The sequence below is a fragment of the Nycticebus coucang genome, chromosome 3 (genome assembly GCF_027406575.1).
Source record: "Nycticebus coucang isolate mNycCou1 chromosome 3, mNycCou1.pri, whole genome shotgun sequence".
Classification (NCBI taxonomy): Eukaryota; Metazoa; Chordata; class Mammalia; order Primates; family Lorisidae; genus Nycticebus; species Nycticebus coucang.
In genome coordinates, this window is record NC_069782.1 from 61402196 (window position 1) to 61474284 (window position 72089).

Sequence of the window (72089 nt, forward strand, 5' to 3'; positions counted from 1 at the left end):
GCAAATCAAAACTACTTTCAGATATCATCTAACTCCAGTGAGACTAGCCTATATCACAAAATCCCAAGACCAAAGATGTTGGCGTGGATGTGGAGAAAAGGGAACACTTTTGCACTGCTGGTGGGAATGCAAATTAATACATTCCTTTTGGAAAGAGATATGGAGAACACTTAGAGATCTAAAAATAGATCTGCCATTCAATCCTGTAATCCCCCTACTGGGCATATACCCAGAAGACCAAAAATCACACTATAACAAAGATATTTGTATCAGAATATTTATTGCAGCCCTATTCATAATTCCTAAGTCATGGAAAAAGCCCAAGTGCCCATCAATCCACGAATGGATTAATAAATTGTGGTATATGTACACCATGGAATATTATGCAGCCTTAAAGAAAGATGGAGACTTTACCTCTTTCATGTTTACATGGATGGAGCTGGAACATATTCTTCTTAGTAAAGTGTCTCAAGAATGGAAGAAAAAGTACCCAATGTACTCACCCTTATCATGAAACTAATGTAGGACCTTCACATGAAAGCTATAACCCAGTTACAACCTAAGAATAGGGAGAAAGGGGAAAGGAAGGGGAGGGGGTGGAGGGAAGGGGAAGGAGGGGGATTAATGGGATTACACCTGCGGTGCATCTTACAAGGGTATATGTGAATCCTAGTAAATGTGGAATGTAAAAGTCTTAGCAAAATAACTAAGAAAATGCTACAAAAGCTATATTAACTAATGTGATGAAAATGTGTCAAACGATCTATGAACCAAGTGTATGGTGCCCAACGATCATACTAATGTACACAGCTATGGTTTAATAAAAATAAATAAATTAAAAAAATACTAATAGAGGCCATCTACAGCAAACCCACAGCCAATACCATATTGAATGGTATAAAATTGAAAGTATTTCCACTCAGATCAGGAATGAGGCAAGGATGCCCACTGTCTCCACTGCTATTAAACATAGTAATGGAAGTCTTAGCCATCACAATCAGACCAGAGAAGGTGATCAAGGGTATCCAAATAGGGTCAGAAGTAATCAAACTCTCACTCTTCGCTGATGATATGATCCTAATCCTGGAAAATCCCAGGGACTCAACTTCAAAACTCTTAGAAGTTATCAAGGAATACAGCAGCATCTTAGGACACAAAATCAGTACTTATAGTCAGTAGCTTTTATATATACCAACAATAGTCAAGCTGAAAAAACAATCAAGGACTCTATTCCTTTTACAATAGTGCTAAAGAAGATGAAATATGGGGGAATTTACCTAACAAAGGACGTGAAAGATCCATGTAAGGAGAACTATGAAACTCTGAGAAAAGAAATAGCTGAAGATGTTAATAAATGGAAAAACATACCATGCTCATGGCTGGGAAAAATCAACATTGTAAAAATGTCCATACTGCCCAAAGCAATCTACAGATTTAATGCAATCCCTATTAAAGCACCATTATCATACTTTAAAGAACTTGAAAAAATAGTACTTCATTTTATATGGAATCAGAAAAAACCTTGAATAGCAAATACATTACTCAGAAATAAAAACAAATCAGGAGGTATCACATTACCAGACTTCAGGCTATACTATAAATCTATAGTGATCAAAACAGCATGGTACTGGCACAAAAACAGAGAGGTAGATGTATGGAACAGAATAGAGAACCAAGAGATGAACCCAGCTACTTATTGCCATTTGATCTTCAACAAGCCTATCAAAAATATTCATTGGGGGAAAGACTCCCTATTTAACAAATGGTGCTGGGTGAACTGGCTGGCAACCTATAGAAGACTGAAACTGGACCCCCACCTTTCACCATTAACAAAACTTCATTCTCACTGGATAAAAGATGTAAACTTAAGACATAAAACTATAAAAAATACTAGAATAGAGTGCAGGGAAAACACTTGAAGAAATTGGCCTGAGAGAATATTTTATGAGGAGGACCCCGCAGGCAATTGAAACAACACTAAAAATCCATTACTGGGATCTGATTAAACTAAAAGGGTTTTGCACAGCCAAGAGCACAGTAAGTAAAGCAAACAGACAACCTTCAGAATGGGAAAAGATTTTTGTAGGTTATGCTTCCAACAAAGGTCTGATAAATAGAATCTACAGAGAACTCAAAGTAATCAATAACAAAAGAATACATAACCCTATTTCATGTGGGCAAGAGACTTGAACAGAAACTTCTCTAATGAAGACAGGCACATGGCCTACAATCACATGAAAATATGGTTATCATCCTTAATCATCAGAGAAATGCAAATCAAAACCACTTTGAGATATCATCTAACTCTAGTAAGATTAGCCCACATTACAAAATCCCAAAACTACAGATGTTGGTGTGGATGCAGAGAGAAGGGAATGCTTCTACACTACTGGTGGAAATGCAAGCTATTACGACCTTTTTGGAAAGAAGTTTGGAGAACACCCAAGGAACTAAAAGTAAACCTATGGTTTGATTCTGCAATTCCTCTACTAGGTATATACCCAGATGATCAAAAATTATTTTACAACAAAGACATTTGCACCAGAATGTTATTGCAGCCCAATTTATAATACCCAAGATATGGAAATGGCCCAAGTGCCCATCGACCCATGAATGGACTAACAAATTGTGATATATGTACACCATGGAATACAGCCATAAAAAAGATGGAGACTTCACATCTTTTATGTTTACCTGGATGGAGCTGGAACATATTCTTCTTAGTAAAGCATCTTAAGAATGGAAAAGAAAATATCCAATGTATTCAAAACTACTATGAAATCAATATATAACCACCTACACCCTCATACAAATGGCAAAACATAACTATAGTTCAGAAAGTAGAGGAAAGAGAGGAGAGGGGAGGAGGACTAAGGGAGGAGGAGGGTATTTGGGGGGACCTCACCTAATGTGCATGCAATGTTACATTTCAAAACTACTAAGAAATGAGTATAATTATGATGGATGTGTTACTTAGTTCAATGTAAGCATTTCACATTGTATATTGAAGCAGTACCCCGAATCCCATAAATGCATCAATGTACAAAGTTATGATTTAATAAAAAAAATTTAAAAAAATAAATAAAATAGAAAGTCAAACATAATGATCAAGTAGGATTAACATACTCAAGTTCATAAACGTAATTCACCATATCAATAGGAGCAAAAACAAAGACCATATGATCCTCTTAATATATGCAGAAAAAGCATTTGATAAAATTCAACATCCTTTCCTAATTAGAACGTTGAAAAATATAGGCATTGGTGGCACATTCCTTAAATAGATCGAAGCCATCTATGATAAACCCACAGCTAATATTACACTGAATGGAGTAAAACTAAAAGCTTTTCTACTCAGGACTGGAACAAGACAAGGGTGTTCTCTATCACCACTACAATTCAACACAGTGCTGGAAGTTCTAGCCAATATAATCAGGCAAGAGAAGGAAATTAAAGGCATCCAAATGGGGCAGAGGAAGTGAAACTCTCCCTCTTTGCCAATGATATGATCTTATACTTAGAGAATCCCAAACTCTCAACAACAAGACTCCTGGAAGTGATCAAAAAATACAGTAATGTCTCAGGATATAAAAATCAATGTCCACAAATCAGTAGCCTTTTTCTATGCCAATAACAGCCAAGATGAGAAAGAAATCAAGGACACAATACCCTTCACAGTAGCTCCAAAGAAAATTAAATACCTAGGAATATACCTCACAAAAGAGGTGAGGGACCTTTATAAAGAAAACTACAAACCCCTAAGAAAAGAAAAAGCAGGCTCGAAGCCTGTAGCCCAGTGAGAAGGGTGCCAGCCTCATATACTGAGGCTGGCAGGTTCAAGTCCAACCCAGGCCTGCTAAACAACAATGACAACTGCAACCAAAAAAAAAAAAATAGCCATGCATTGTGGTGGGAGCCTGTAGTCCCAGCTACTCAGGAGACTGAGGCAAGAGAATCACTTAAGCCCAAGAGTGTGAGGTTGCTGTGAGAGGTGACGTCACTGCACTCTACCGGGGGTGACATAGTGAGACTGTCTAAAAAAAGAGAGAGAGAGAGAAAAGAAATAGCAGATATTATTAACAAATGGAAGAACATACCACATTCATGACTGGGAAGAATAAACATTGTTTAAAAAGTCTATACTTCCCAAACCAATGCAGATTCAATGCTATCCTTATTAAACTACCAACATCATAATTTCAAGACTTGGAAAAAATAATTCTCCATTTTGTTTGGAACCAGAAAAAAAAAACAAACATATAGCCAAGGCAATTCTTAGTAATAAAAACAAATCCAGGGACATCAGCCTACCAAACTTTAGGCTGTACTACAAGGCCATAGTGATCAAAACAGCATGGTATTGGCACAAAAGTAGAGATATAGACATTTGAAACCAAATAGAAAACCAGGAGATGAAACAAACATCTACAGCCACCTAATCTTTGATGAACCAAACAAGAACATACCCTGGAGGGAAAGAATCCCTATTCATAAATGGTGCTGAGAGAACTGGATATCCTCGTGTAAAAGACTGAAACTGGACCCGCACCTTTCTCCGCTCACAAAAATTGATTCAAGATGGATAAAAGACCTTAATCTAAGGCATAAAACAATTAAAATCCTCAAAGAAAGTGTGGGGAAAACACTGGAAGCTATTGGCCTGGGGAAGGACTTTACGAGAAAGACTTCCACGGCAATCACAACAACAAAAACAAACAAATGGGACTTAATGAAACTGAAACGCTTCTGTACAGCTAAGGAGACAACAACCAAGGCTAATAGACAACCTACACATTGGGAAAGGATATTTGCATATTTTGAGTTGGACAAAAGCTAGGATCTATAGAGAACTCAAATTAATAAACATAGAAAGAGCCAACAATCCCTTATAGCACTGGGCAAGAGAGATGAATAGAACCTTCTCTAAAGAAGACAGATGAATGACTAACAAATATATGAAAAAATGCTCAGCATCCCTAATTATCAGAGAAATGCAAATCAAAACCACCCTGAGATATCATTTAACCCCAGTGAGAATGGCCCACATCACAAAGTCTCAAAACTGCAGATGCTGGCATGGATGTGGAGAGAAGGCAACACTTTTACACTGCTGGTGGGACTGCAAACTAATATAATGTTTTCAGAAGGAAGTATGGAGAACCCTCAAAAACTCAAATTAGACCTCCCATTTGATCCTGCAATTCCATTTCTGGGCATCTACCCAGAAAGAAAATAAATCTTTTTACCACTGGGACACTTGCACTAGACGGCTTATTGCAGCTCAATTTACAATTGCCAAAATGTGGAACAGCCTAAATGCTCACCCAACCCAGGAACGGATTAATAAACTGTGGTATATGTATACCACGGAATACTATTCAACCACTTAAAAAGATGGAGACTTTACATCCTTTGTATGAACCTGGATGGAAGTGGAACACATTCTTCTTAGTAAAGCATCACAAGAATGGAGAAACAAGAATCCTCTGATATGAGGACAATTAATAGTACATAATGGAGATGTACTATTGGAGGATGGAGGATGGAGATAGCTGAGAAAGGGAAGGAGGAAGGGGTGGGGGGTCATGATGTGTGACACACCTTTTGGGAGCAGGACACAATTACAAGAGAGTCCTTATCTAACAAAAGCAATCAGTGTAACCTGGTTCTGTGTACCCTCAGTGAATCCCCAACAATAAAAAAAAAAAAGAAAGAAAAAAGAGTAGTGGAGATAGATTGCTCCATAGGTCAGTGTAACCCCTGGAGCTAGTCTTGCAAATTAATAACCAAGTAAAAGTCATATGAGACGTAGTAAAGAAAAACCCAGGCATGAACCCACGTCCCAGTGCAGACTTGGAATGGGTAAAGCCCTTAAAACCTGTGGAAAGACTGGTTTTCAACATTTGGAGAATTTAAAACCTTACTAGGAGTAGTACTAGCCATCACCAGAGTTTGTTAATTATTCCCTGTGTCCTCCTACTAATAGTCAGGGCTATATGATAGATAATCGAGACAGACGTCAATCAGAAAAAGAAAAAAGCCACATCACACGTGTTGTATATGAAACACTACTGGCTCCTACAGGAGCAAGCTGATAGTGACACCCCAAATTAAAATATATGTGGAGTCTAAAAAGGGGAGAATGAGAGACAATGCCTGGAAAAGGTAAGGGCTAAGAGAACACAGGTCTTCTCAAAGAGACCCCAAGGATACACCTTCCAGGTCCTCCCCATGGTGATTCAGTGCTTAGGAATTTGTAAAAACCTAACTTCCTGGGACCTGCAAACTAACACTTGCTTCCACTTCTGTGAAAGCCTATGGTTCTGTAAAAGCCAGAGCCCACTTCTCCAGCTTGATTCAAACTGACCAATGAGAAAGTTACCTGTGGGCCAGAACTTTTTGACTGGAGGTAAAAAGGAGAAGACTGAGCCAGTCAAGAAGCAGCCATTTTGGGACTCTGTCTGCCACTGCTCCACCACCTGAAATAAAGCCCGCCCTCTTTTAAACACAGTGTTTGGATGCTCTTTCTCTCCATTGGGCCTCATCTTCCTGCAACAGTACAACCTCTAATGTCTTTCCTGGTTCTCCTAAGTCTCACATGGCCACATGGCATCAACAGTGGCTACAAAGGACAGGGCCTATCTCTGGCCTCAATTCATTTGCCAGGTACAGAGTTCAAGACAGAAAACAGGATGGCTGGAGGATCTTAATCCTCCCAGAATAGCCAGGAGGCAAATCTGGGCAGGGAAGAGGAAGCCATGTGAGCCAGATTGTGCCTTGTAGCTGCTAGTTTAGGCACTGATAATGTGTCTCCACGCCTAACCATGGCCACCCATCCAGACCTCAGAATCCACAGGTTCAAAACTAGAAACATAAGCTCATAGTCAAAGCCAGCAAAAGTTAAAAAATATTACAGAAGCAGCAGTTTTATAACTTTAAAACATATGAACTTTAAAAACAATTTTAAAACTATTTTTATTTATCAATGATGATCAGTCATTTGAGTTTTTTCTACTTTCCTGATAAAATAAGTGCTTACTTTTTAAGCCAATTAATTAGAGCTATTTTACATAGTTTATAGCAATATATCATATACACATGACACGTATAGACACAAAAGCATGCAGACATACAGACAGAAACCAAACTTTTATTAATGGCTTTTAAATATATGTTTTATTCAGACTATCAAATTTACCTGTTTTATTGCTCTTAGCTATGAAGCAATCTGCTTTCTAGAAATATGGCTCCTAGGTAAAACAGGCATAAAATTTATATTTTCAAAGCACAGAGCTAGGAGTTTGGGCTTAAATATTGGCCATCATTTGTTCATACCAAGGATCAAAAGGTTGTATGTAAAGTGTCAGTTAAGATAAGACACCCAGGACAAGTACCCTAAACAAAGGTAAAACTTGTCATGTCAATTTAGAACAAAGATTAGGATTTCTAATGAACCAGTCCTATCCTTCAGACACTCTTACAAATAGCAATTTCCTTTATAGATATATAAATTTCTTTTCTTTCTTTTTTTTTTTTTTTTTTGAGACAGAGTCTCACTTTGTTGCCCTCAGTAGAGTGCCATGGCGTCATAGTTTACAGAAACCTCAAACTCATGGGCTCAAGTGATTCTCTTGCCTCAGCCTCCCCAGTAGCTGGAATTACAGGTGGCCACCACAACATCCAGCTATTTTTTTAGAGATGGGGTCTTGCTCTGGCTCAGGCTGGTCTCGAACCTGTGAGCTCAGGCAATCTACCCACCTCAGCCTCCCAAATGCTATGATTACAGGAATAAGCCCACCGTGCCTGGCCAGATATAAATTGCTTTTATGAAGAGTTTCAAGATGTCCAATTAAGATCCAAGAGCAGTGGCTTATGCCTGCAATCTCAACACTTTGGGAGGCCAAGGTAAGAACATCATCCAAGACTAGGAGTCCAAGACCAACCTGAGTAACAAACTAAGACCCCCATCTCAAAAATAAATACAAAAATCAGACGGGCATGATGGCTCAAACCCATAGTCCCAGCCACCTGAGGGGCTAAGGCAAGAGGATTACTAAGCCAGTTTAACAATCTGATCCCAGATCCAGTAGAGTTCCTACTGCAATTTTCAAACCAGTTAGGATAAAAAAATCTTGCTCAAACAAACACAGAGAGCTCAAAACACAAATCTGTGAAGCTTCAGAATCCAAGAGAGAACTTACCCATGAGCCCCCGGGATGGACACAACCTGATGGGCATCTCAGTTGTCCACACGGTGCTCCTGGAGGGTCTCTGGGAACTCTCCTTCACACCTGCAACAGATTAAATCTAACAGTTTAGTTGAGCAAAGAACAATCTACAAATTGGACAGCTGAACCTGAAGAAGTTCAGAAAGACTCCAGTGCTGCCACCTGATTGAAGAAGATTCATTGACAGTACCTTAAGCAGTCTGATAAATCGGCCACCTTTGCTTGGTCAAGATTCCTTGATCAGCAAAGAGGAAGAAGTAGAAAGGAACAAAAGTAAATGGAGCAAACTGCAGACAGGACAAACAGCTAACATTTTTGCTTTTGAACATTTTAACTAAAATACCCTTCTAAGTGAGAACAATAAGCCTTAACCAATATTATAACTTATACAAGAAGCAAGAGATGTCTTCAGAAGTCATAAAAATGGCTAAAAGAAAGGAAAGCTTCCCTGGGATCAACAAACAGCACAAGTTACACAATTACCAAACCAGAACAAGTGCATTCCCTGACCAAGGCTGTAACGTAGTAGTAGCTGCAAAGGTGAAAGCACAGGACTTAAAGCTGCTAGGCTACATGGTAAATTCACTCCTGCCATTATTACCACCAAGATGCTGTTCGAAGGATTTTTTTTTTTTTTGCAGTTTTTGGCTGGGGCTGGGTTTGAACCTGCCACCTCTGGCAAATGGGGCCAGCGCCCTACTCCTTTGAGCCACAGGTACCACCCAGTTCGAAGGATTTTTATCTTTGTTTTAGGCCAGATGTTTGCTCTTCAATTTTGTCAAGAGAATTTTTAAGACTAGCCATGAAATTGTTACATGTCCTTTAAGTTCTGAAATTTTCATAAATATGAATAAGACAATTGTTTAGAATACATCTTTAAAATCTACTTTTAAATTGAGGAGTCTTATTTAAAGGATCCACTTTTGGCCCCTAATTTTTAATGAAGTACTTATTTCATTAAATAATCTGGAGGAAAAAATCATTTTACCACAAGGACATTTGCACTAGAACGTTTATTGCAGCTCAATTCACAATTGCCAAGACATGGAAGTAGCCCAAGTGCCCATCAACCCATGAATGGATTAACAAACTGTGGTATATGTGTACCGTGGAATACCATTGTATTTACCTGGAGGGAGTTGAAACACATTCTTCTTGGTATGGTATCACAAGAATGGAAATGCAAGTATCCAGTGTACTCAATACCAATATGAAACTAATAGAAAAATAACTACAAGCCCACATGAGAGAAAAACACAAGTTGTGGGGGGGGCAGAAAAAGGGGAGGAGGGAGGAGGACTGGTGAGCTCTCTCTACTGGGCACAGTGTGAGGGTATACAGCACACCCCGCTTTGAAGGGCTCAGCTACAACTTGAACTTTACCCTAGTTACAAACAATGTAACTAATCATTTGTACCCTCACAGTAATCTGAATTTTTTAAAAAAGTTTTTCCCATGATAAAAATGAAGTACTTATTTTAAAGTGGGTATCAAAGCAAAAAAGCCCTTCCAAAACAAGTCAAACCAAAAACTTTAAGAGTATTCCTCTAAATAGACTCCATATTCTCCATCCAACTGGGGAGAGGTCTCCCCAAGATAAGACTCTTCCCACAATACAGAGAAAGCCAATCAAGATTCACAAAGGAGCCGCAATGCCTCCAGAGGGGCCAAACAATCCAGAGAAGGAAGAGGGGGTGCTGTGTGGGCTTTGAATACTCACCTGAATGTCTTCTAGTTCCAGAAACTGTATCTCTACTGTAAACAGCTCCAAGCACAATGGTCTGACAGCATCCTACTGGTAGGGACAGAGCCAGAGATGACCCTCTGTCCAAGATCACTGAGTGGCTTCTAGGGCATGTCTCTAAGTCGACTGTGCCAATAAGAGGCTGCCCAACTTCAGGCAAGCTCACAAGAGCGGTCCTGGGAGACCCCAAATTATTGCCACCCAAGCCAGATTCACTGCCCTCTGCTCAAGAGGAAGCCAATACACCAAGACAGCAGGAGATGCAGCAGAGAAAGGGTGATAGGTGGGATTACACCTGCGGTGCATCTTACAAGGGTACATGTGAAACTTAGTAACTGTAGAATATAACTGTCTTTACACAATAACTAAGAAAATGCCAGGAAGGCTATATTAACCAGTGTGATGAAAATGTGTCAAACTGTTTATAAAACCAATGTATGGTGCCCCATGATCGCATTAATGTACACAGCTATGATTTAAAATAAAATAAAATAAAAAGTCTGCATCGTGCTCAGTGGGAACACAGGAGGAATTTCTCAAATCCACCCCTCTGAGAATTTGGGAGGCAGGGTTGTTAAGGATGGTTTATTGGGCAAAGGATTAGGCAATTCAGTCTGCTAATTGGCTGACTCTGGGACCATCAGTCCTTTGGTATGGGCTGGCAACCTGGGTGGCACAGCCAATTCATCCTGGGACCTGGAAGATACCTCAAAATTTAAGATTCTTCAAGGATGATGTTATCTATGAAGAAAGCTAAGAATCTTTTCTTTTTACTTTTTTAATCAATTATTTATTGAGATTAGTATAGACCCATATACATATTTTTATTGGTTGCTTGCAATCCAAATTTCATTATTTACTTTTATGCTCAAATTGTTCCATCCTTGGCTACTGGGGACAGTTTTTACTTTGACTTCTGTGCCCTTTCAATTTGTCACTACAGATGCAAAAGCTAGGAATCTTCATGACCACCAGCTATGCAACCCAGTGTGGCAGTTATAGAGAAGTGGGCAAGCAATGGTTTTTGCCTAGCACCCTTTTGGTAATTTAAGGATGGTTTCAAAGATGTCTCCCATCTGAAATCCCAGAGACAGGAGGTATGCTGTGTAGGTAAGGGGAAGCAGTAAAATGAAGGCTCTTTGCCCCTTTTCTGTTTAGGTCTCTGGCAAGGCACAGCCCTGCACAACTTGTAGCCAGCCACAGCAAAGATAAAGAGGAGAGGCAGCCAAGTTATACAAAGAGGAAGCCTGAGTAGGCACCTTCAAGCTGCCCTCAGCTCCTGGTGCATAGAAGGGAGGCGAAGAAGGCTACCAAAAATCAGCCTACTGGGCTTGAGGCTTCCCTTAGAGGGGAAAGTGCTCTTATTTCCTGTCCCTCAATTGCCTCCTGGACCCAACCCCTTACCTTTCTTCCCTGCACAGAGCTCCTGACCCACTGATTTAGAGGAAGAGAAATAGTGAGAGAGGTAGGAAATTAGTTGGCAAGGGCAGTAAGCATCTTGTCCCATAGCCTCAGCTGTAGAGTCTGCAGTTGAGGAAGGCCCCCTCCTGTAACGTCAAAAAAGATGCCCCCAACCTTCAGCGGAACCGCAAATACTGCAGTGCAAGCAATCAGATGCTCAAGTCACCAAATGAGTCAGGTGAGAAAGTGTAGGTTCTTGTGTGTGATACAAGTCCACATTCAAACCCAGGCACCTCCTCCCCAAGCTCCTTGCCAGGTGTATGAAGCTGGCAGACTCCATCTCTCAGCCTGCTTCTAAGGACAATAGAAATAATAGCATGACCCACTTCATTTCCCCAGACCCGGAATTCTGGGGCTTCAGTGAAAGAAATTCCTTTATTGGCCGGGCATGGAGACTCATGCCTGTAATCCTAGCACTCCAGGAGGCTGAGGTGAGTGCATTGCTTGAGCTCACAAGGTCAAAAGCAGCCTCAGCAAGAGCAAGACCTTGTCTCTAAAACACAGCCAGGTTTTATAATGGGCACCTGTAGTCCTAGCTACTTGGGAGGCTGAGGCAAGAGGATCACTTGAGCCCAGGAGTTTGAGGTTGCTGTGAGCTATGATGTCACCGCACTCACTCTACTCAAGGTAACTAACTAAGGCTCTGTTTCGGAAAAAAAAAAAAGGAAATTCCTTTATCTGTGGGGATTCCAGGGAGCATACGTTGATTGCCTGGGCCTCAGGGACTCTGGACTTATGTGACTTCCTTCTTTCACCTGTCACTCCCCAGACCAGCAAGTACCATTAGCTCAAGTTCTGAAATCTCCCTCGCATCCATTTCCTCCTTGTTATACCTCCAACCTTGTTACTAGATGAAGATGGTCCAGCCACCTGTCACTGTCAGCCAATATCCAGAGATGGGGACAGGTCCACAAAAATTTGTCAGAAGGCCAGTGATTCTGGAGAACAGTGAGAGTAGCCTCTCTAAGGCTGTTCTGTTCTTCCATTTCCAAAATCACAGTTTTATACATAAAAGCTCAAAGTAAAAATCATATTTATCTTAAACAACAATAATTGGCATAACCCATGACCCACGACCCACAATAAACAATAATTAGCATTACCCAGGACACAAAACAACATTCCAGTTAAAAAGTTATTCTCCTAGGCAGCGCCTGTGGCTCAAGGAGTAGGGCGCCGGCCCCATATGCCAGAGGTGGCTCAAACCCGGCCCTGGCCAAAAAACTGCAAAAAATAAATTAATTAATTAAATAGTGCAAATGTTTTTAAAAAAAAAAAAAAGTTATTCTCCTATGCTCGGAGCCTGTAGCTCAGTGAGTAGGGCACCAGCCACATACACCGAGGCTGATGGGTTACAGTCCGGCCGGGCCTGCTAAAGAACAACTACAACTGCAACCAAAAAATAGCCAGGCATTGTGGCAGGTACCTGTAGTCCCAGCTGCTCGAGAGGCTGAGGCAAGAGAATTGCTTAAACCCAAGAGTCAGAGGTTGCTGTGAGCTGTGACACCATAGCATTCTACAGACATGGTAAGACTCTGTCTCAAAAAAAAAAAAAAAGTGATTCTCCTAAATCAATTGTCCTGAACTACTCAAGATATACACTTTAAGGTTAAAGCTGAATTTGCAAAACAGCAAGAGAGATGAGGTGAAGGTCACGTTGGGCCTAAACTGACCAGACCAGCAGAGTCCTCTTAGCCCTAGCCTGAATGAATCCATCCTATTCTCACTACATATGCTTTCAGCCTCACCCCATCTGATGTAGGGCCCACCCTCACCCAGCATGACTTCATCTAACCTAATTACATGTGCAAAGAGCCTATTTCCAAATGAAGTCACATTCTGAGGTTCCATGTGGATATCAGTGTGGGAAAGACCCTGTTCAACCCACTGTAGCCATCAAGAACAGGAGGCCAGGCAGCGCCTGTGGCTCAGTGGGTAGGGCGTCAGCCCCATATACCAAGGGTGGTGGGTTCAAACCCAGCACCCAGGCCAGCTAAAACAGCAGTGGCAACAGCAACAAAAAATAGCTCGGCATTGTGGCCCATAGTTCCAGCTACTTGAGAGGCTGAGGCAAGAGAATCACTTAAGCTGAGGAATTGGAGGTTTCTGTGAGCTATGACACCATGGCTATCTATCAAGGGTGACATAGTGAGACTCTGTCTCAAAAAAAAAAAGAACAGGAGGCCTCCAAGGGGGGAGGAGAAAACTGATGTGCTACGTGGAATGTTTCTAAAGAGCCAGCCACAACAGATGCTCCACCACTTCCACTTTCATGCCATTGGGCAGGGCAGTCACCTGGTCCCCACCTGACTGCCAGGGAGACTGGGAAAACGGAGAGGAACACATGAATATTTGGGGAGTGATCCCAATTCCTGGCTTTTGCTGTGTTCCTAACACCCAGCAGCCCACTATCTATCCCTAATAGACGCTCTGTAAGCTGGACATGGTGTCTCTCCCTGTCATCCCAGCACTCTGGGAGCTGAAGTGAGAGGATTGCTAGAAGCCAGGAGTCTGAGACTAGCCTGAGCAAGAACAAGACCCCATCTCTACAAAACAAATAGGAAAATTAGCCTATGTGGTGCACACACCTGTAGTCCCAGCTACTTGGGAGGCTGAGGCATGAGGATCACTTGAGCCAAAATCTCAGTAAAGTTTTGTTGAATGAATGAACCAGCACAAGGCGGGGCTGGAGGGTGGGAAGACCAATGGATGTCCCCTGCCTGAGGGGCAGGGTAGGGCCGGCAAACTCGCAGGGCGCGCTCACACATGTACACACACGCACACACGCGCGCGCACACCGCCACTGCCTCTCCCCATCTGAGAGAGACGGGGACTGACAGCCGCTGGCTGCGGGGGATTTCCCTCCTAGGAGAACAGCTCAAGTCCCTCCCCGCCCGCCCGCCGGACATCCCCACAGAAGAACGGTTAGGTGCCGGCAAGTTCAGGCAAGCAGATGCTGCCTGGGGGCTGGAGTTTCCTTCCTGGCTTCTTGGCCTCACTCTCGCTGATGCAGGGCCGGCCGGCAGCGATGGCGGAGGACGGCTCTAGCTGCCAGGTGCCCCGCCTGGCGTGGCGGTGCGTCCTGAATGCTCTGTTCCTGCTGTGTCTTGGTATAGGGATCTACTGCTTGCTCTGCAATCTCTCACTGTGCCCGCAGCAGCAGCAGCTCGGGTCACCTGGGGTGAGTCAAGAAGCAAAGGCGGCAGAGCGCAGCGCTCTCCTGCCTGCTGCTGCCGGAGCCGGGGGGCCTCGCCGCGGGCAGAGGCGGAGAGCGCGGCTCTAAAGCGCAGGCTGGTCCCCAAAACAAACCCAAAAAAGCCAATACCGGGCGTGGTGACTCACGCCCATAATCTCAGCGCTCTGGAAGGCCGAGGCGGGAGGAGGATCGCTTGCGGCCAGGAATACCGGTCCAGCCTGGGCAACATAGCGGACGCTACAAACAAAGTCTTTTTTAATTAGCCGGGCGTGGTGACACACCTGTAGTCCCAGATACTCCGGAGGCTGAGAGATGGGAAGATCGCTTGCCAGGAGTCAGAGGTTGCAGTGAGCTGTGATCGCCCACTGTACCCCAGCCCGTGTAACCAGCAAGGAGGCAAGGCAGGGGCCAACATGCCTCCGCCGGCCGTAAAGGGGGATCCCGGGGTGGGAAAGGTGCATCCGACATAGACGTGGAAAATTACTCTCTGGTGTTTTCCGGCAGGCTGAGTCAGAGGCGGCTGGGGGCTTCACAAAGCTGAGAGGGGAGCGGTTCCTGGGGCCTCCTGAGACAGGGCAGCGGCCGCTCGCCTGGGCAGGAACCGGGTGGGGTCCTTTGGAGGCCCCTGGGAGGCTTTGCTGTCACAGGCTGGAGCGCGCAGCGCGCCGGGCGCCAGGGCAAGCTCGCTGTGGTGATGTCCAGGAAAGCCAGGAAGCCCTTTTGAAAGTCTTGTCTTCACGCTCCCCGCTGGTTCAAACTTACTTCCTCTTTAAGAAGTCTTTTTCATTTTATTTCATTTCTTTTCTTTTTTAATTGCAAGTCCAGGAAGTGGGACTGAGGGGTGAGTAGGAGGGTGAACAGTAAAAAGAGATCGCCCTGATTTAGGAAATACAAAACCTCCGTGTTTAAGGCTTTGATCTATTTTCTGATCTTTTCTTCCAGTGGGACATAGCTGAGCTGCAGCTGAATTACACAGGTAACAAGGGGCAGGGTGTCTATGGGGCGGTGGGAGGCCAGGGCCTGGTGAGGGGTCAGACAGGCTGAGACAGAGACAGGGAAAAACCAAGAAAGAGTGACAGAGACAGGGGGAAGAGGAGAAGGAGAGGGGAGAGATGGAGAACGAGAGAAGGGGAGGGACAGAAGAGGGGAGCAAGAGAGAGGAGGAAACAGCCAGGGAGGAAGGGGGGAGAAACAGAGAAAGGGAGTGGGAAGGAGAGAGAGAGAACCTGCAAAAGAGAGAGAAAAAAGAAACTGTGAAAAAGAGAAGGGGCAGGCCCATACTGCTTTGCCCCCTTCCCACCTTCTTTCAGAATAATCAAAAACAACCGAAACAACCCTAACATTCCAAGTAAAGTAAAAGAGGCAAAGAGTGTGTTTTGAAGAGAAATCAAACAAGCAGGGGGGGATTGTCCAGGTATGCCAGGGTGGGTGTCGCTATTCAAACTGTAGTCATGGGGAAGGGAGGGGGCACCCTGAGAGTGTGACATTGGTGAAAACCCTCTGGCTGTCCATGGGAAGATCTTTCCTTTCCTCCTCTGTGACTGACTAACCCTCTTTCTCTTCTGGGCCTCACAACTCATAACTGCAGAGATCAAACTCCGGATGTTTGGGTGCGGTGTTCATTCCATTTTGTAATGGAAGGGACTTTCATTTTTCTCTCTTCTATTCTCTGAGGATTTCTGATCCTCTCAGAGCCCATTGAGAGAAAGTATTTTTTCCTCTGATTCTAGCCCTGCCCTGATGGTGCTCCAGAGGAGGAACCACAGATGCGTATACACAGTGTCCTCTCACGGGATATTTCTTTGCCTTGACCAATGGCCTAACTCCTAAGTGTCCAGCCTGTGACCAGGTGTCCCCGTCATAAGAAATTTGTTTATCCTGGCAAACACCCCTGTGGTTCTTGTCTGGACTGTGTTCAGTTTATTCCTACCAAGGTCCTTTAGGAGAGTCTGAGAGAAGAGTTAGGTTGGGGGTGTGGATCAGATGAGGCATAGAGGAGGCAGCACAAAACAACATGTGAAATAACAAGCAGTTTATTCCTTACAGATCCCAGAGAGAAAAGTGGGAGGGGGCTGGGACACACACACAAGTGTGCAGCCAGTAGGTGAGGGGTTCAGGATTTTCCCCAGGCAGGTTTCCTATGGGGCATTATAATGGGTAGATTTAGTGGCAGTAGGCTGGAGGCACTCTGAAGCCAAGAGTGGCCACTGCAAAGAAACCCACACAATCAGAGCAGAGTGTAGGGTCATCAGAGTGAGTCAGCTAGACTCTATCTGGCTGTCCCACAGGGAAGTGGTCACCGGGGTGGTCATATAAGGTAGGCATCTTGGATCAATAACATTGAGGAACTGGGAGGAGGCAGAGCTGGAAACTGCCACGGGTGACTCAGCCCTGCTTCTGGTGTGAAAAACTAAACATTCAAATTGGATGCCAGGGAAGGCAATTTTTTTTTTAAATATTACTTCTTACATGAGTATGAGTGCAAGGCAAGGCAAAATTAAAGTAATTCAGCGCACACACTCTCTCTCTGCATCTGTCCCTGTCTTTCTCCTCTTTCTCTATATCACTCTCTCCCTCTCCCCTTATCTGTTTTTCTCTCCTTCTTTTCTTTCTCTTTCTCCTGCTGGGTCACTCTCCCTTTCTATCTCTATCTCCATCACTATCACTCCTCTCTCTACCTCTTCCCCCTCCCTTGTCTCTCTCTCTCTCTCTGCCTTTCTATCTCCTGTTCTCCTCTTCTCTTCTCTTCTCTTCTCTTCTTTCTTCCTCTCTCTCTCTCTCCCCCCTCCTCTCTCTTCTTACTTCTCTCTCCCATCTGGCCCTTTAGACTTCTAACTCTCAATCCCTGTCTAACCTCTATCCCTAGACCCCCATTGTCTCTATGATCCCCATCTTTCAGTTTCCCTAAATTTCCATCTTTCCCTCCCTTCTGCCCCCAGGACCTCAGCAAGACCCCAGGCTGCACTGGCAAGCGGGTCCAGAACTTGGCCGCTCCTTCTTGCATGGACTAGAACTGGACAATGGACAGCTGCGTATCCATCGTGATGGCATCTACAGGCTGCACATCCAGGTGACACTGGCCAACTGCTCTTCCAGGCGAACCACCACACCCCGCAGGGCCTCCTTGATTGTGGGCATCTGTGCCCCCACCACCCACACCATCAGCCTACTACGCCTCAGCTTCCACCAGGGTTGTACCGTGACCTCCCAGCGCCTGGTTCCTCTGGCCCAAGGGGACATCCTCTGCACCAATCTCACTTTGCCACTGCTGCCCTCCCAAAATTCTGACGAAACCTTCTTTGGCATTCAGTGGGTGCACACTTGAATGCTGCTCCTGCAGCCTGTACCTCAGTGGCTAGGGGCCAGCCACATACACCAGAGCTGGCGGATTCAAACCCAGCCTAGGCCTGCCAAACAACAATGACAATTACAAAAAAAAAAAAAAAATCGCTAGGTGTTGTGGTGGGCACCTGTAGTCCCAGCTATTTAGGAGGCTGAGGCAAGAGAATTACTTAGCCCAAGATTTTGAGGTTGTTGTGAGCTGTGATGCCATAACACTGTACTAAGGGTGACACAGTGAGACTCTGCCTCAAAAATAAAATTAAAATTAAAATTAAATTATTTCTTCAGGGTGGTGAGTAGTATGGACATTTTAGCAGTATTAATTTTTCCAATTCATAAACAAAAAAGTTGATGATAAGTATTTTATTCTTTTTCTTGCTCTTATAAATGGAATATACTAGTAATGAACTATCTTTTTTAGCTATCTTTCATGTGATATTTTGTGAATTTTTTAACATTCATGAATTTGTCTCTTCTTGTGTGGCGTTTTTTGTTTATTTGTTTTTTTTCTTGAGATAGGGTCTCGCTCTGTCACCCAGACTGGAGTACAGTGGTACAATCAAGCTCACTGCAACCCTCCTGTGTCAGCCTCCCAAGTAGCTGGGACTAGGGACCTGCCACCAGCTAACTTGTTAATTTTTTGTGGAGACAGGGTCTCACTGTGTTACCCAGGCTGGTCTCAAACTCCTGTGCTTAAGTGATCCTCCTGCCTCAGCCTCCCAAAGTGTGGGGATTACAGGCATGAGCCACCATGCCTGGCACTTAGTATGGGTTTTTTAGCTTAATCCTCTCCAAAAGTCCACACTGCTCAAAATTGTTCTCATCCTGCCTGGCTTGAATCTCACAACCCAAAACCTGCCTGAGATTCCAGTTCTGTCCTGACATCTCTGGGTCTCTCTCTCTCTCTCTCTCTCTCTCACACACACACACACACACACACACACACACACGTGCACACACACACTCCAATAAACCTCACCAGTGTTCACAGAGCTCTGACGTCTCAGATATTCTTGTATCTCCAAATTTCCCTCATTCTCTTTTTTTCGTTGTTTATTCATCTGTTTACCTTTTCCCTCCTCTCTCCTTCCTCTCAAATCAATCTCTCACTTACTCTCACTGTTAAAACCACAAGAAACCCATGCCATCACCTCTCTTTCCCTGGTCCACAAGATTCATCCAATTCTAAGTGTAGTTTTATTTTTAGTAAATTTAGTTTTCTCATACCAGAAGCAGGGCTGAGTCACTCTTGGCAGTTTCCAGCTCTGCCTCCTCCAAGTTCCTCAATGTTATCGATCCAGACAGCTGCCTTCCAGAACCACCCCCACCTGCTGAGCACACACGTCCCAGACAGCTTCCCACATCATGTTGGCCCTGTGAGGTATGCCAGCCTCTTCTCTCCACATCTCTAAACTCTGACCCCTCCCCTCTGTCAGCCCTATGCAGGCCATGGAGTGAGTGCATTTACACACCTACAGAGCATGTGACAGTCCCACAGGCCCTCAGAGGACTGGTGATTGTGCCAATGTACTCTAGGACTTCTCATGACAGGAGAGGAGAAGCAGCCCTGGGGCCTATAGAAGGCTGACACAGAACAGGAGTCAGAAGTCAGTGGTCAGTGGTTAGGGAATTGCAGTCTCTAGTCTGGAGCCTAATTCAAAAACAGTACACTGGTAGGGCATGGTGGCTCACACCTGTAATCCCAGCACTCTTGGAGGCCGAGGCAGGAGGATTGCCTGAGCTCAGCAGTTTGAGACCAGACTGAGCGAGAGCGAAACCTGTCTAAAATATAGCCGGGTGTTGTGGTAGGCACCTGTAGTCCCAGCTACTCGGGAGGCTGAGGCAAGAGGATCACTTAAGCCCAGAGTTTGAGGTTGCTGTGAGCTATGATGTGATGCCATGGTACTTTAGTGACAGAGCAAGACCCTGTCTCAAAAAAAATAATAGTAATACCCTCCCAGGCAACCAACCTATAACCAGCAGGCCCAGTGACTCTTTCATCTGATCTCCCACACACTTTGCAGAAACCTCTATTGGTGGTGAGACAGAACTGCATGACTGTTAAACATGCAGCCTAAGGGACAGGTGCCTATTCCCAGGCACATCACTTTACCTCTCTTTACATGCTAAACAGAAGGCTGTAGTCAGCTGAAGGCTCAACTGGGGCTGGTGGATCTGCTGCAAGCTCTCCCATGTGATTGTTGGCAGGCCTCAGTCCCTCGCTGATTGCTGACCAAGGCCTCTCTCCCTTACCATGTGGATGCACAAAACTGCTGGAGCATTCCCACAAAATAGCACCTGGTTTCCCCCAGAGTGAGTGGTCTGTGCAAGTGAAATACCGGCTCGTCCTGTCCATTTCTTTGAACTGAAACTATAATACATGGCTGTCTCAGGTCTCCTGCTTACCAACCATAGATCTTGGAATGTTTCATCCTCCATAATCATATGAGCTAATTTTATAATAAACCTCTCCATCCTCCTGATTCTGTTTCTTTTTTTTTTAAGGTATTTAAGGTGAAATTTTATTTTATTTTATTTATTTATTTATTTTTTATTAAATCATAGCTGTGTACATTAGTATGATCATGGGGCACCATACACTTGGTTCATAGACCGTTTGACACATTTTCATCGCAGTAGTTAAAATAGCCTTCCTGGCATTTTCTTAGTTATTTTGCTAAGACCTTTACATTCCACATTTACTAAGATTCACGTATACCCTTGTAAGATGCACCGCAGGTGTAATCCCATTAATCCCCCTCCCTCCACCTACCTCTCCCTAGCCTATACCACAAAATCCCAAGACCAGAGATGTTGGCATGGATGTGGAGAAAAGGGAACACTTTTGCACTGCTGGTGGGATTGCAAATTAATACATTCCTTTTGGAAAGATATATGGAGAACACTTAGAGATCTAAAAATAGACCTGCCATTCAATCCTGATTCTGTTTCTTAAGAGAATCTTGACAATTACAGATTTGATACCAAGATTCAAGAGGAACAAATTTTTAAAGATGAGATTTCTGAGTTGGTTTTGGAGCTTCTGAAATTGGCTCTCTGAACTAATAAGATTTTTAAAAAATTTTTTCCTAGTTTTTATAGAGACAAGATCTTGCTCTTGTTCAGGCTGGTCTCGAACTCCTGGCCTCAAGTGATACTCCTGCATCAGCCTTCTAGAGTGCTAGAATCACAGTATAAGCCACCTTGCACCTGACTCTCATTAGATTTAAAGATGCTAAGACTCTATTTCCAGTAGTTAAGAGACCACTGACATTGCATGATCTGTCAATAGAGATATGCAAACTATCACAACACAGTGCTCCTAGTTACCCAATGATAAGAGGCAAAGATCTGAGTAGACTACATATGTGATACTTTTGAATCTTTTAGACAAACTAATGAAAACAATGAGATTAGCTGGTAGCCCCTAATGTCATTGGACAAAATGAGGGAATAAAAACATGGGTTTGGGGAACTTAATTCCCAGCTCAAGTGCTACACAAGTGACCTGAAGTCTTGTATATGTATCCTGAAGAAAACCCTCTCTTTAACAGCCACAGAGTTGGGACTGCTGAAAATCAAACCCAGAACCTCATCATGTGACTGGCTGAACTCCAGCTTCACTGAGTGTCTACTGATTGGAAAGGAAGGGGATCCTATAAGTTGGAACTGGGGTATGGGAAGACCATGGGAAAGCTGAGGGACATTGAGCCCCTAAATTCTGATGAGTTGTCTTTGCCAGTGGAAGAGGACTTTCCAGCCCCACATGAAGGGATAAACCCTTCCTCACCTGAGAAACTGTCGTGGCCTCTCTAACATGCAGTTTCTGTGCAAGACAGTGCTGGTTCTCCTGGGGACTCACCCCCCACCCCCAATCCCTGAGATCTCTCTCACACACACACACACACACACACACACTGCTTCTAGGCCTTTAAATAGATTCAAGTCCCAGCAGGTCCCTAAAGGTGAGGTACAAAGTGGGGCCCATGAGGTATGCTACACTCCAAAAGACCTACTTGAGTTTTCTAATTTATACAGAAAGAAATCTAAGAAACAGTTGTGGGAATGGATAATTAAGGGTGTGAGATAATGGTGGAAGGAACATCAAGTTATATTAGGCTGAACTCATTACTCATTCATTCATCCATTCACTTATTTTTAGAGACAGAGTCTTGCTCTATTATGGAGGCTAGAGTGCAGTGATGCAATTCATTGTTCACTGCAGCTGGGAACCCCTTCACTCAGGTGATCCTCCCCTCTCAGCCTCCTGAGTGGCTGGGACTATATGCATAATGACTTTTTTTTTTTTTTTTGTAGAGACAGGGTCTTACTATGCTGCCAAGGCTAGTGTCAACCTCCCAGGTTCAAGTGATTCTCCCATATTGGCCTCCCAAAGTGCTGGGATTGTAGTCATAAGCTGCCACAACTAGCATATATTTTGTGCATAATATATAGCAAATATCTTTGTTTTCTTATGTCTCTCTTTTCTTTTTTTTTTTTTTATTGTTGAGGATTCATTGAGGGTACAATAAGCCAGGTTACATTGATCTCTCTTTTCTTTATTATGCCACATAAGACGTATCAACTTATAATATTTAAGTATGATTAACTTTACATCATAGAAATTAAGTTTACCCAAGAGGATTAAATCTTGTTAAATGACTTTATCTCATTTATTCTCTCAAGGGAAGGGATTGTGTGCTGTTAGCTATATGCAGATAGTTGATCAGGTGAGGCAGAATTATGACCTGTTACTGTGTCTACTTGGAGATTAAGTATGGTTTAAGGAGATTTATGTGGGTACCAAGTTGACACAGGGCAGACTTGTGATTCTAATTGTATGTGTCAACTTGACGGAGCTATGGAGTACCCAGAGTTTTCCCCCCCCAACCCTCCCCCCCAGCTTCATCCTGCAGGATGCCCAAAAATTTGGCTAAACATTATTCCCAGGTGTGTCTGCAGCTGTGTTTTTAGATGAGATTAACATTTGAATCAGTATAGTAAAGCAAAATGTGAGTTTGCCTCACCCAATCAGTTGAAGGCCAAAACAGAACAAGAAAAGCTGAGGGAGAGGGAACTTTTTCTGCCTGACTACTTCTGAGCTGTCATTCTCCATAATTGGAGAATACACACACACACACACACACACACACACATCCCATTGTGTATAAATGAATTCCTCTCTTTCTCTGTCCTCTGTCTCTCAAGAAAAAAAATGTGGCTCAGCGCCTGTGGCTTAAGCGGCTAAGGCGCCAGCCACGTACAACTGAGCTGGCAGGTTCGAATCCAGCCCAGGCCCACCAAACAACAATGATGGCTGCAACCAAAAAATAGCCAGGCGTTGTGGCAGGCACCTGTAATCCTGCAGGAAGGTACTTGGGAGGTGGAGGCAGGAGAATTGTTTGAGCCCAGGAGTTGGAGGTTGCTGTGAGCTGTGATGCCACAGCACTCTACCCAAGGGTGACAGCTTGAGGCTCTGCCTCCAAAAAAAAAAAAAAGAAAGAAAGAAAGAAAGAAAGAAAGAAGTGATGTCCCAGCTCAAAAGTCTACCAATTTAAATATTAATTTCTTCAAGAAATGCCCTCACAGACACACCCATTTGTTAAGCCAATTATCTGGGGACCCTATGGTTCGGCCAAGTTAGCCCAGGAAAGAAACCATCAATAACTGCTAACTGGCATAGGATTTCCTTGGGGGACAGTGAAAATGTTCTAAAATTCGTTGCAATCATGGATGCACAGCAGTGAATATACTAAAATGAGTTGGATTGTACACTTTAAATGGGTGGAATTTATGATATGTGAGTTATATCTCAACAAAGCTATTACAAAAAATAAAAGGAAGGGGGTGGCACCTGTGGCTCAAAGGGGTAGGGCGCTGGCCCCATATATGGGAGGTGGTGGGTTCAAACCCAGCCCCAGCCAAAAACTGCAAAAAGAAAAAAAAAAAAAAAGGAAGGGTGGAAAGCAGGAAGAAAGGAGGGAAGGAGAGAAGATGGAAGGTGTATAGTATAGTAGATGCAGAGAAGTCCATGCTGACTGGAAAAAAATTCTCAAACCATGTCTTCCTCTCACACCAACACAACAGTGATCAACACAAACTTCTGTGACTCCAAATATGTGGCGGGTTTTCCCCACCAGCAGGCCAACAATCTGTTCTACAGTGGACACCAACTGGGTATCCCCCAATTCAGTTCCAACACCCTCTACCTGGAGATAGTTCAGACATACAGGATGAGGGCTCGGACCTACCAGATTCAAACTGGGGTTCCCATAATCCCCACTTTGGGTTTAACTTACTCCCAGAGCTCAAGGAAACACATTTTCCAGTTCATTATAAAGGATATTGCAAAGGTTACAGGGTGAGGGACGGGGAATGGGCACAGATCTCCAGTCATCCCCCAATGCCCCGCCCTCAAGGACCCTCCATCTCTTCTGCTGTTCAGGAGCTCTCAAAACCCTGTCCTTTGGGGGATTTTATGATGGCTTCATTCCTAATCATGTGGAAATGTGATTGAACAAATAGCATATGCTCTAAATCCAGCAAGACCTGACTGTTCAGACTTTCCTTGGCCTCTCCGGGTAGCATTTCTTTCCCTAGTGAATGTGGGAATGAGGGACTTGGATTGACCTATAGTCAGATTAGAAACCTGCCTTGAGCTGGTGAAAGTAAGACAGGAGAAGTTCAGAGCCAGATTCTCTTTTTTAAGGCCTAAATTGTGCCAACATTATAACAGGAACCATGGGAGTCAGGAGTTAGAAACCATGAATGCGTGTGTGTGTGGTTCACAGTGCAAACATCCATGAGTGAAGAATAGGGAAGAAACAACAGATCACAAAATAGAGATGACAGTCTCTAAGAGGGACTGACAAGGGACCAGCTCAGACTCTCACGAAATTCAACAACTTCTGAAAGTATCACAGCACCCATGCCCCTGGCCATTTTTCTTCCTAAATTGACATAATTTTCCTTCTGTCCCCAGTTCCCTTTTCTCCCTTATATTGTGCCCTTTCAGGCAGCATCAGTCTTGCTCAAATATTTATTTAAGTTTTACTTTCTTTTTTTTTTTTTTTTTTTAGGAGAGAAAGGAAGTTTCTCTCTCTCTCTTTTTCTTTTCTTTTTTTTAGAGACTGAGTCTCACTTTATCGCCCTCGGCAGAGTGCTGTGGCATCCCAGCTCACAGCAACCTCCAACTCCTGGTCTTAGGTGATTCTCTTGCCTCAGCCTCCTGAGTAGCTGGGGCTATAAGTGCCCATCACAATGCCTGACTACTTTTTTTGTTGTAGTTTGGCCGGGCCAGGTTCGAACCCGCCACCCACCACCCTCGGTATATGGGGCCAGCCCCTACTCACTGAGCCACAGGTGCCGCACTAGGTTTTACTTTCTAAGAACTTTTATGTGCGTTATTATAACAGTAAGACTCTTGGAGCACTATGCTAGTGTTTGATGTTTTATATACATTACTGTTTTAATTTTTATAGCAATGTTATTGAATTTTGTATTTGAATTATCACTGCCATTTTGAAGGTAAACCATGACACAGAGAGGTTAAGCAACTTGACAGAAGTTGCCCAGCTAGGAGGAGGCAGAGCTGGGATTGAAACTCAGTCTGGCTTTGTGGCTCATGCCATACCTGTTACAATCCAGTGACTCTGCTGCCATCATTTCCTCATTTTACAGATGAGGGAATTGAAGTTTGCAGACTTATTCCACTGTCACAGCTAGTAAGTAACAGTGCCAGTATTTGAACCCAGGTGGTCAGACTCGTTTCTCAAGATTTTAACATTCTCTTCAAGCTCTTTTCTAAGGATGATGATAAATGTCAGAGTATGTTACACTGAGAAAGATAAGTCAGACCTCTAAAATTCTCAGGCTCAAAGCTAATGCGAGAATGCACATATGCTGTGGCTGTCCATCAGACATCACAGCCATGAGACCCAAGTGAGACTATTTGCACGGAGACCTCAGATTCTCCAAGTGGGGCACAGCCCCTCCTTGGCGCGGTGCAGGGGAGACCACACATTCCTTCATTAGTATCTTCCCTTTTCCTCCCAGCGCCTCACCCCTGGTCACCATAGCTTGGCTCTATTTCTAAAAGCTCAGCTGTTATAGATTCCGTATGTAAGTGAGATCACACCGTGTGCGTTCTTCTGCATCCACTGGTTCCACCTAGCGTGATGTCCACTAGGTTCGTCCATATTTTCACAAATGGCCAGATTTCCTTCCCTTTAAGGCTGAAGCCTTTAAGGTTCCCCCCCTTTCCTTGTCCACTATTTACTGATGAACACTTAGGTTGATCTCGCACTGTGGCTGTTGTGAATAAGGCTTCAGCCCAAATGCAGTGCACCGATCACTGCCATGCCCAGCGCCTCTGTGTCCAGACCGCAGCCCAGGAGGAATTGAAACTTGTGAGGCCCAAAGCTCTCAGAGCCTAAGGTCTCCTGATCCAAACATTGCCTCGTGAAGAGGGTACCAGGGTCTTTCAGTCTTAGTGAAACCACTTTCTGGCACCTTTCTCACATTCCCTGGGATTTCCCCCACAGGGGTCAATCAAACCAAAGAAGGCAAAAACTCCATGAGGCAGAGTCTTCTGTCATGTCAAAGTATCAAGATTGCTTCCTGCCTTCACGTTCTCCATACCATAAAAACCTGTCATTATGATTATGCAAATAGGCCGAGGCAGGCTGTTGTGTACCCAGGAGACAAGCCCAGACCTGTCAGGCTCCGGGAGGCAATGAGGTGATGGGGCTATGGGCACTGCCCTCCACTCACAGCCCTGCGGTTCCCCTAAGCTTTGTTCACAGCCAGAGCACACGTCTTCCTGGCACACCTCTGGTTGAGAACACAAACTGTTGTAGTAACCGACCCGGCAAGAAGACCCCTAAAGGCCCCTGTTTCAGCCTGAGTCCCCTTCCATCTCAAACCCCCCTTATTAGTTTAATTCTGGGACAGGTTACAAGGAAGTTCTCTCTGAGTTCCCTGGCTCCCTTGCCAAACAATAGTAAAAACTCACTCAAGCAGAGTTTCCCAGGTTCTGTAACCCCCCTGAACTTACCCAAACCCCCTAGCAGTGGCTAAACAATGGTGAAAAGTTTAGCCAAGTTAGTCCCCATGCCAGCTGCCACGATGTAACCCCCGACTTGCTGTAACCAGTGCCAAACCCCCTGACTCGCTGTAACCCCGCCCTCATGCCAACTGCCACTCCGTAGCCCCTGCCAGCCACGTTCTGCTTCTGTTTTTGCTTAGCTTGCCAAGTAGCACAAAAAAAAAAGTATAAAAAGCAGCCTGCTTTTCTCTTCGGGGTAGTTTGCCCTTTGGGCGGCAACCCGCCTACACAGGTGTAATAAATCACCATCTGATTTATACCTGAAGTGGGGTCCCAGTCTTTCTTACAGGTGGCAAATGAGTTTTACAACACTGTCACTCTGCTGAAGGAAAAACAAGTCCCTACCGAGTCATGAGACACGTTATTCAAAAGGATTACTGCAAGGGTGCAGCAAGAGCATGCGTAGGCAGTGAAGTCTGCACACAGCTTAGGGATTAGACAAGGTTTTCTTTATAGAGTGGTCTTCACAGTTCAGGGGTGAGGACTGAATGCCTTTCTAAGGGGGCTGGGCAGCCACACCCCCAAAACCAAAGTTGGGGTCAGAATAGGGAGCACAGATGTGGTGGAAGGATAGGGGTAGAATTACTGTTGGGGTCAATGAAAATAAAAGCTGCAGGGTAACCATTGCAAAAGCACCTTGTTGCCCCAGTTTGGGGAAGACCCGCAGGAGGCACCTGACTCCATTTTGCCATGATTGCCATAAATTACCACCAAGACCCAAGAATGAGCTCTGGAAGCTATGGCATAGAGTAAAGTGAATTCCCCCACCCAACGCATGGCACGTGGTAACATGCTCTCTCTTTTTGTCTTGTGAATTTGTTTTTACTGACGTCTGGGGCGTGGGAGAGGAATGAAATGCCACTGTTGGGTGTGGAGTGCCCGTCCTCACAGGGAATGTCCATTTGGATCTTTGCGAGGCGCTTTGTGGAACGTTCTTATCTTCTGGTGTTGTTGGCAGCCGCTGCTCACCCAACGTCCGCTTGGCTCAGCAGCCACTGCTCAGGCCCTAAACAAGCCACAAGTGACTTCAGGCTGCTGCCAGTCCATGTGCACATGAAGCCAGCACCACGGAGACCGCCAGGTGCTGGACTCCAGGCTGCCAAGGTTAGGGCACTCTGCACACCCGGGGAGGTGATGACTAGCTACAAATTTAGTCCAGATCAGAGATAGTTTCAATCAGTTTAAGAAATGTGCCACGTATGCCTATACTCTTCAGTGTTCAAATTTAAAAAGGATACTGGATTTTATCAAATGCTTTTTCTGCATCTATTGAGAGGATCATATGGTCTTTGTTTTTGCTTCTGTTGATATGGTAAATAATGTTTATGGCCTTGCATAGCATATGTTAAAACAGCCTCGCATCCCTGGGATGAAACCTACTCCATCATGATGTATGACTTTTTTCATGATAAGCTGTAATCTATTGGCTAGGATTTTGTTGAGAGTTTTTGCATCTATGTTCATTTGTGAAATTGGTCTGAAATTGGGTCTTTTCCTGGTTTGGGTATCAGGGTGATGTTTGCTTCATAGAATGTGTTGGGGAAGTTTCCTTCTTCCTCAATTTTTTGGAATAATTTCTGCAGTACATGAATAAGCTCTTCTTTGAAGGTTTGATAGAATTCTGGAGTGAAGCCCTCCAGACCAGGGCATTTTTTTCATTGGAAGATTTTTTATTGTTTCTTTAATCTCAGTGCTTGAAATTGGTCTGTTAAGGAACTCTATTTTTTCCTAGCTAAGTCTAGGGAGAGGGTATGATTCCAAATTTCGATCCATTTCCTTCACATTGTCAAATTTCTGGGCATAGAGTTTCTGGTAGTATTCAGAGATGATCTCTTGTATCTCTGTGGGATCAGTTGTTATTTCCCCTTTATCATTTCTGATTGAGGTTACTAGAGATTTTACTTTTCTATTTATAGTTAGTCTGGCCAAAGGTTTATCTATTTTATTTATTTTTTCAAAAACCCAACTCCTTGTTTCATTAATTTTCTGAATGATTCTTTTGTTTTTAATTTCATTAATCTCTGATTTAATTTTGGATATTTCTTTTCTTTAGCTGGGTTTAAGCTTAGATCGTTGTTCTTTTTCCAATTCCATAAGATGGCTTATGAGTTTGTTGATGCACTGTCTTTCTGTTTTTCAAATGTAGGCATCTAAAGCAATAAATTTTCCTCTCAGAACTGCTTTTGCAGTATCCCACAGGTTTTGGTAGCTTGTGTCATCATTGTTGTGCTCAAGGAAGTTAATGATTTCTTCTTTTATTTATTCCTGCACCCAACTGTCATTCAACAGAAGGTTGTTTAATTTCCATGCCTTTGTGTAGGGTTGAATGTTTTTGTTGGAGTTGAGTTTCACCTTTAGTGCCCTGTGGTCTGAGAAGACCCAAGGTAAAATTTCAATTCTTTTGATTCTGTTAATGTTTGTTTTGTGGGCTAGGATATGATCAATCTTGGAGAATGTTCCATGGGGTGATGAGAAGAATGTATATTCTTTATCGTTGGGATGGAGTGTTCTATATGCATCTATCAAGACAGTTGTTCTAGGGTCTCATTTAAGTCCCTTATATCTTTGTTTAATTTCTGTTGAGAGGATCTGTCCAGCTCTGTAAGAGGAGTGTTAAAGTCCCCTGTTATTATGGTGTTATAGGTTATCATATTGCTCAGACTGAGTAAGGTCTGTTTCAAGAATCTGGGAGCATTTAAGTTGGGTGCATAAATATTTAGAATTGAAACGTCTTCTTGTTGTATTTTTCCCTTGACCAATATAAAGTGACCATCATTGTCTTTTTTGACTTTAGTTGCTTTAAATCCACATGTATCTAAAAATAAGATTGCAACTCTCTTTTCTTCTGAATTTCATTTGCCTGAAAAATTGTCTTCCAACCCTTAACTCAGAGTTTTAATTTATCTTTTGAAGCTAGGTATGTTTCTTGCAGACAGCAAATGGATGCTTGTGTTGTTGTTGTTTTTTATTAAGCCATACACATATAGATCATGAATACATTTATGCATTTGTGGGGTACAATGTGTTGATTTTTTTTATACAATTTGATGTGGTTACATCAAACCAATCAACATAGCTTTTGCCTCATTTACTTGATTATTGTGTTAAGACTTTTTTTTTTTTTTTACAGTTTCTGGCTGGGGCTGGGTTTGAACCCACCACCTCCGGCATATGGGGCCAGCGCCCTACTCCTTTGAGCCACAGGTGCCACCCAGTGTGTTAAGACATTTATATTCTACACTTGACAGATTTGACTTGTACTCTTGCAATATGATCCATAGGTGTGGTCCAACCTTTTACCCTCCCTCTATCAAACCTCCTCCTTCCCTCCCTTCCCACTCCATTTCTCTCTTTCATCCTGGGCTATAGTTGTGTTCTATCTTTCATAAGAAAGTGTGAGTAAATATAAGTTGGTTTCAGAAGTACTGAGTACATCAGATACTTTTTCCTCCATTCTTGAGATACTTTACTCAGGAGAATATGTCCCAGGTCCTTCCATGTAAACATAAAAGAGGTAAAGGCTCCATCTTTTCTTAAGGCTTCATAATATTCCATGGTATACATATACCACAATTTATTAATCCATTCATGGGTCAATGTGCACTTGGGCTTCTTCCATACCATGCTCATGGCTGGGATGAATCAACATTGTTAAAATGTCCATACTACCCAAAGCAATCTACAGATTTAATGCAATCCCCATTAAAGCACCTCTGTCATACTTTAAAGATCTGGAAAAACTAGTACTTCATTTTATATGGAAACAGAAAAAACCTTGAATAACCAAGACACCACTCAGAAATAAAAACATATCAGGTGGAATCATACCAGACTTCAGACTATACTATAAATCTATAGTGATCAAAACAGCATGGTATTGGCACAAAAATAGAGAGGTAGATGTATGGAACAGAATTGAGAGCCAAGAGATGAATCCAGACATTTATCATCATTTGATTTTCAAAAACTTAAATTGGGGAAAGACTTCCTATTTAACAAATGGTGCTGGGTGAATTGGGTGGCAACTTGTAGAGGACTGAAACTGAATCCACACCTTTCACCTCTAACAAAAATTGACTCTCATTGGATAAAAGACTTAAACCTAAGACATGAAACCATAATGATCCTTGGAAAAAGTGCAGGGGAAACACCTGAAGAAATTGGCCTGGGAGAAAACTGTATGAGGAGGACATCAGGGCAATTGAAGCAATACCAAAAATACATTGCTGGGATCTGACCAAACTAAAAAGCTTCTGCAAAGCCAACAACACAGTAAGTGAAGCAAACAGACAGCCCTCAGAATGGGAGGGGATATTTGCAGGCTTGTGTTTTTTAATCCAGTCTCAGCCAATTTATACCTCTTCAGTGGGGAATTCAAACCATTAACATTTATTGAGATAATTGATAAGTGTGGTAGTGTTCTATTCATTTTTGTGAGAGTCCATTGCTTAGTTTTATCTTTTGTGTCACTGTGGAAGTTAGGTTCTGTCCTTTAATTTCTGAGTTCTTACTTTGCTGTTGATCCATTGTGATGGTCAGTGTGTAAAACAGGTTGAAGTATTTCCTGTAGAGCTGATCTTGTGCAAATTTCCTCAATGTTTGCATATCAGTAAATGATTGATTTCTCCGTCAATTTTAAAGCTTAGCTTAGCAGGATATAGAATTCTGGGCTGGAAATTGTTCTGTTTAAGTAGATTAAAGGCATATGACCATTGTCGTCTTGCTTGAAAAGTTTCATTAGAAAAGTCTGCAGTCACCCTGATGGATTTGCCCCTATAGGTCAACTGGTGCTTACTCCTGGCAGCTTGAAGAATCTTTTCTTTTGTCTTGACTTTGGACAGGTTCATCACAATGTGTCTTGGAGAAGACACTCTATTAGAGTTGAGGTGACCTAGGGTCTGATATCCCTCTGAAAGGAGTGTGTCAGAATCTTTGGTGACATTTGGGAAATTCTCATTTATAATATTCTCTAGTAAGGCTTCCATTTAGTCCCCTTGGGCATTCTTCTTCCCCTTCTGTGATACCCATAACTCATATGTTTGAATGCTTCATAAAGTCCCACAATTCTGTCAGTGAATGTTCTGCTTTCTCTCTCTTCTTTTCTGCCTCTTTAACTATCTGAATTATCTCAAGAGCTTTGTCCTCTGCCTCTGAGATTCTTTCTTCTGTATGGTCTAATCTGTTGTTGATACTTTCTATTGCATCTTTAAGTTCCCTAATTGACTGCTTCAATCCTTCAGCTCTGCTATGTCCTTTGTATATTCTTCATATCGTTCATCTCTTATTTGATTCTGTTTTGGGGTTTCCTTTTGGTTATTTTCCATTTTATCAGCTGTTTTCTTCATTGTTTCCATCATTTCCTTCATTGTTTTCATCACCTGTATTCTAAATTCCCTTTCTGTCATTCCTAACATTTCTTTATAGGTGGAATGCTCTGCAGTAGCTTCCTCATGGTCCCTTGGTGGGGGGTTGCTCTGGACTGGTTTTTCATGTTGCCAAGATTTTTTTCTGCTGTTTCTTCCTGTGAGTGTTTTCTTTTATCTGTTTCCTTACCCTAATTTTCCTTTTATATCCTCTTGCTCTTTAAGTTGCTGTGCCTCTGGGCTAGGGTTTCGATGAGTCTTTTTGGTATAGGACCAGAAGGATGAGAAGACAGTTCTCCATGGGGTCCAGAAGTCCTCCTCATGGGGTCCAGAAGTCCCTCGCTGACTCCCTGTGTCCCCAGAGGGGTGATTCTGGGCAGATCCCACCAGCCAGAGATGCCTGGAGTCTTCTCTCCCCTGTTTCACCCTACCCAGTTGCAAGGAAGCTGTTACTCAGCTGCCATCTTGCTCCTCCCTTGATATTTGCATATTTTGAATCAGACAAAAGCTTACTAATTAGGATCTATACAGAACTTGAATTAATCCACAAGAAAAAGCAACAAACCAATACATCGGTGGGGAAGAGACATGAACAGAACCTTCTCTAAAAAAGACAGATGAATGGCTAACAAACATATGAAAAAATGTTCATCATCCCTAATTATTAGAGAAATACAAATTAAAACCACCCTGAGATATCATTTAACCCCAGAAAGAATGGCTCATATCACAAAATCTCAAAACTGCAGATGCTGGCATGGATGTGGAGAGAAAGGAACACTTTTACACTGCAAACTAATACAACCTTTTTGAAAGAAAGTGTGGAGAAACCTCAAAGAACTCAACCTAGACCTCCTGTTTGATCCTGCAATCCCATTACTGGGCATCTTTCCAGAAGGAAAAAACAATTTTATTATAAAGACACTTGTACTAGACTGTTTATTGCAGCTCAATTTAACAATCACTAAAATGTGGAAACAGCCTAAATGCCCCTCAACCCAGGAATGGATTGGCAAGCTGTAGTATATGTATACCATGGAATACTATTCAGCCATTAAAAAATGGAGATTTTGCAGCATTTGTATTAACCTGGATGGAGGTGGAACACATTATTCTTAGTGAAGCATCACAGAAATGGAGAAACATGAATCCTCTGTACTCAACTTTGATATAAGGACAATTAATGACACAGTGGGGGGGTGGGGGACAGGGATAGCAGACAGACAGAGAAGGAGGGAGGGGGTGAGGGAAAGGAAAAGAAAAAAATAAATAAAAGAAAATAGTGACTAATTCTCACATAAATAGGATTTAATTTTGACCAAAGTACATTATTTGAACAATAATTTTTAATTCAACTTCTTAATATGTTGTCTAGGATATTGCATCCTCATTTATAAGTTAAATATGTTTGTAACTTTCCTTTATAATAATATATTTTTTCCAATTTTAATATCAGGTATGTCCAGATGAAGTAGAATGATTTTGAAGTATTTCTTCTTTTTCTATTGTCTATAAGATTTGGCATGATCTAGCTTTTTTTTAATTATCTTCTATTTTTATTTATAAATATTAGTTGTCTATTTTTTTCTCTTCTTATTTTTTTTCTCTTTTTTCTTTATTTTTTGGCCGGGGCTGGGTTTGAACCTGCCACCTCTGGTACATGGGGGCAGCGCCCTACTCCTTTGAGCCACAGGCACTGCCCTAGTTGTCTATTTTTTGAGACTTTGGGGGGAAAAAAGAAGTTAACTGATGACTTCATACTGAACCTCAGAGTCAAGCATTCTATGATACTTTTATCTGACAATGTGCATGTCTTTTTTTGCATTATCAATATTATTATTGCTCAATATTTCATTGCAGCAATCATCTGATTTCTTTTCCAAATATATTTATCTTCATTCCTTCTTTATGAGGTTTTTCTTTAGTCCTTATCTTAAAAATTGTTATTCTTATTAAATTTTAACACTTTTTAATTTTGTGAAGGAAAAAAGTGGAAATAAATACATGTATATGTATAGAAAAAATTTTTAAAGAGTTGGTTGTTGAACAGCTAAATTGCAAGTCAAACTTTTCAAAGAAATTGTGGAAACAGAGTCTTGCTGTGTCACCAGGCTGGATTGCAGTGGTGAGACCATAGCTCACTGTAACCTCAGGTTCCTGGGCTCAAGCAATCCTCCCACCTCAACTTCCCAAGTATTGGGAGTACAGATTAATGTTGCTGCCAAAAGAGGAATGAAATTTGTTGGGTTCATATCACAGCATTATTCACCATCTAAATTCTGCAACGGAACCAACCATGATGAAGATATAGAATCAGTACTACGTGTGAGACAGTCCAGATGAAAACCCTAAAAGTTGTAATGAAGGGACTTTAAGTGGACAATCGTCTGAAAGTGGGATTGAAGAAGAGCTTCACCATGAAAGTGGACAGTATCAAATGGAACAAAATGGCAGCCCCAGTTCCGCTAAATCAAGAAAGGGAGAAGATAATAAATTGTATATAGTCTTCAGTGCTTTTGATGATGATTCAACCTGCTGGACCTATCAGGAAGGCATCCTGGCAATGAAAATAATGAGAAAAGGCTCTGTAATTAGCACACTTGATGCTGATTGGCTTGCATTAACTACGTTTCATTATAAGCAAGGCTTATCTGTTATTGATTCTTTTGTATGCTGGGAAACACCTAAAGGCGACCATTTGCCTAAATCTTTAGAAGGATTTTTTATCTATGAAGAAGAAGTTTCTGGAGTTCCAGGTTCTAGTAGGAAAGGAAATGATGCCATTGTAGTAGAACAATGGACCGTTGTTGAGGGCTGTGGAATCAAAACGGACTATGGCCCTCTGCTGCACACTCTAGATGAATTTGGATGACTCCTGACAAGCATGCTGCCTACGCCTATATTGAGACAGGACAGAGAAGGGAATTGGGTTACTAAGCAGGTCGTATTCCTTCAGAGGCCAGTTATGTGGAATTCAGCTGCTCAAACACCAGATAAGAAAGCCAGCCAGCATGTAAAAAGCGAAGACAGGAACAAAGTCTCCAGCAGGAGCATGGGATCAGACATAGCAGCTTCACAAGCTTCAGAGAGCAGACACCCACCTGAGGAGCACCTGCTGTCACCTTCCAGAGAGTGCTGGACACAGGAGGCAAGGCCAGCACAGCCCAGTGGCTTTTCAGGGCTCAGCAGCAGCAACAGTGTCCTCCGGGAATTAGACATTGGGCAGTTTGATCAGGAAGATGGGCTGACAGAGGTCACTTGCATGTGAGTCACAAGCTGATGCAATGGAAGGCCTTACAAATAATTATTATAATAGTTTTCAACTGACTGTACTGTATTACTTTATTCGCATTTATCTAATATTTTTTAATTTTTCCATACTCAACTTTTCCTCTAATCTATGTAAAAACTTTGGTGTGACCTCTCAGACAAGGAATAACCAATATATTTATACATTTAGAATCATGTTTACATCTCTCAACTAAAATATATGTTTAAACAGATGTTGCATTGGATTATTAAGCAGTAATCTATTTCACTTTCTTGTGAATGTACGAAGTATACTTTTCTTACGATTCCTAGTAAAAAGACTGAATACCAGTATTTTATGTAACTAGAGAGTTCTCCAGAAGTTAATCTTACTTAAACTGAAAAATAATCTCTCTCTCATAAACACACACACAGCTTATTAATCCATATTTTGTCTTTAACTGTAGTATACATATGCAAAGGAAGCCACTATATACATTAACGTTCTTTTAAAAAATTTATTTATTGTAAGTCTTTGTTTTTCATTGAGCTTAAACATTGTTGCTCCTAATAGCTTAGAAATACAGAAAGAAAAGCAGCACCTCCTAAAATTCAATTAGAAAAAACAAAATAATCAGATTTAATATTCTTACCTTTCAATTGCAAACACTACGAGGAGGGAAGACATCACATTCAAATGGAAACTGAAGTTTTTTAATCTGTCTAGATTTGAATTATACTTTTGTTTTGACTTGATAAATCCTGAATAATGTTGAAACCCAGAATTTTCAGTGTTGGGGGAGTAGGATGCTCAGTTTGTGTATAATAATGTATTTGTCCCATCTCTGCTTTGCTTGCCTCTGCTGATTAGGGATGCCTTTGCCTTGCTCCAGTCTTTAAGTGGTAAAAATTAAAACTCTACAAAATAGAAGATTTTCACTTATCTACAAAAGGCTTACTTTGTTTGTTTGTTTGTTTGTTTTTATTAAATCATAGCTGTGTACAATAATGCAATCATGAGGTACAATGTGCTGGTTCCATATACAGTCTGAAATATTTTCACCAAACTGGTTAACATAGCCTTCATGGCATTTTCTTAATTATTGTGTTCAAACCCTTATACTCTACACCTAGTAAACTTCACCTGCACCCTTCCAAGATGCACTATAGGTGTGGACCCACCAATCACCCTCCCTCCACCCTTTCTCCCCCTTCCTTCCCTTCCCTTGCCCCCTTCCCCATATTCTTGTACTGAAATTGGATTATAGCCTTCGTATGAAAGCTATAAATTAGCTTCATATTAGGGCTGAGTACATTGGGTACGGTTTCTTCCATTCTTGAGATACCTTGCTAAGAAGAATATTTTCCAGCTCCATCCATGTAAATATGAAAGAGGTATAGTCTCCATCTTTCTTTGTGGCTGCATAATATTCCATGGTGTACAAATACCAAATTTATTAATCCATTCATGAGTCGATGGGCACTTGGGCTTTTTCCATGACTTAGCAATTATGAATTGGGCTGCAATAAACATTCTGGTACAAATATCTTTCTTATAATGTGATTTTTGGTCTTCTGGATATATACCTAGTAGAGGAATTATAGGATCGAATGGCAGATCTATTTTTAGATCTCTAAGTATTCTCCAAACATCTTTCCAAAAGTATTAGTTTGCATTCCCACCAGCAGTGTAGAAGTGCTCCCTTTTCTCCACATCCAAGCCAACATCTCTGGTCTTGGGATTTTGTGATATGGGCTAATCTTACTGGAGTTAGATGATATCTCAAAGTAGTTTTGATTTGCATTTCTCTGATGGTTAAGGATGATGAGCATTTTTTCAAGTGTCTGTAGGCTGTGCGCCTGTCTTCTTCAGAGAAGTTTCTCTTCAAGTCCCTTGCCCACCCTGAGATGGAATCACTTGTTCTTTTTTTTTTTTAATTTTTTTTTTATTGTTAAATCATAGCTGTGTACATTAGTGCAACCAAGGGGTACAATGTGCAGGTTTCATATACAATCTGAAATATTCTCATCAAACTGTTCAACATAACCTTCATTGCATTTTCTTAGTTACTGTATGTAGGCATTTGTATTCTGCATTTAGTAAGTTTCACCTGTACACCGTAGATGTGGCCTCACCCATTACCCTCCCTCCACCAAAACCTCCTGCCTCCCTTCCCCTTCCTTGGCCCTTTCCCCATAGTCTTGTGCTACAGTTGGGTTATAGCCTTCATGTGAAAGCTATAATTTAGCTTCATAGCAGAGCTGAGTACATAGGATACTTTTTCTTCCATTCCTGAGATACTTTGCTAAGAAGAATATGTTCCAGCTCCATCCATGTAAACATGAAAGAGGTAAAGTCTCCATCTTTCTTCAAGGCTGCATAATATTCCATGGTATACATGTACCACAATTTGCTAGTCCATTCGTGGGTCGATGGACACTTGGCTTCTTCCATGACTTAGCGATTATGAATTGGGCTGCAATAAACATTCTGGTACAGACGTCTTTGTTATATTGTGACTTTTGGTCTTCTGGGTATAAACCTAGTAAAAGAATTATAGGATCAAATGGCAGGTCTATCTTTAGGTCTCTAAGTATTCTCCAAACATCCTTCCAGAAGGAACGTATTAGTGTGCATTCCCACCAGCAGTGTAGAAGTGTACCCTTTTCTCCACATCCACGCCAACATCTCTGGTTTTGGGATTTTGTTATGTAGGCTACTCTTACTGGAGTTAGGTGGTATCTCAAAGTAGTTTTGATTTGCATTTCTCTGATGATTAAGGATGATGAGCTTTTTTTCATATGTTTGTAGATTGTGTGTCTGTCTTCTTTAGAGAAGTTTCTCTTCAGGCGGCGCCTGTGGCTCAGTGAGTAGGGCGCCGGCCCCATATGCCGAGGGTGGCGGGTTCAAACCCAGCCCCGGCCAAACTGCAACAAAAAAATAGACGGGCATTGTGGCGGGCGCCTGTAGTCCCAGCTACTCGGGAGGCTGAGGCAAGAGAATCGCATAAGCCCAAGAGTTAGAGGTTGCTGTGAGCCGTGTGACGCCACGGCACTCTACCGAGGGCGGTACAGTGAGACTCTGTCTCTACAAAAAAAAAAAAAAGAGAAGTTTCTCTTCAAGTCCTTTTCCTACCCTGAGATGAGATCATGTGTTCTTTTCTTGCTAATACGTTTGAGTTCACTGTGGATTCTGGTTATTAGACCTTTATCAGAGGTATAACCTGCAAATATTTTCTCCCATTCTGAGGGCTGTCTGCTTGCTTTACTTACTATGTTCTCGGCTGTGTGGAAGCTTTTTAGTTTTATCAGGTCCCAGTAGTGTATTTTTGAACCTGCTTCAATTGCCCGGGGAGTCCTCCTCAAAAAATACTCGCCCAGGCTGATTCCTTCGAGAGTTTTCCCTGTGCTTTCTTCTAGTATTTTTATAGTTTTATGTCTTAAGTTTAAATCTTTAATCCAGTGAGAGTCTATCTTAGTTAATGGTGAAAGGTGTGGGTCCAGTTTCAGTCTTCTACAGGTTGCCAGCCAGTTCACCCAGCACTATTTGTTAAATAGGGAATCTTTTCCCCACTGAATGTTTTTAATTGGCTTGTCAAATATCAAATAATGGTAAGTAGCTGGGTTCATTTCTTGGTTCTCTATTCTGTTCCATATATCTACCTCTCTGTTTTTGTGCCAGTACCATGCTGTTTTGATCACTATTGATTTATAGTATAGTCTGAGGTCTGGTAGTGTAATTCCTACTGCTTTGTTTTTATTTCTGAGTAATGTCTTGGGTATTTGAGGATTTTTTCTGACTCCATATAAAACAATGTATTATTTTTTCGAGATCTTTAAAGTATGACAATGGAGCTTTAATAGGGATTGCATTAAAATTATATATTGCTTTGGGTAGTATAGACATTTAGACAATGTTGGTTTTTCCCAACCATAAGCATGGTATGTTTTTCCATTTGTTAACATTTTCAGCTATTTCTTTTCTTAGAGTTTCATAGTTCTCTTTATAGAGATCTTTCGTGTTCTTTGTCAAATAAACTCCCAAATACTTCGTCTTCTTTGGTGCTACTGTACATGGAATAGAGTTCTTGATTGTTTTTTCAGCTTGGCTATTTTTGGTATATATAAAGGCTACCAATTTATGAAGGTTGATTTTGTAACCTGAGACGCTGCTGTATTCCTTGATCACTTCTAAGAGTTGGGGGAACAGAGATCAAGCTTTATAAAGCCTACAGAGTTTCCTGTACAGTGAGATTGAAGCAGGTTAAATTGGGAGAGGCTAGAGTAGGAAGGTCTCTAGTTATGGGGCCTAACATAGCTGTTATTTTCTGCCAGAATGGAAGAGTTGTGTGTCAGGTACAGGTGTGGTATTGAAAAGATGTTGGTGTAGAGAAAGGCACATCCAGCACCATGAGAGGGAGAGGAGAGAAGACTTCAGGATGGCTGAGAAGGAAGTGTTTAAAATCCAGCAGGAATCATCAGGGTTGCTTGTAATCTTTACAGGATACTCCTACCTAGCAGAGGGATGCTGCATGAAGGAATAATAAAGAGTGAATGTGAAAAGGAGTGTCTAGAGGGTGAGCACCACAAGGATGGAGTAGCATGAGGGTTCAGTAAATTACCATGAATACCCACCACCAAGATCTCTGTTTGTTTTATAGGACCTTTATCAGATGGCAGCATAGAAAATGTTGCTCCTGTGTTTATTAGAAAAGAGATTGCCTTACCTTCCACTAGCAAAAATACCCAGAGTTTACTTTTCCAGGACAGCATCCATGGGGCATCCTGATTTTCCAGGGATCATCACTCTTCAGCAGCTAGACCCAGGAGGTCAGGAAATTCCACTAGGTCCTGGGAGTAGCTGTGAACCAGATTCTCAGGAGGACCTGGGCAGTCAGACTTCCACTGAGGACCTCCACAGGCTGGGCACAGTTTGGTGGGAGGGTAGGAATTTGAGCTCTGCTTTGCCCAGTGTCCCAGCCTACTGCATTTAAAACATGTTCCTAAGGGAGATTTTCTTTCTTTGGACTTCCCAGAGGAGTTTTGAGAAGTAGCTAGGTTTTATCTAATGGCAGAATCCAATAACTGGAGCTTGGAGAGGTGCTGCCCCACCTTGAGGGTCGGGTCAGTGAGATCTCTCTTGGGGGTCTGAGGGCCCTGGGGAGATTTTTGGAGTTATAGATAGATAGATAGATAGATAGATAGATAGATAGATAGATAGATAGACAGACAGACATCAGGTGCAGACTGAGAGATAAAATGCATGTTAATAGGGTGGAGGTGAGTATAACATATAAATCCTGCCAGGTCAGATCATATGATTGGGTTATATATCTAAATTCTTGAGAATATTTTGGGGGATCTGTGAAAAATGAACCTAGTTTTCTTTTTTTTTATTCTTTAAGTTGAACCACTTTTTTATTATTATTATTATTAAGTCATAGCTGTATACATTAATGTGATCATGGGGCACCATACCCTGGTTTCATAGACCATTTGACACATTTTCATCACACTGGTTAACATAGCCTTCCTGGCATTTTCTTAGTTATTGTGCTAAGACATTTACCTAGTTTTCTGATTTATCTGAGACAGATCTGACAGAAAAAAAAGGGACATGAACCATTACCATACCTCCACAACCTCTCAGAGGGGTTATAAAGGTTGTTGTGGTCCAGAAGTGAAAGGTCCAAAGGTGTGGCCAGATCTAGTATGAAATGGGAAAATTGAGTTCACCATGTTTCCCTCCCTGCCCAGTCTGCCATGTTGCCTTCACACACACACACACACACACACACACACACACACACACACACACACTTCCCACTCCAGGGACACCATCTTTCTTTTTCTGCCCCTAGGGGTGACATCTTTTTTTGTCCACATGCAGCTGAAGGAGGGTGTGAGGTGGTGGAGAGAGGGAGCATGGGGTAGAATTCTGTGGGTAGGGAGGAAGTTGAGGATTGGGGGGTATTGTGGAGAGGCAGAAGGGGGAGAATTGTCTGCTGGGTCAAAAGAAGACAGTGGATATTCAGGAGTCAGAGGAGGCCGGTTTGACCCATGCAAGAAAAATCTGAGAGGGTTCACAAGACAAACACAGAGAGGGAATGTTTTGAAATAGGAGTAAGGCTTGGATATAGGGAATCTCTGACCATTTGCCTAATTTTTGACAGTAAATATTGAGATCAGTGAGGATTGAGAGAGCAAACGTGCCATTTTCAGGCCAATGTGAGCCATTCATTGTCTTGTTTATACATAGGCCAAACAGTATTACAGAAAAAGATGAGGCAGTTAGGTTTAAGGTCAGGATACAGCCATAGAGGCTTGAGTGAATTAAAAAGCAGCTTAAAGGTGCTTCCTGGAGTGGGAAGGGGGAATCCACAACTGAGCAGTTCCCATATCAGAAACCGGAGGTAAAAAAAATAAATGAGTCTAAAGCAAGGATGTAAAGAGAACTTGCAAGGAGCAGGAGGAAGGAGGTGGCCAAGGCTGGAGTCAGGGAGGTTACCAGGCCTCCATGGGTGCCTTTAGCCAGCCAGAGAAGTGTCTCCGGCCCACAGGAGGGCATCTCCACACATGAGGCACTACATGGGTGAGTCTGACTCACTGGGGTTAGGCATGGAGTAAATGATTTGGAGAAAATAGAACTGGACCCTCAGAAGAAAAGTGATACTCAGGAATAAAGTTTGTCTGTGCTTGGTGGTGATCTCCCATTCTCCTCTCCTATCATAACTCCTGTGAGTTAATCTTCCTTGATTGAAAAATTCCTGGGGAGAGGATTCACAACAACTGTGTTCCTTTTGAAGGATTTGTCTTTAGGCAGATAAGGAAAGTTCAGAGAAAGCTTCTTCTTCCATTTGTAGGTCCCCAAGTGCCCTCAATTTGAAGTAATCACAGTGGCATTTCTTGAACTCCTTCAACAAGAAGACTTCAAGCCAGGTGCAGTGACTAACACCTGTCATCACTGCACTTTGAAAAGCTGAGGTAGGAGGGTGGCTTGAGGCCAGGAATTCAAGACCAGCCTGGGCAACATAGACCCCCATCTCTAAAAGAAAAAAAAATAAATATCCAGGCATGATGTCACACGCCTATAGTCTCAGCTACTTGGAAGGCTGAGATGAGAGGATCACTTGAGGCCAGGAATTTTAGGCTTCAGTGGGCAGCATCACCTATAAATAGCCACTGCACGCTAGGGTGGGAAACATAGAAAGACTCCATCTAAAAAGAAGAAGGAGCTCTTTTTCCAGCTGGAACCATGGCGGCTGTTGAAGAGAAGAAAAAGAAGGTTCCTGCTGTGCCAGAAACCCTTAAGAAAAAGCGAAAGAATTTCGCAGAGCTGAAGATCAAGCGTCTGAGAAAGAAGTGTGCCCAAAAGATGCTTCAAAAGGCAAGGAAGAAGCTTATCTATGAAAAAGCTAAACATTATCATAAAGAACATAGGCAGATGTACAGAACTGAGATTCAGATGGCTAGGATGGCAAGAAAAGCTGGCAACTTCTATGTACCTGCAGAACCAAAATTGGCATTTGTCATCAGGATCAGAGGTATCAATGGTGTGAGTCCAAAGGTCCGAAAAGTGTTGCAGCTTCTTCGCCTTCACCAGATCGTCAATGGAACTTTTGTTAAGCTCAACAAGGCTTCCATTAACATGCTGAGGATTGTAGAACCGTATATTGCATGGGGGTACCCAAATCTGAAGTCAGTAAATGAGCTAATCTACAAGTGTGGTTATGGCAAAATCAATAAGAAATGAATTGTGTTGACTGATAACAGTTTGATTGCGTGATCTCTTGGTAAATACGGCATCATCTGCATGGAGGATCTGATTCATGAGATCTATACTGTTGGACAATGCTTCAAAGAAGCAAATAACTTCTTGTGGCCCTTTAAGTTATCATCTCCACAGGGAGGGATGAAGAAAAAAACAACCCACTTTGTAGAAGGTGGAGATGCTGGTAACAGGGAAGATCAAATCAATAGGCTTATTAGAAGAATGAACTAATGTATCTGCCCTGATTGTTTTTGTAATCTGGTCAGTTAATAAACAGTGACTGCTTTCAAATTGAAAAAAAAAATAAAAAATAAAAATAAAAAGAAGAAGGAGGAGGAGAGGAATCCGCCTTGAAAAACCTATGAATTATATTCCTCTTAGTGTACCTTTGATTTATTTGTTGTACAAATGTTTGATGTAAACTTACCATGTGCTGCTAAGTATCTACTTGAGATACAGTGAGTAGAAGATTAAAACTGGACCCACACCTTTCACCACTAACAAAAATTGATTCTCACTGGATAAAAGATTTAAACTTAAGACATCAAACTGTAAAAATTCTTGGAGAAAGTGCAGGGGAAACATTTGAAGAAATTGGCCTGGGATAATATTTTATGAGGAGGACCCCCTGGGCAATTGAAACAACATCAAAAATATATTACTGGGATCTGATCAAACTAAAAAGCTTCTGCACAGCAAGAACACAGTAAGTAGAGCAAACAGACAGCCCTCAGAATGGGAGAGGATATTTGCAGGTTATGTTTTTGACAAAGATTTGATGACCAGAATCCACAGAGAATTCAAACTTATTAATATGAAAATAACAAGTGATCCCATTTCATTGTCAGCAAGAGACTTGAACAGAAGCTTCTCTAAAGAAGATAGGCACACGGTCTACAGGCACATGAAAAAATGCTCATCATCTTTAATCATCAGAGAAATGCAAATCAAAAACACTTTGACATGTCATCTAACTCCAGTAAGAGTAGCCCACATCACAAAATCCCCAAACTACAGATGTTGGCATGAATATGGAGAAAAGGGAACACTTCTGCACTGCTGGTGAAAATGAAAGCTAATACATTCCTTTTGGAAAGAAGTTTGAAGAACAGTCAGGAAACTAAAAGTAGACCTGCCATTTGATCCTGCAATTCCTCTACTAGGTATATATCCAGATGGCCAAAAATCATTTTACAACAAAGATATTTGCACCAGAATGTTTATTGCAGCCCAATTAATAATTGCCAAGTCATGGAACCAGCTCAAGTGGTTAACCAGCTATGAATGGATTAACAAATTGTGGCATATGTATACCATGAAATATTATGAGCCTTAAAAAAGATGGAGACTTTATCTCTTTTATGCTTATATGGATGGAGCTGGAACATATTCTTCTTAGTAAAGTATCTCAAGAAAGGAAGAAAAACTATCCATTGTACTCATTACTATTATGAAACCAATATATAATCACCCCCACTTTCATATGAAAGATAAAACACAACTATAGTCCAAGATAAAGGAGGGAAGAGGGGGGAGGGGAGGTGAGAGGGTGGGTAATTGGTGGGACCTCACCTATGGTGTATATTGCAAGGGTATATGTCAAATATATTAAGAGTAGAATATAAATGTCTTAGCACAATAATTAAGTTAGGTGAAGGCTATGTTAACCAGTTTCATGTAAGCATTCCAAATTGTATATAAAAACAGCACACTGTACCACATACATGCATTAATGTATACAGCTATGATTTAATTTAAAAAATTAAAACAAAAGAGATACAATGAGAAAACATCCATAATGTTCCCTGTCTTTACAATGCCAGACAGACACATCTATGAAAGAAATAGCACATTCAAATATTCAGTAAAGGAACCATGCAACAGTGCAGACAAAGTCAAGGGGCCCTATCAGGAACAGTGCAGTAACCCAGGTTCTAAGGACAACCAGGATGGTAAATGGCATTACAGAAAGGAGATATTTATGCATGATATCAATTCTTTAAGATTGATCACATTCTAGGCCACAAGACATGTCTCAACAAACTTTAAAAAATAGAAATTATACCATGTATCTTCTAAGACTACTGTGGAATAAAACTAGAAATCAATTCCAACAGAAACATTCATTCCTATACAAAGTCATGGAAAACATGACTGTTGCTGAATGACACTTGGGTCAATTAGGAGATAAAGATAGAAATAAAAAGATTCTTTAAACTAAATGATAATGGAGATATAGTTATCAAAACCTGTGGGATACAGGAAAACTCATAGCCTTACATGCCTACATCCAAAAGACAGAAAGATCACAAATTGATGATTTAATGAGTCATTTTAAAGAACTAGAAAAAGTGTAGGCCAATCCTAACCACTGCAGAAGAAAAGGAATAACCAAGATCAGAGTAGAACTAGATGAATTTGAGAACAAAAGAACTATACAGAAGATTAATAAAGCAAAAAGTTGATTCTTTGAAAAGATAAACAAAATCAACAAACCTCTAGCTAGATTAATCAGAAACAGAAAAGACTCTAATAAGCTCAAGTAAAAATGAAAATAGGGAAATTACAATGATACCATAGAAATACAAAATGTCATCTCAGAATACTATAAAAATCTTTACTCTTGGCAGTGCCTCTGGCTCAGTGGGTAGGGCGCCAGCCCTGTATAGAGGGTGGTGGGTTCAAACCAGCCCTGGCCAAACTGCAACAATAACAACAAAAAAATAAATAAATAAATAGCCAGGCATTGTAGCAGACGCCTGTGGTCCCAGCTACTCAGGAGGGTGAGACAAGAGAATCACCTAAGTCCAGGAGTTGGAGGTTGCTGCAAGCTGAAAGCATTCTCACTTAGAACTGGAACCAGACAAGGTTGCTCATTATCACCACTTCTGTTCAACATAGTGCTGGAAGTCCTAGCCAGAGCAATCACGTAGAGAAGTAAATCAAGGGTTTCCAAATGGGAAAAGAAGAGGTCAAATTATCACTCTTTGCTGATGACATAATCTTATATCTACTGATAGAAAACGCCAAAGATTCAATCAAGAGACTTCTGGAATTAATAAATAAATTCAGTAAAGTCTCAGGCTACAAAATCAACATACAGAAATCAGTAGCTTTCATATATGCCAACAACAGTCAAGCTGAGCATCAAATAAAAGACATAATTTCTTTCTCAGTAACAACAAAGAAAATAAAATACCTACAAATATACCTAACAAAAGAGATGAAAGATCTCTATGGGAAGAATTCTGAAACACTGAGGAAAGAAATTACCGAGGTTGTACATAAGTAGAAAATATGCCATGGATCAGCAGAACCAACATTGTTTACATGGCCATACTACCCAAAGTGATTTACAGATTCAAGGCAATTACCAAAAGACACAAATTACCAAAGTCACTTTTTTCAGATCTAGAAAAAATAGTTCTATGCTTCATATGGAACTGGAAAAGACCCCAAATAGCCAAGGCAACCTTACATAATAATAATAACAAAGCAGGAGGGATCACTTTACCAGACTTATAACTATACTCTAAGACTTATAACTGTGCTCTATAATAGCATGGCACTGGCACGAAAACAGAAACATAAACCCATGGATCAGAACAAAGAATCCAGACATGAAACAACCCTCATATTTCTCCATCCCATTTTTGACAAAACAGATAAAAGCTACACTGAGTAAAGAATCCTGTGGTGCATATTACAGGGGTATTTGCGAAACTTGGTAAATGTAGAATGTAAATGTTTTGGCACAGTAACTGAGATAACGCCGGAAAGGCTATGTTAACTACTGTGATAAAAATGTGTCAAATGGTTTATGAAGTGAGTGTATGATGCCCCATAATCATATCATTGTATACAGTTATGATTTAATAAAAAAAAAATAAAAATAAAAATACAAAAAAAAAAAAAAAGAATCTCTGTTCAATAAAAGGTGCTGAGAAAACTGGATATCCATATGTAAAAGACTGAAACAAAATCTACACATTTCACCACTCACAAAAATTAATTCATGATGGATAAAAGACTTAAACCTAACGCAGGAAAACATAAGAATCCTAAAAGAAAATGTTGAAGAAACTCTTATAGATATTAGCCTAAGCAAAGAATGCATGAGGAAGGTCCCAAAAGCAATCTCAACAACAAAAATAAATAAATGGGACCTGATCCATTTAAAAAGCTTCCTTACAGCCAAAGACACAGTCCAAAGAGCCAATAGACAACTCACAGAATGAGAGAAAATATTTTCATGCTATACATCTGATAGAGGGCTGGTAACCAGAATCTACCAGAACTCATGCAAATCAAACAAATTTGCAAAACTCAAGCAAATCAGCAAGAAACAACCAAAAAACCTCATTAAAAAATGGGCAAAAGATCTGAACAGAAACTTTTCTAATGAAGATATATGCCAATAGCCAAAAAACTCATGCAAAAATGTTCAATATCATTAATCATTAGAGAAATGCAAATCAAAACCATAATGAGATATCACCTAACTCCAATGAGAATGATTCATATTAAAAAGACCCAAAACAGGGACAGAGGCAAGATGGCTGACTGAAGCCAGCTTTCCACAGAGGCTCCTGTCTGGAAGGAGAGTTAAAGAACAGAAGTTTGGCAAGTAATCTTGTGGATTAGAGCTGAGCCAAAAGAGAAGGTTGAAGAATGCAGATCAACCCTCCTGAGGCAATCTGCGACCCCAAGAATACAAACAAAAGGTACAAAATCCATCACCAAGCACACGGGAGTCCCCTCCCCCATGAGAACAGCTCACAGTACTCCATACAAACAAGTGAGCAGAGTTCAAAAGTCATCCCATTGTATTCCACAGGAGAGACCCTCTAAAAACTGGACCTACTTCCCCTACTAAGGTGCCATGGTGCTCACTTTCCAGGCATAAAACTGTATATATATATTCTCTACTGAAATTTTGAATTCCCAGCACTTCCCTACACTCTCACTCTGAGGTCTGAAAGCCTGTCCCCCCGAAGTCCAGATTCGTGGGTATATTCTCAAGAGGTATAGACAGGGCATGGACTGCTGCTGATCAGTGCTGATTCTGTGGCATAGGAGTAAGGAGAGGACAGTCAGGGAACCATACAGGAGCGGGGGTGCCTGGAGACACAGAGCAGCAACTGCAGCAGCAACAATAGGGCTCACCCCTGGATATTCCAGAGTCACATCCCCTGTCTCTCTGGGCAACCAAGAGGAGGCTGGGCATCTTCTCTGGTGGCAGCCACTAGTGGAACATATCTGGAATGGAAATGCAGGCCCCATGAGTAAAAGGTTTGCCTAAAGCGGTGAGAATGGGGACTAGAATACTGATGCACAGAGCCAGCAGATTCCCAGGGTGGGGCTGACCCAGAGGACTGCTTTACTGAGCCTAAGATGCACCCAGTCCTCAGCGGATCATTAGCCCAGAAAAAGGAGGGCAGGAGGCTAGAACTGACAGCTAACTGTCCAGCCCCAATACAAACTGCAGCCGAGATGGGCAGTGACACAGACCGGGCCTGAGTCACAGGTTCTGTGAACTCAGTGTCTGTTCTGCAGGGAAATATAGCCGGGACAAAAACAAATTCTGCAAAGTTCTGTTCTGTCAGTAACATAAATCAGGGGTGGGGCTGGAACTGAGTGAACAGCCCCAGCCTTCATTAAGCAACCAAGGTTGTCAGGCCTCACCTCCCCCTGCTGGATAGTGGCAGAGAGCAGTGGCCTGGCTGAGGAGACATAGATCTCCCTGTGATTCAGGAAGGTGCAAACCCCTGGAGTATCTATCTGCTCATTGGATGCAACTGAGTCACACCCCTGCCGGGTTATCAGTGACTGGGTGTGACAGAGGTGCAAGGTGGGGAAGGAGGCATCAACCTTCACAGACTAATCTATTTTCTCAGTGGGTTCTGTTGACTTCACAGAGCACTAGAGCAAGTCATATTTGAGTTGTCAGCAGACCCCTGCAAACTAGTTGCCAGAGACCTTTTGAACTCTCTGACCTGAGACAGGTGCTGACTGAGACAATTGATTTGGATCTCTTGAACTGGGCCAATTGACCAAAGACTATCCAAGTGGTACCCTGGGTGTGTGGCTGTGGGAAGGTTTGAATTTCCTTTTCCAATTTTTGGCTGTGGGGGGCAGGGTGACTTAATTCCTGCTATTTCTCCACAACTGAGACTTCAACCCAGAGTAACTGATTCACTAGGCTCAGACAGAGACCAGCTGAAAACAACACAGAGCCATTTAGCCCCAACACACCAAGCAGGTCCCAGTTTCTCAGTCAGTAGCACTGTACAGGTCCTTGGCAAAGCTCCGGGGGGAAAGGTACAGACACCAGTCCCAGCTTTTGGGCAAAGAGCTGGTTAATCACTACTACTGGAGCCCCCGACATAACTTCTCTTTATCTGCTCATCTATTTTGTTGAAACAAAATCACATTCAACCAAGGATCCCATATACAGCTAAACTGAGTATCATTTATGATGGAAAAAATAAATACTTTAATGACATTCGCATGTTGAAGAAATTTGCCATAACTAAACCAGCTCTACAGGATATTCTCAGACCTATCCTCCATAATGACCAGCACAATCCTCCACCACAAAAGTAAACTCACGCAGAAACTTTTGATCAAACTCCAACTTCTTTTTTTTGGGGGGGGGGCAGATAGTTTATTAGCATAATGATAAATAAAACTGGCTGGATTCAATTATTTTACCCCAAATCATTTTTCTTTTTTTTTTTTATTAAATCATAACTGTATACAATGATATGATTATGGGGCATCATACACTCACTTCATAAACCATTTGACACATTTTTATCACAGTGGTTAACATAGCCTTTCCGGCGTTATCTCAGTTACTGTGCCAAAACATTTACATTCTACATTTACCAAGTTTCGCAAACTCCAACTTCTATTGTGGCAAAATATTAAGAATGTCCACAGGACGTTCAAAAAACTCGATACCCAAAATTCTACCAGGCTTATCAATATTCTCTATTAATGTGAATGGCTTAAATTATCCTCTAAAAAGGCACGGGTTGGCTGACTGGATACAAAAACTCAGGCCAGATACCTGCTGCATTCAAGAATCTCATCTTATCTTAAAAGATAAATATAGACTCAGGGTGAAGGGATGGTCATCTGTATTTCAGGCAAATGGAAATCAGAAAAAAGCAGGTGTTGCAATTCTATTTGTAGATACAATAGGCTTTAAACCAACGAAAGTAAGGAAGGATAAGAATGGTCACTTCATATTTGTTACGGGTACTACTCAATATGATGAGATTTCAATTATTAATATTTATGCACCCAACCAGAATGTGCCTCAATTTATAAGAGAAACTCTAACAGACATGAGCCACTTGATTTCCTCCAGCTCCATAGTAGTCGGAGATTTCAACATTCCTTTGGCAGTGTTGGATTGATCCTCCAATAAGCAGCTGAGCAAAGACATTTTAGATTTAAACTTAACCATCCAACATTTGGATTTAGCAGACATCTACAGAACATTTCATACAAACAAAAATGAATACACATACTTCTCATCATCCCATAAAACATACTCCAAAATCGATCACATCTTAGGTCATAAGTCTAACCTCAGTAAATTTAAAGGAATAGAAATTATTCCTTGCATCTTCTCAGACCACCATGGAATAAAAGTTGAACTCAGTAGCAACAGGAATCTGCATACTCATACAAAAACATGGAAGTTAAATAACCTTATGCTGAATGATAGCTGGGTCAGAGATGCGATTAAGAAGGAAATTGCCAAATTTTTGGAATAAATCAATGATGAAGACATGAATTATCATAACTTCTGGGATACCACAAAGGCAGTCCTAAGGAAAATTTATAGCACTGCAAGCCTTCCTCAAGAAAACGGAAAGAGAGGAAGTTAACAACTTAATGGGACATCTCAAGCAACTGGAGAAGGAAGAACATTCCAACCCCAAGCCCAGTAGAAGAAAAGAAATAACCAAAATTAAAGCAGAATTAAATGAAATTGAAAACAAAAGAATGATACAACAGATCAATAAATCCAAAAGTTGGTTTTTTGAAAAGGTCAATAAAATAGATAAACATTTGGCCAACCTAACCAGGAACAAAAGAGTAAAATCTCTAATTTCATCAATCAGAAATGACAAAGATGAAATAACAACAGACTCTTCAGACATTCAAAAACTCCTTAATGAATATTACAAGAAACTTTATTCTCAGAAATATGAAAATCTGAAGGAAATTGACAATACTTAAAAGCCCGTCACCTTCCAAGACTTAGCCAGAATCAAGTGGAAATGTAGAACAGGCCTATATCAAGTTCTGAAATAGCATCAACCATACAAAATATCCTTTAAAAGAAAAGCCCGGGACCAGAGGGCTTCACATCAGAATTCTACCAAACCTTTAAACAGGAACTAGTACCTATATTACTCAACCTGCTCCAAAATATAGAAAAAGAAGGAATTCTACCCAACACATTATATGAAGCAAACATCACTCTGATCCCCAAACCGGCAAAAGACCCAACAAGAAAAGAAAATTATAGACCAATATTACTAATGAATATCGATGCAAAAATATTTGACAAAATCCTAACAAACAGAATCTAGCAACACATCAAACAAATTATACATCATGACCAAGTGGGTTTTGTCACAGGGTCTCAAGGCTCTTTCAATATACATAAATCTATAAATAAAATTCAGCACATAGACAAATTAAAAAACAAAGACCATATGATTCTCCCAATTGATGCAGAAAAAGCTTTTGATAATATCCACAATCCCTTAATGATCAGAACACTTAAGAAAAATTGATATAGAAGGGACATTTCCTAAATTGATAGAGGCCATCTACAGCAAACCCACAGCCAATAACATATTGAATGGAGTTAAATTGAAATCATTCACCCCTCATCTAGGCGCCACTTCTCGGGTGCCTTTCTAGCAACTGTGGGCAGGAGAAGATTGGTGGCACATGGCACATCATTCAAATTGAAGTTGTAGGAGGCTGTAAGAGAAAATTTCCTGGGACATTGTTAAGAGGAAGAAGGAAATGAGACCACCCAAGGAGATAACAGGCTCAGATCCACTTGGTAGTTGCTGCCAATCCTCTGAACACCCACAGAGGGGCCCTGCACCAGGGATGGGTTTCACATCTCTGTGTGGAGGTCTCGACTGAGCAGAGAAAGGACTCCCTCAGTGGGTCTTTGAAGAGTCAACACCAGAAGCACTGGCACTTGCACTGGGAGACGTCTGATGCAAGGTACTCAGGAAGATGGCCAACTGGATGCAGCCTCTGACACACGCTCCTGTCCAGAGAGAAGGAAAATGTCCAGAGGGTATCCAACTCAGCTGAAGACAGGAAGTCCAACCAAGAGGAAAGAGAGATGACTACAGGTCACCCTTGCTGAGGCAAGCTATGATTCCAAGACAACAATCTCCAGCTAAAACTTCACCAGAGTCACTGATCCACCAGGATAGGAAAAGAACCAGTTAAATACAAGACTGAGCCACCTAACCCCACCACACCAAGCAGGTTATCCTCAAACTGTAATACTGTACAGGTCCTTTGCAAAGCTAAAGGGGGAAAGGCTGCAGTTATCAGTCCCAGATCCTTAACAAAGGGCTGGTTAACCACAACCGCAGGAAACCCCAATCCAATCTCACCTTACCAGACCACCTATCCAACACTGAAAAACAATCATGAGGTGGAATTAGTGGAAAACTTCTGGCAACATGAACAATCAGAGTAGATCAACTTCCCCAAGAAACAATAAAGCAGATACAGTACAAGATGCTATTCCCAAACAAATGGGAAGAGTGAAAGTTTGACATCTTCTGACACTGTATGGATACCCTTGAATGCCTTTTCTTCCCTAATTGCGATGGCTAAAACTTCCATTACAATGTTAAAGAGCAGCAGAGACAATGGGCAGCCTTGTCTGGTTCCTGATCTGAGTGGAAATGATTTCGATTTAACTCCATTCAATACGATATTGGCTGTGGGTTTGCTGTAGATGGCCTATATGAGTTTAAGAAATGTCCCATCTATACCGATTTTCTTAAGTGTTCTGATCATGAAGGGATGCTGGATATTATCAAAAGCTTTTTCTGCATCAATTGAGAGAATGATATGGTCTTTATTTTTTAGTTTGTTTATGTGCTGAATCACATTTATAGATTTATGTATGTTTAACCAGCCTTGAGACCCTGGGATAAATCCCACTTGGTCATGGTGTATAATTTTTTTGATGTGTTGTTGGATTCTGTTTGTTAAAATCTTATTGAATATTTTTGCATCAATATTCATTAGTGATATTGGTCTATAATTTTCTTTTCTTGTTGGGTCTTTCCCCAGTTTAGGGATCAAGGTGATGTTAGCTTTGTAGCATGTGTTGGGTAGTATTCCTTCTTTTTCTATATTTTGGAAGAGGTTTAGTAATACAGGTACTAGTTCTTCTTTAAAGGTTTGGTAGATTTCTGACGTAAAGCCATCTGGTCCTGGGCTTTTCTTTTTAGGGAGATTTTGTATAGTTGATGCTATTTCAGAACTTGACATAGGCCTGTTCAACATTTCCACTTGGTTCTGGCTAAGTATTGGTAGGTGGCGTACTTCCAAGTACTGGTTGATTTCTTTCAGATTTTCGTATTTCTGAGAGTAGAGTTTCTTGTAAAATTCATTAAGGGTTTTTTGAATTTCTCAGGGGTTTGTTGTTATTTCATCTTTGTCATTTCTGATTGATGAGATTAGAGATTTTACTCTTTTGTTCCTGGTTAGGTTGGCCAAATGTTTATCTATTTTATTGATCTTTCCAAAAAACCAACTTTTGGATTTATTGATCTGTTGTGTAATTCTTTTGTTTCCAATTTCATTTAATTCTGCTCTGATTTTAGTTATTTCTTTTCTTTTGCTGGGTTTGGGGTTTGAATATTCTTCCTTCTCCAGTTGCCTGAGATGTCCCATTAAGTTATTAATTTCCTCTCTTTCCATTTTCTTGAGGACGGCTTGCAGTGCTATAAATTTCCCTCTTAGGACTGCCTTTGCAGTATCCCAGAGGTTTTGATAATTTTTGCCTTCATTGTTGTTTTTTTCCAAAAAATTGGTGATTTCCTTCTTAATCTTGTCTATAATCCACCTATCCTTCAGAATAAGGTTATTTAGCTTCCATGTTTTTGTATGAGTATGCAGATTCCTGTTGTTATTCAGTTCAACTTTTACTCCATGATGGTCTGAGAAGATCCAAGAAATAATTTCTATTTTTTTAAATTTGCTGAGGTTGTATTTATGGCCTAGGATGTGGTCGATTTTGGAGTATGTTCCATGGGCTGATGAGAAGAATGTGTATTGAGTTTTCTAGGGATGAAACGTTCTGTAGATGTCTGTTAAGTCCAGATGTTGAATGGTTAAGTTTAAATCTAAAGTTTCTTTGCTTAGCTTCGTTTTGGAGGATCCAGCACTCTAGAGGGGTGTTAAAATCTCCAACTACTATGGAACTGGAGGAAATCATGTTGCTGATGTCTGTTAGAGTTTCTCTTATAAATTGAGGTGCATTCTGGTTGGGTGCATAAATATTAATAATTCAAATCTCATCATATTGAGTATTGCCTTTAACAAATATGAAGTGTCCATCCTTATCCTTCCTTATTTTGGTTGATTTAAAGCCTATTGCATTCTGCGAATAGCATTGCAATGCCTGCTTTTCTCTGCTTTCCATTTCACTGGAGTATAGATGACCATCCCTTCACCTTGAGTCTATATTTGTCTTTTAATATAAGATAAGATTCTTGAATACAGCAGATATCGGGCTTGAGTTTTTGTATCCAGTCAGCAAACCTGTGCCTCTTTAGAGGACAATTTAAACCATTCACATTAATTGAGATTATTGATAAGCCTTTTGAGGGTTCGGTGAACATTTTTAACCCTTTTGCCACTGTGGAAATTGGAATTAGATCAAAATTTTCTGGGTGGGTTTACTTTTGTGGTGGAAGATTATGCTGGCTTTTATGGAGGATAGGTCTGAGAACATCCTGGAGAGCTGGTTTAGTTATGGCAAATTTCTTCAACATGTGAATGTTGTTAAAGTATTTAATTTCACCGTCATAAATGAAACTCAGTTTAGCACGATACAGGATCCTGGGTTGAAAGTTATTTTGTTTTAGGAGATTAAAAATCGATGACCATCCTCTTTTAGCTTGAAATGTCTCAGCAGAGGGTGGAAGACAGCAAGATGGTGGCCGAGTAACAGCTTCCTTGCATCTGGGCACCGGGAGTCTGGAGAAATAGGACTCCAGGCATCTCTGGCTGGTGGGATCTGCCTATCATCAACCCTGTGAGGATACAGGGAGTCAGCAAGAGACTTCTGGACCCCAAGAGGAGGACTAAAACAGTGGGAAACCGGCAAGTTGTCACGTGTCTTCAATCAGTCTAAACCCGCCCACAACAGTAAGTTCAGTAGCAGCGAGACTGCAAACCAGAAAGGCCTTACCTGTGAACTGTTTTGGTGTCTTTGGACTTGGCACTCAGTTGAACTGCCTTGGGGAGAGCCTGAGCACGAGTGAGTAGAACTTTGGCCATTGTCTAGGGCCCCAGTCTGAGCCGCTGAGCCAGATGGAGCTAATATTGCTTGGCTGTGGGCCACAGGGAGCCATTGTGAGTGATCTGCCCCGGCAAGCTCCACCCTCAGGGTGGCAGAGCTAGAATCAGGTGGGAGCTGGTAAGCTATTGACTGAGTAGCCTAAGGGTGGGGTCTGAGCCGCCTTCCATCCCTAACCCTCAGGGGCAGAATGAGACCGGTTTTGGCACACTGAGTAAGTGGATAGCCACTTCAGCAATAATTCCAGTGAGAAGCACTTTCCTGGGAAAGCTTCTGCTCAGCAAGTTTACAAGTTCAAAGTGCCTTTTAAGTGGGCTGAAGAGAGATTTAGGGTGTCTACCTGCTGGGGTTTGAGAAATCAGCAGCCTCCAGTCGTATCAGAACTGTGATTGACATCTCATACCCCAGAAGACCACGTGTTGCCCAGACAATATTCAACAACATATACATACTGCTTTGTTTTTGCTTGTGGTTTTTGTTTGTTTGTTTGTTTGTTTGTTTTGATGTTGTTGATGTTGTTTTGTTTTTTAATTTCAACCTTTTCCGTACAGATCTTTTTTCTTTCTCAATTTTTCTAGTTTAATTATAATTTCCCATTGCTGCCTTTTTCAATAACTAGAACTTCATTTTTGCTAGTGTTTCTACTGCCATTATTTGGTTTTTCACCCAATTTTATCCGGTAAAGTTTTCTCTTTGCTTGTTTTGGTTTGATTATAGCACTTTTGTCTTTCCTCTCTACTTGGTGGAGGTGGGGTACTGTGTCTGATCAGGTTAGCAAAGAGCTGCTGTCCTCAAGAGAACCACCCAACTGGGCACCCCCAGAAGGTGGATTTCTTTTCAGATTGTGTCAAAGTAACCTACTGTACATGTATATTGCTCTGTCTCCCTCTTTCTGTGCCTCTCTTCTTTTTGTCAATATTCCTTTTACCAACCTCCTTTCCTTTCTCTATTTTTTTTTCTATTCACTTGGTCCTCCTTTCTTTCATCCCTTTCTTGCTCTTCAACCTTCTCACCCTTCTGGTCCTGTACCAAAAGGACTCATCAAACCCTTAGTCCAAAGGCACATGAACTTAAAGAGCAAGAGGAAGTGAAAGGAAAATTAGGGCAAGGAAACAGATAAAAGAAATCACTCATGAGGAAGAATCAGCAGAAAACTTCAGGCAACATGAACAACCAGTCCAGAAGAACCCCACCAAGGGACCATGAGGTACCTACTGCAGAGGATTCCACCTATAAAGAAATGTTAGGAATGACAGAAAGGGAATTTAGAATACACATGATGAAAACAATGAAAGAAATGATGGAAACAATGAACAAAACTGCTAATAAAGTGAAAAATAACGAAAAGGAAATCCAAAAACAGAATCAAATAAGAGATGAACGATATGAAGAATATAAAAAGGATATAGCAGATCTGAAGGAACTGAAACAGTCAATCAGGGAACTTAAAGATGCAATGGAAAGTATCAGCAACAGGTTAGACCATGCAGAAGAAAGAATTTCAGAGGTAGAAGACAAATTTCTTCAGATAACTCGGATAGTAAAAGAGGCAGAAAAGAAGAGAGAGAAAGCAGAATGTTCACTGTCAGAATTATGGACCTTTATGAAGCGTTCCAACATACAAGTTACAGGAGTCCCAAAAGGGGAAGAAGAATGCCCCAGAGCAATGGAAGCCATACTACAGAATATTATAAAAAAGAAAATTCCCAAATAGCACCAAAGATTCTGACACACTGCTTTCAGAGAGATATCGGACCCCAGGTCGCCTCAACTCTAACCGAGCTTCTCCAAGACACATTGTGATGAACCTGTCCAAAGTCAAGACAAAAGAAAAGATTCTGCAAGCTGCCAGGAGTAAGCGCCAGTTGACCTACAGGGGCAAATCCATCGGAGTGACCACAGACTTCTCTAATGAAACTTTCCAAGCAAGAAGACAATGGTCATCAACCTTTAATCTACTTAAAGATAACAATTTCCAGCCCAGAATTCTGTACCCTGCTAAGCTAAGCTTAAAAATTGACGGAGAATTCAAATCATTTACATATATACAAACATTGAGGAAATTCGCCACAACAAGACCAGCTCTACAGGAACTACTTCAACCTGTTATGCACACTGACCACCACAATGGATCAGCAGCAAAGTAAGAACTCAGAAATTAAAGGACAGAACCTAACCTCCACACTGATGCAAAAGATAAAACTAAGCAATGGACTTTCACAAAATAAGATGAATAGAATACTACCACACTTATCAATTATCTCAATAAATGTTAATGGCTTGAATTCCCCACTGAAGAGACCTAGATTGGCTGACTGGATTAAAAAACACAAGCCATCCATTTGCTGTCTGCAAGAAACACACCTGGCTTCAAAAGACAAATTAAAGCTCTGAGTCAAGGGTTGGAAGACAATTTTTCAGGCAAATTGCATTCAGAAGAAAAGAGGAGTTGCAATCTTATTTTCAGATACATGTGGATTTAAAGCAACTAAAGTCAAAAAAGACAAAGATGGTCACTTTATATTGGTCAAGGGAAAAATACAATAAGAAAATGTTTCAATTCTAAGTATTTATGCACCCAATTTAAATGCTCCCAGATTCCTGAAACAGACCTTACTCAGTCTGAGCAATATGATATCTGATAATACCATAATAACAGGGGACCCTAACACTCCTCTTACAGAGCTGGACAGATCCTCTAAACAGAAATTAAACAAAGATATAAGAGATTTAAATGAGACCCTAGAACAACTGTGCTTGATAGACGCATAAGGAACACTCCAACCCAAAGATAAAGAATATACATTCTTCTCATCACCCCATGGAACATTCTCCAAAATTGATCATATCCTGGGACACAAAACAAATATCAACAGAATCAAAAGAATTGAAATTTTACCTTGTATCTTCTCAGACCATAAGGCACTAAAGGTGAACCTCAACTCTAACAAAAGCGCTCGACCCCACCCAAAGGCATGGAAATTAAACAATCTCTGTTGAATAACAGATGGGTACAGGAAGAAATAAAACAGGAAATCATTAACTTCCTTGAACATAACAACAATGAAGACACAAGCTACCAAAACCTGTGGGATACTGCAAAAGCAGTTTTGAGAGGAAAATTCATCACTTTAGATGCCTACATTCGAAAACCAGAAAGAGAGCACATCAACAATCTCACAAGAGATCTTATGGAATTGGAAAAAGAAGAACAATCTAAGCCTAAACTCAGCAGAATAAAAGAAATATCCAAAATCAAATCAGAGATCAATGAAATTGAAAACAAAAGAATCATTCAGAAAATTAATGAAACAAACAGTTGCTTTTATGATAAAATAGATAAACCATTGGCCAGACTAATGAGAAATAGAAAAGTAAAATCTCTAGTAACCTCAATCAGAAATGATAAAGGGGAAATAGCAACTGATCACACAGAGATACAAGAGATCATCTCTGAATACTACCAGAAACTCTACGCCCAGCAATTTGACAATATGAAAGAAATGGATCAATATTTGGAATCACACCCTCTCCCTAGACTTAGCCAGGAAGAAATAGAGCTCCTGAACAGGTCAATTTCAAGCACTGAGATCAAAGAAATAATAAAAAATCTTCCACCCGGGTGGTGCCTGTGGCTAAACGAGTAGGGCACCGGCCCCATATGCCAGAGGTGCTGGGTTCAGAAACAGCCCTGGCCAAAAACTACAACCAAAAAAAAAAAAAATCCTTCAACCAAAAAATGCCCTGCTCCAGATGGCTTCACACCACAATTCTATCAAACCTTCAAGGAAGAGCTTATTCCTGTACTGCAGAAATTATTCCAAAAAATTGAGGAAGAAGGAATCTTCCCCAACACATTCTATGAAGCAAACATCACTCTGATACCAAAACCAGGAAAAGACCCAAACAAAAAGGAGAATTTCAGACCAATCTCACTCATGAGTATACATGCAAAAATTCTTAACAAAATCCTAGCAAATAGATTACAGCTTATGATCAAAAAAGTCATTCATCATGATCAAGTAGGCTTCATCCCACGGATGCAAGGCTGGTTTAACATATGCAAGTCCATAAACGTTATCCACCATATTAACAGAGGCAAAAATAAAGATCACATGATCTTCGTAATAGATGCAGCAAAAGCATTTGATAAAATCCAGCATAATTTTCTAATTAGAACACTGAAGAGTATAGGCATAGGCACATTTCTAAAACTGATTGAAGCTATCTATGACAAACCCACAGCCAATATTTTACTGAATGGAGTAAAACTGAAAGCTTTTCCTCTTAGAACTGGAACCAGACAAGGTTGTCCTCTGTCACCTTTACTATTCAACATAGTGCTGGAAGTCCTAGCCAATACAATTAGGCAAGACAAGGAAATAAAGGGAATCCAAATGGGAGCAGAGGAGGTCACACGCTCCCTCTTTGCTGACAACATGATCTTTTTTTTTTTTTTTGGCCACGGCTGGGTTTGAACCCACTACCTCCGGCATATGGGACTGGCGTCCTACTCCTTGAGACATGATCTTATACTTAGAGAACCCCAAAGCCTCAACCACAAGTCTCCTAGAAGTCATCAAAAAATACAGTAATGTTTCAGGATATAGAATCAATGTCCACAAGTCAGTAGCTTTGTATACACCAATAACAGTCAAGATGAGAAGCTAATTAAGGACACAACTCCCTTCACCATAGTTTCAAAGAAAATGAAATACCTAGGAATATACCTAACGAAGGAGGTGAAGGACCTCCATAAAGAGAACTATGATATCCTCAGAAAGGAAATAGCAGAGGATATTAACAAATGAAAGAACATACCATGCTCATGGATGGGAAGAATCAACATGGTTAAAATGTCTATACTTCCCAAAGCAATCTACCTATTCAATGCCATTCCTATCAAAATACCAACATCGTACTTTCAAGATTTGGAGAAAATCATTCTGCGTTTTGTATGAAACCGGAAAAAAACCCGTATAGCTAAGGCAGTTCTTAGTAATAAAAATAAAGCTGGGGTCATCAGCATACCAGATTTTAATCTGTACTACAAAGCCATAGTGCTCAAGACAGCATGGTACTGGCACAAAAACAGAGACATAGACACTTGGAATAGAATTGAAAACCAAGAAATGAAACTAACATCTTACAACCACCTAATCTTCGATTAACCAAACAAGAACACACCTTGGGGGAAAGACTCCCTATTCAATAAATGGTGTTGGGAGAACTGGATGTCTACATGTAAAAGACTGAAACTGGACACACACCTTTCCCCACTCACAAAAATTGATTCAAGATGGATAAAGGACTTAAATTTAAGGCATGAAACAATAAAAATCCTCAAAGAAAGCATAGGAAAATCACTGGAAGATATTGGCCTGGGGAAAGACTTCCTGAAGAAGACTGCCATGGCAATTGCAACAACAAAAATAAATAAATGGAACTTCATTAAACTGAAAAGCTTCTGTACAGCTAAGGAGACAATAACCAAAGCAAAGAGACAACCTACACAATGGGAAAGGATATTTGCATATTTTCAATCAGACAAAAGCTTGATAACTAGGATCTATAGAGAACTCAAATTAATCCACATGAAAAAAGCCAACAATCCCATATATCAATGGGCAAGAGACATGAATAGAACCTTCTCTAAAGATGAAAGATGAATGGCTAACAAACACATGAAAAAATGTTCATCATCTCTATATATTAGAGAAATGCAAATCAAAACACCCTGAGATATCATCTAACCCCAGTGAGAATGGCCCACATCACAAAATCTCAAAACTGCAGATACTGGCATGGATGTGGAGAGAAGGGAACACTTTTACACTGCTGGTGGGACTGCAAACTAGTACAACCTTTCTGGAAGGAAGTATGGAGAAACCTCAAAGCACTCAAGCTAGACCTCCCATTTGATCCTGCAATCCCATTACTTGGCATCTACCCAGAAGGAAAATAATCCTTTTATCATAAGGACACCTGTACTGGACTGTTTATTGCAGCTCAATCTACGATCGCCAAAATGTGGAAACAGCCTAGATACCCACCAACCCAGGAATGGATTAACAAGCTGTGGTATATGTATACCATGGAATACTATTCAGCTATTTAAAAAAATGGAGACCTTGCATCCTTCGTATTAACTGGATGGAAGTGGAAGACATTATTCTTAGTAAAGCATCACAAGAATGGAGAAGCATGAATCCTATGTACTTAATTTAGATATGAGGAAAATTAATGACAACGTTATGGGGGGAGCAGAAAGAGGGATGGAGGGAGAGGGTGGGGCCTCGGTGTGTGTTACACTTTATGGGGGCAAGATATGATTGCAAGAGGGACTTTACCTAACAATTGCAATCAGTGTAACCTGACTTATTGTACCCTCAATGAATCCCCAACAATAAAAAAAGAAAAGAAAGAAAAGAAATGTCTCAGCAGAGAGATCTGCAGTTTTTCTAATATTCTTGCCCTTGTAGGTGATGGTTTTCTTTCATCTGGCTGTTTTCAGAATTTTCTCCTTCATATTAAATTTAGTGAAATTGATTATGATGTGTCTGGGGGGTGTCTTATTTGGGTTGAGTCATGCTGGAGTTCTGAAACTGCTATCTGAATTTCAGAATCTCTTGGCATGTCTGGAAAGTTCTCCTTCATAATCTCATGGAGAAGAGACTGTGCCTTGTAAAGCCACTTTGTCTCTTTCGGGGATCCCTATAAGATGAATATTGGTTTTCTTCTATTTATCCCAGAGCTCTCTGAGAGAGTGATCTGTTTTTGCCCTCCATTTCTCTTCCTCTTTGAGAGTTTGGGAGCATTCAAAAGCTTTATCTTCAATGTCACAAATCCTTTCTTCTGCTTGCTCCATTCTGTTATTGAGGGATTTGACTGTGTTTCTCAGATCTTTGAGGGCTGCAACTTCTTGTCTCAATGTGTTAAAATCTTTGGTCATTTGGTCTTTGAGTTCATTGAATTCTTGAAATATCTTTTGGGTACTGCTTAGAATTCTTGTTCGATCTTATTTGCTCTCCAGATTCTGAATTCGATTTCTGACATCTCAGCTATTTGTTTGTGTATGGGATCTTGTGCCGTGTCTGCCCCATTGATTCTTAGGGGAGTTAATCTACTCTGATTATTCATATTGCTAGAGTTTATCCGTTGGTTTCGCCTCATGATTGTTTTTTCACCATTGCCTCTAGCTGTCCTCAGAGTTGGGGAGGTGCTTCTCCAAGATTAGACCCCAGCGGGATCACTCTATTGTTGCTGGATCTTTGTAGGGAGTGACCCTGTGTAGCTCCTCTGGGGCTGCCCAAGCCAGGGAGTTCTGGTTGTGGGAGCAGCTCCAGAGTGTGACACACCTGGATCCAGCAACAGGGCAGAGGGGGGTGGTGTGCACATGGTTCAGGGAGTGCCTGTCGCCCAGTGACTTTGGCTCAGAGACCCCAAGGCTCCAGTAGTCTCTGGCCAGGAGAAGTGCTCTGCACAGAGGCAGGAGGGCTCCAGAGGGCACGCGGCTACCAGAGTCCCTGGCCAAACGAGCCTGCTGGTGTAGGGGCAGGGAGGGTACATGAGGGAGGGCACGGAGTTGCGGAGTGGTCAGGGCATGCGGAGGCCTAACTGGCACAGATCTTACCAGGGTCTGGGCAGGGGCAGATGGCTGATCGTGGCTCAGCTCTTATGGAGGTCCAGGTGCCAATCACTGATTGCCCGCAGCTCTTACAGAGGTCCGGCGTGGATCACTGATCCCCCGCAGCTCTTACCAAATATTGTCTTTTCAATCATGAGATTAACAACTCAAAACTAAGTTGTTTCTTAAAATAGGAACTGAGCAAGGTGGTTCACATCTGTAATCCTAGGAGGCAGGAGGTTCCCTTGAGTTCAGGAGTTCAACACCAGCCTGAGGTAAGCAAGATGCCATCTCTAAAATTTTCTTCAGAAATGTACACTCCATTTTTCTCATAGGCTGCCTGCCTCTCTTCAGGCGTTCCATTTCTTCCACATATTCCTCCACAAGAAAAATGAGGTAGGTGTTAATTTAGTACTTCTCTTTTATGTTTACGTGGATGGAGCTGGAACATATTCTTCTCAGTAAAGTATCTTAATAAGAGCTTTTTTGGTGAGTTTCTGATTAACTTCAGGTTTATTCATTATGTTCTTTGCTCTGTGAGCATATTCCAAGGTACTCAGAGTTTCCTTTAAAAAAAGAAGTTGTGGGCTCAGCACCTGTGGCTCAAGCGGCTAAGGCGCCAGCCACATACACCTGAGGTGGTGGGTTTGAATCCAGCCTGAGACCTACCAAACAACAATGACAGCTGTAACCAAAAAAAAATAGCTGGGCGTGTGGCAGGTGCCTGTAGTCCCAGCTACTTGGGAGGCTGAGGCAAGAGAATCCCTTAAGCCCAGGAGTTGAAGGTTTCTGTGAGCTAAGATGCCATGACACTCTACCCACGGTGAGAGCTTGAGGCTCTGTCTCAAAATAAAAAAAAAAAAGAAGTTGTGCTGGTGGCTGTCTACAGTCCCATCTGGGCCACCACTTGCCAGAACCACAAACACCAGGACTTGCTTGTCTCCGGCCCGGCTCATCTACTGTCTAAACGTGGACTGCTGTGCTGCTGTCTTAGCCAGGGAGAGTGACAGGAAGCGAGAGAGAACAAGTGAGTCTTTGTATGAGGAACCTGAGACGCTGAAGTGTCCCTAAGGCACAGCAGTATCCTCACAAGGAAAACACCTGAGATAATTTTTAACATAGGAGATTTGGCAGAGAGAGAGTAGGGAGAGATACTTATAGCCCTCAATCACCTCCCCTCCTCCCTCTTCTACAAGAGGTTACCATGGGATGAACCCAATTAGGAGCCAGGGGACAAAGAGTATTGTCAATGACCTCCATAAAGATCTTCCTTTCAGAAAGTGAAGAAAATAGACAATGCCTCTGAAGGAATAAACAGAAAATATCTGGACACTCAATGAGCCAAAACACCAGCCTGGGAGACAGAGTACATAAAGATAATGCCATAAGTTATAACAAATAAACCCCCAAATCCCAGTAACTTACAACAACAGAAATCTCTTTCTTTTTTTTTATTTTATTAAATCATAGCTGTGTACATTGATATGATCATGGGGCAGCATACACTAGTTTCATAGACCGTTTGACACATTTTTATCACAATGGTTAGCATAGCCTTCCTGGCATTTTCTTAATTATTGTGCTAAGACATTTACATTCCACATTTACTAAGTTTTGCATATAACGTTGTAAGATGCACCACAGGTGTAATCCCACCAATCCCCTCCTTCTACCCACATGCCCCCTCCCTCCCCTCCCTTTCCCCCTTCCCCTATTCTTAGATTGTAACTAGGTTATAGCTTTCATGTCAAAGCCCTAAATTAGTTTCATAGTAGAGCTGAGTACATTGGATACTTTTTCTTCCATTCTTGAGATACTTTACTAAGAAGAATATGTTCCAGCTCCATCCATGTAAACATGAAAGAGATAAAGTCTCCATCTTTCTTTAAGGCTGCATAATATTCTACGGTGTACATATACCACAATTTGTTAATCCATTTGTGGATCGATAGGCACTTGGGCTTTTTCCATGACTTAGCAATTATGAATAGGGCTGCAATAAACATTCTGGTATAAATATCTTTGTTATGATGTGATTTTTGGTCTTCTGGGTATATGCCCAGCAGAGGAATTACAGGATTGAATGGCAGACCTATTTTTAGATCTCTAAGTGTTCTCCGTATATCTTTCCAAAAGGAATGTATTAATTTGCATTCCCACCAGCAATGCAAAAGTGTTCCCTTTTCTCTACATCCACGCCAACATCTCTGGTCTTGAGATTTTGTGATATAGGCTAGTCTCACTGGAGTTAGATGATATCTCAAAGTAGTTTTGATTTGCATTTCTCTGATGATTAACCCAAAGCAATATATAATTTTAACGCAATCCCTATTAAAGCTCCACTTTCATACTTTAAAGATCTTGAAAAAACAATACTTCATTTTATATGGAATCAGAAAAAACCTCAAATAGCCAAGACATTACTCAGAGATAAAAACAAAGCAGGAGGAATCATGCTATCAGACCTCAGACTTTACTACAAATCGATAGTGATCAAAACAGCATGGTATTGGCACAAAAACAGAGAAGTAGATGTCTGGAATACAATAGAGAACCAAGAGATGAATCCAGCTACTTACCATTACTTAATCTTTGACCAGTCAATTAAAAACATTCAGTGGGGAAAAGATTCCCTATTTAACAAATGGTGCTGGATGAACTGGCTGGCAACCTGCAGAAGACTGAAACTGGACCCACACCTTTCACCATTAACTAAGATAGACTCTCACTGGACTAAAGATTTAAACTTAAGACATGAAACTATAAAAATACTAGAGGAGAGTGCAGGGAAAACCCTTGAAGAAATAGGTCTGGGTGAGTATTTTATGAGGAGGACTCCCCGGGCAATTGAAGCAGCTTCAAAAATATACTACTAGGACTTGATCAAGCTTCTGCACAGCCAAGAACACAGTAAGTAAAGCAAATAAACAGCCCTCAGAATGGGAAAAGATATTTGCAGGTTATGTCTCCGACAAAGGTTTAATAACCAGAATCCACAGAGAACTCAAATGCATTAGCAAGAAAAGAACAAGGGATCCCATCGCAGGCTGGGCAAGGGATTTGAAGAGAAACTTCTCTGAAGAAGACAGGCGCGTGGCCTTCAGACATATGAAAAAATGCTCACCATCTTTAATCATCAGAAATCTCTTTCTTGTTCATAGAAGTTTAGTACAATTCAAAGTCTCCCAATAGGCATAAATCTCTCCTCCTCCACACAGTGACTCTGGGACCCAGGTTTCTTTCCTATTGTGGTTCTACCATCCATCACCCAGCATATCCATATCAAGCCCAGGAAGAGGAAAGATGATGAAGTGTCATTTGTAAGTAGTCTTACATGGTCTAGAAGTGTAGCACATAGTTTATTCTCACACAGTCTGCTGACTAGACTCAGCCATGTGGCAACACTTCGAGCAAAGAAGTCTGGGAAATACAGTCCAGGTGCCTGTGCTCATGAAGAAAAGGAAATAGTTTTTAGTGAATTTCTATCTCTTGGCAGGTAGCAAACAAATTATTATCAAAAATAAATAAGTAAGGCTTGGTGCCCATAGCTCAGTGGTTACTGTCCTAGCCACATATACCAGGGCTGGCGAGTTCAAACCCAGCCTGGGCCTGCCAAACAACAATGACAACTGCAACCAAAAATAGCTGGACATTGTGGCAGGCACCTGTAGTCCCAGTTACTTGGGAGGACGAGGCAAGAGAATTGCTTAAGTCCAAGAGTTAGAGGCTGCTGTGAGCTGTGATGCCACAGCACTCTACCAACGGCGACATAATGAGACTCTGTATCAAAAAAAGAAAGTAAAAAGACCATTGTAACAAGATTTACAGAGGACTTCATACTAGAAACATTAGGTATACATTATAGGAAGATCTTGCTTAATTTGGAGGGATTAAGGAAGGAGTCCCTGAAGAAGGACATTTAAGAGAAACACTGAAGAATGTTTGGCATTTGGTTAGTGAAGATGGGAAAGTTTCATAAGGAGCAAGGAAGGGAGTTCCTGACTGCAGGAACAAAACTAAGCAATAGCTGGAGAGTAGAAAGGAGAAGCAAAGCTCAGGGCTTTCACAACAAGGTGTTGACCAGGACTTGTTCTATGGCTCTATGGAAGAATCACATCCAAGCATGTCATTAGCAGAATTCAGGTCCTTGCAGTTGTAAGATTAAGGTTCTTGTCTATTTGCTCATTATTAACCAGCAGTCACTCTCATCTCTTAGATGATGTTCTTGGGTTTTTGCCATGGGGCCACCACCATCCTCAAAACCAGCAATAATAGATTAAATCCTTCTCAAGTTCTAAGTTTCTCTGGCTGCTAACTTTCTGTATCTCTGACTTCTAGACTCAGATTTAAAGCACTTACATGATTAGCTCAAATTCACTTGGGTAATTGTCCTTTTGATGAACTCAAAGTCAACTGAGCAAAATCTCTTTTACCAGGTCACAAAATCGTGAGAGTGGTGTCCCATCATATTCATGGGTGGGGGGGATTATATAAGGGTCAGAGGCACTAGTAATCATTTTAAAATTCTGCCTACCACATCCAGCAAATTCCTAACATACATATTCCTGGGTCCCACACCTGTAAGTTTCAACTCAGTAGATCTCAGATGGGCCCATGGCTCTGTATCATTTAAAGCTTCCAAAATGTGATAGACATCCAGGCATAAAATTCCCCTATGGCTGTCTCTTTTAAGCCTGAGGTAGTTACAACATCTGTTCAATCTTTCACAAAAAGATCTAAACCAGGGGATGGAATAGAAAAGAAGAAGAAAAACAATAAATGAATGGATAAAGTATGTTAACAAAAGAGTTATAGAGAAATACCCAAAAGGGAGAGGGAGAGGAAGCCTTACCCAAAATCAATTTTAGGCCAGGCAGAGTGGCTCATACCTGTAATCTTAGCACTCTAAGGCCAAGGGAGGAAGGATTGCTTGATCTCAGGAGTTTGAGACCAGCCCAAGCAAGAGCAAGACCCTGTCTCTACTAAAAATAGAAAATCTAGCTGGGCATTGTGGCTCCCGCCTGTAGTCTCAGCTACTCAGGAGGCTGAGACAGGAGGATTGCTTGAGCCCAAGAGTTTGAGCTCTCTACCCATAGTGACAAAGTGAGATTGTCTCAAAAAGAAAATAATCTTTTTTATTTTTTTGCAGTTTTTGGCCGGAGCTGGGTCTAAACCCACCACCTCTGGCATATGGGGCCGGTGCCCTACTCCTTTGAGCCACAGGCACCGCCCAAGAAAATAATCATTTTTAGATGTTCAAAGTACATAAGACACCCCCAGAAAGTTCAAGCAACTAAGGGGAAAGAAGAAATGTTAATGCAAGATGAAAAGATGGTGCAATTGCACAATGTGAATGTGCTTACTATCACTGAATTGTGCACTTAAAAATGATGATGATGCTAAATATTATGTTATATATATGTTACCACAAAAAAATTGAGTGAGAATACATGTAGTGAATTATTATATCTTTGCATAAAAATGATATCATTTGGGTGTCACATTTCTTATAAATTTCTTGCACTGCTCTTAGTGAAAACAGTACTTCAGTTTCACAAATCTGTGCTGTATTTTCAAGTTTATGTTTCTATTTAAGTTGCTATACTTTTTTAAAACTTAGTGGTTTGGTTCTTATAAAAATTAAGCTTGTCCCCACCCTATAACTGACAATGTCACTAGTAAGTACTTCCTCAAGAGAAATGAACATCTTGAAAAGAGAGTTACAGAGAAATACTCAAAAGGTGTGGAAAAGGACACTTACACAAGGATGGATGATATTGTGTGGCAACCATCTTTGGAAATACCATCTGCATACTACCTTGAAGGTTGATTGGGGGATTTAATGCAATGATGCACCTAAGTGTCTAATCAAGATAAAGGCATCTTGTTCCTATAGGTTGTACAGTCTAATAAGTAGGATGAGATGTAACCAGACAGACTCAGAGTTGATTTGTAAGAGGGTAAATTCTAGGAGGGCAAAAGATTTTGTTCACTGAAGTACAGTGATGAATTCAGAGCATGAAGGGAAGTTGTATTTATTACACAGTTAAAACAGTTGTATTTATTACACAGCATTGGATAACTGATACATTCTCTGAAGAAAATAAAACAGGGCAATGTAACAAGCAGTATACTCAAAATAGGCAAAACTAGACACAATCCAAATGTTCATCAACCAGAGAATGCATAAATAAACTGTGCCCCATTCATATGATGAATATTCTACAATTTTAAAAAAGGAATGAACTATTATTGCAGCTCATAATAGGTATGAACCTCAGAAACATGTTGAGTGAAAAAAACTAAATATAAAAGAATACATACTGTGGTTTTATGTGTTGGAAGTTCAAGAACAGGTGATATTTACCAATGGTGATGGAAGTCACACATATGAACTTCCCAGGGATTATGAAATGTTCTAAATGCTTAGTGGGGAGGGTTTCTTTTAGAGACAGGGTCTCACTCTGGCCCCAGGCTTCAGTGCAGTGGTGTGATCATAGCTCACTGCAGCCTAGAACTCCTGGGCTCAAGCAATCTTCCCATGAAATGGTCTAAATCTTGATAGGATGTGAGTTATGCAGGTGAGAGCATTTGTCAAAGCTCATTGCATTATCTCTTGTAATCATGAAGCTGTATCTCAATTTTTTACACCTTTGTCTTGGGTTTTACAGTTAGTATAATTTATCTCACATGTGCTAAACAATGCTCTTGAATTAACCTCAGTCTCCATATCCCCACCCTTGACTCATCTGCAGGTGCCTCTCACCCCTCTGCAGAGCCAGGGTCCAACTCTCTTATTTAATCACCCACATTTATTGAGCACTTACATGTGTCAGGCACTTCCCATGGTGCTTGCTCTGAATTCATCACTGTACTTCAGTGAACAAACTCTTTTGCCCTCCTAGAATTTACCCTCTCACAAGTCAACTCTGAGTCCGTCTGGTCTAAATCTCATCCTACTTATTAGACTGTACAACCTATAGGAACAAGATGCCTTCATCTTGATTAGACACTTAGGTGCATCATTACATTAAATCCCCCAATCAACCTTCAAGGTAGTATGGCAGATGGTATTTTCCAAAGATGGTTGCCACACAACATCGTCCATCCCAGTAGTATTTTCTGCAATTGGACCTTGCCCCTCCAGAGTCAATTTCTCTACCTCATTGAATGTGGGTGGATGCTAAGGAAGGTTAACCCAATGGTCATTGAAAGAAGTGACTCTCAGGAATAGTGTTTAACTAAGCTGGAAGCTTCCATTTCCTGCCTCTTGGAGTCCAGCTGTCGTGCAACCCGGCCATGCTCTGAGAAGACTGAGCCACATGGAGAGGACATGAGCAGGCACATTCCTGGATAGTCCCAGCTCAGCTGACCTGTCACCTCACCCGTTCTCTAGTGTAATCTGGTGAGTGATGTTTCTAGCTCCCGAAAATTTAAGTCACCTCCAACCATTGGAATCTTTCCAGATGATCCCCAGCCATTGAGAAACAGAAAACAAGTGCCCTGATCCCTGACCCACAGGATGCATAAGCATAATAAAACAGTTGTATTTATTACACAGCATTGGATAACTGATACATTCTCTGAGGAAAATAAAACAGGGCAATGTAACAAGCAGTAATTGATGGAGGGAAATAGCCTTTTTAACGAAGTGTCAGGTAAGAAGATGACTTTAGCTTTGAGCACTGAGTGAAGATCTGAAAGAAGGCTTTCCAGACAGAAGGAACAGCAAGAACAAAGGCCCTATGGCAGGACCAAGCCCAGCATGTATGGGAGAGGCCCACTAAAACAGAGTGATCAAGAAGAGAGTAGGAGAAGGTGGGGGCAGGGAGGTGAAAAAGTGACACTTTGGGGACAAAGTGTTTAGGATCTTAAGAGCCATAATGAAGATTTGGGATTTTTTTTTCCTATTTTTTTTTTTTTGAGTCAGAATCTCACTCTATTGCTCAGGCTAGAGAGCTATGACAAAAGCCACTGTATCCAGCCAAAGATTTTTTTTTTCCTAAGAGCAGTGGAGAGACACTTAATATCAATAAAGTAAGCCCGTGTGTGGTGGCTCATGCCTATAATCCTAGGATTCTTGGAGGCCAAGGCAAATGAATTGAGTTCAGAAGTTTGAGACCAGTCTAAGCAACAGTCAGACCCCTTCTCTACTAAAATAAAAATTAAGTGGGCGCTGTGGCGGGCACCTGTAGTCCCAGCTACTTGAGAAGCTGAAGCAGGAGGATCGCTTGAGCTCAGGAGTTTAAGGTTGGTATGAGCTGTGATGATGCCACTGCACTCTACCCAAGATGACAAAGTCAGACTCTGTCTCAAAAAAGGAAAATAAAAAAACATTGAACTGGCATTAGTTCCCACTCACTTCTGTCCAGCTCCACAGCCACCACTGAAGCTCCAGCCA

At 41.4% G+C, this 72089-nt stretch overlaps 1 protein-coding gene and 1 pseudogene across 1 annotated transcript; both read left to right on the forward strand.

Moving 5' to 3' along the window:
- Positions 1 to 14401: 14401 nt before the first annotated feature.
- CD70 (CD70 molecule) lies at positions 14402 to 18913 on the forward strand. The gene is made up of 3 exons (XM_053584786.1): positions 14402 to 14614; positions 15572 to 15605; positions 17569 to 18913. Exons 1-3 carry the CDS (start codon positions 14441 to 14443, stop codon positions 17952 to 17954), a joined length of 594 nt encoding a protein of 197 aa, XP_053440761.1. The 5' UTR covers positions 14402 to 14440; the 3' UTR covers positions 17955 to 18913.
- Positions 18914 to 27971: 9058 nt separating this feature from the next.
- LOC128580970 (raftlin-2-like) lies at positions 27972 to 35708 on the forward strand (annotated as a pseudogene).
- The last annotated feature ends 36381 nt before the right edge of the window (positions 35709 to 72089 follow it).

What these genes read in the sequence shown, in the direction of transcription:
- CD70 (XM_053584786.1), top strand. Translation starts at nt 14,441, where the DNA reads ATGCAGGGCCGGCCGGCAGCGATGGCGGAGGACGGCTCTAGCTGCCAG. An exon ending in AGCAGCTCGGGTCACCTGGG is followed by an intron (nt 14,615 to 15,571) that starts GTGAGTCAAGAA and finishes CTTTTCTTCCAG; the next exon opens with TGGGACATAGCTGAGCTGCA. An exon ending in GCTGCAGCTGAATTACACAG is followed by an intron (nt 15,606 to 17,568) that starts GTAACAAGGGGC and finishes TTCTGCCCCCAG; the next exon opens with GACCTCAGCAAGACCCCAGG.